Source organism: Nicotiana tabacum, chromosome 9, assembly GCF_000715075.1.
Source record: "Nicotiana tabacum cultivar K326 chromosome 9, ASM71507v2, whole genome shotgun sequence".
Taxonomy (NCBI): domain Eukaryota; kingdom Viridiplantae; phylum Streptophyta; class Magnoliopsida; order Solanales; family Solanaceae; genus Nicotiana; species Nicotiana tabacum.
The window spans coordinates 88,926,542-88,998,630 of NC_134088.1; the positions used below are offsets into that span (position 1 = coordinate 88,926,542).

The window sequence follows — 72,089 nt, forward strand, 5'->3', positions numbered from 1 at the left end:
CATGGACTTTGTAGTTGGGCTCCCACAAACATCGAGGAAGTTTGATGCTATTTGGGTTATTGTGGATTGGCTAACCAAGTCTGCGCACTTTATTCCAGTTGGTACTACTTACTCTTCAGAGCGGTTGGCTGAGATTTACATCCGAGAGATCGTTCGCCTGCATGGTGTCCTAGTTTCCATCATTTCAGATAGGGGTACTCAGTTCACATCACAATTTTGGAGGGTCGTGCAGCGAGAGTTGGGTACTTAAGTTGAGTTGAGTATAGCTTTTCACCCTCAGACGGATGGGCAGTCCGAGCGCACTATTTAGAATTATGGAAGTATTCCTCGTGGGATGATCATGCATGAAAGATGTGTTAGTCATTCGAATGCTAGAATTGGGATCAATTATGATGATTCATGTGTCCTATGAATTTGGAAACTGGAGTTCTCAGAAGCATATTGTTTCAGGGTTACGACCTGTTTGAGGTGAGAATTTTATTTAAACTCAGTGGAGGCACTAGTTACGTTAATTATTTGTGATAGCTACGGGCTATGAGTGTGCATATAGGTGAGGTTTGAGCCCATGTGCGGGCATCGTGGCAAGTATTCATACTCGGAAGAATGCTTAGGCTATGATATGCCTAGAGTTGACTGTTAAGCATAAAGTTATAACATTTCTCGTATTCGTACCTTTGTGGAGAACTATCTGGGCTATACTTGAGGTTATAAAGAGGCTAATTCCCTGAGAAAATTTGGTAGTTACTATTTCTGCATTAACTTGTTGATTTGAGTTGTGATAGCAGACTTTGCACATGCCTACATTATAGCATGTTGTTTATACCAGTCCAGGAGCATGAGAATCTTATTTCATTATCATATACATGTGTACTTGTTTAATTGCTCTTGTATGATATGCTGGGACTGGAGGCTTGTGACCATGCCGTGCGGTTGATGTTAATGTGAGCTCTAGAAGAGTTGGTTATCGTTGTTAGATTTATGTGTCTTGGTTCTACTATATATATGATGAGCTTATGGCATTGCAGTTATGGTGGTGCTTATTAAACTTGCAATACGGTTCTCTTCTTTGAGACATTTTCCATTTTTGGATACCCGGATTGCGCAGTTGTGGCTTGAGTTATATTGGTGTGGCGTGTCTGTGGGATAGTTGTGTTTAATAATATATGGTAATTGGACCTAGAATGGGTACTATCAGGTTTGATTACGGTATATTTAGGAGGATGACATTGAAAGTCGGCTAAGAAAGTGATTATGGTTCTGGTTGGGGAAAGAGAGCTCCATGAAGTGTTGATCTGATAAGGGGTTATGAGATTTCGCATGTTTCTTTTATTATCAACAGTGTACGAAGGTTTTGGAATGAGGTTTGGCTTGATATGAGGTTTAATACTAGTACTTGGTGAGCTTGGAGTAGTTACTGTGATCGAAAATAGTGCTGCGAGCTGCGAGTTGTGTAGTATGTTATGTGATTATATCTGGGGTTATGGCTATGGCTTGATAAGGCTTGTTCAAACTTATACACGATGTAGATGTGAGATTCGCGTCTTGAAAAGAATTTTGGATGTTGGAAATTTGGGTTCTAATACCGACTAAAGTTAAAGTAATGATCTTCAATTATGTTGTATTGTCAGGCCTATATGGAATAGGGTGGCGTGGGATCACCCCGGGTATGTGCGTGGTAAGATGGAATAGTGATTTGATGGCTTGGAAACAACTCTTGGCACATTTGAGGACGAACGTATGTTTAAGTGGGGGAGAATGTAACGACCCGGTCGGTCGTTTTGAGTATTACAGCCTCGTTCTCCCATTTATTGCTCAATTTATGCTTTACAGTTATTGTATGACTTGTCGGGGTAATTGGTTCGGGTTCGCTAAGGTTTTGAAATGAATTGAGACACTTAGTCTTCAAGATAAAAACTTAAGTTGAAAAGATTGACCGGATGTTGACTTATGTGTAAACGACCCCGGAATAGAGTTTTGATGATTCCAATAACTCCATATGGTGATTTTCGACAAATTATTTGGAAGTCCGTCGTTAAATTAGGCTTGAAATGGCTAAAATAGAAATTTAAATTTGAAGGTTTGACCGGGGAGTTGACTTTTTGATATCGGGGTCGGAATCCGATTTTGGAAATTTTAATAGGTCTGTTATGTCATTTAAGACTTGTGTGCAAAATTTGAGGTTAATCAGACTTGATTTGATAGGTTTCGGCATCGAATGTAGAAGTTGAAAAGTTCAAAGTTCATTAAGCTTGAATTGGGGTATGATTCGTGGTTTTAGCATTGTTTGATATGATTTGAGGCCTCGACTATGTTCGTATAATGTTTTAGGACTTTTTGGTATATTTGGTTGAGGTCCCGGGGGTCGGCTAAGTTTCGGATGATTAACTAATCTAATTCGGACTTAAGGAAATGTTGGAATTTTTCTGTTGCTGGTGTCTTCGCACCATGAGGGACCGCAGGTACGAGCTCGCAGAAGCGAGCTTGGTTGCGTAGAAGTGGAATTGGCTTGGCAAGGGAAGGGGTCGCAGGTGCGCACGCAAGACCGCAGAAGCGGACTCGCACCTGCGACGAGTTGATCGCAGAAGTGAAAGTGAGAGGGGAGGGGCCTCATCGCCGAAGCGGCTTGGGTTCCGCAAATGCGAAGTCGTAGAAGCGGCAACTTCGACGCATAAGTAAGAACCGCAAGCAGCTTAGTGAGCCGCAGATGCGAAAATCCCTGGACAAAATAAAATTAGAGCGGTTGCGAGATTTTGACATTTTTGGCCATTTCCAACACGGGTTGAGGCGAATTTTTAGAGAGAATTCACGGGAAATCTTGAGATTCGAGGCATTCAGAGGCCAATTCGCGAGGCAAAGGCATAGCGGAGTAAGAAATTTTATGGTTTGAGGTAAGTAACTCTTCTAATCATGGAGCTGAGAGTATGAATCCTGACTATACGTGTTATGTGTTTGGTGTTGAGGTGACACACATGCTAGGTGACGGGCGTGTGGGTGTGCACCATGTGAACTGTGACTCCGTTATTTCTGTGGTACTGTGTAGTTACCTGAACTTATCTGTAATCATGAAATCTCTACGTACTAGAGTTATCGAGCTGTGATTCATGTTAGAAACCATGTCTATGCTACATGCTTATTCTGTTGGGACCCACTGAGGTCATTACTGCTGTTAAGTTATTTGCTTACATTGCAATGTCATACTCAGTCATATTCATTCATTGCATATCATATCTCAGTCTCCGTTTTTATATAAGATACAACATATCATCATTTTGGGCTAGTTTATGTCATTGTGAGCCCGAGAGATTGGAGAGGTTGATGACTGAGTGAGGACGAGTTTTTGATTTTGAGATATTGATACTATAGCACGTGAGTTGTCCATGCGAATTTTAGCGTTTGGGATGAAGGAGCCTCTCCGGAGTCTGCACACACCCCCAGTGAGCACGATTGATTTATATTGAGGGATGGATCTTTCCTGGTTATGGATCTTGTCCGAAGTATTTATACTTGGGGATGGATCCTCCCCACGAGCTGGATTGCCCCTACTTAGTACTGAGTGACTGATGGTCAGTTAATGTATATATTCCGGGATGGATCTTACCTAGGTCGGATTGGCCATATACAGTACTGAGTGATTGAGCATGATGAGTTGAAAGTATGAGACAGTGAGATTGAGTACTCCGAGAGTGTGAGTACATGAGTTCATCTCTGAGATTCATTGCATTGACATGCACACATAACATACAGGCATAGAGATATATCTTCCTCATGTTGTACGGTATCACGTCATTTATGACTTCTCACACATGTTGTCATATGGGCATAGTGATGCATTTTACACTGGTTATCTGGAAAGAAAATTAAACATCTTATTTATTGTTAAAAGAATTTTTGGAAAAAATTACTGTTTTTAAACTTACTCATATTTTTGGCAACTTCGGTAAATGATTTGGGTTTTCACTGATATACTTGAAAGGCAGAACTATTTTCAGAAATCATGATTAAGCTGAGCATTTTATCTTTGAGTACTTCTTTTATTACTTGTTTTACGTTGTTATGGACTGTTGTTGGCTATTGGTGTTGGACCCGACCTCTGTTCCAGCTCGTCACTACTTTCAACCTGAGGTTAGGTTTGTTACTTATTGAGTACATGGGGTCGTTTGTACTCATACTACACTTCTGCATCTTGCGTGCAGATGTTGGCTGCTAACGTTGCTGAGACCGACAAGAGCTGGATTTGAAGATGTACCCGCGTTCCGGTTGTAGCTGCCTCTTGTTCATGGTAGCCTTAGATTTATAAAGATCTGTTTATGTACATTTCGAATAGATGTTGTATTTATTTCATACCGGCTTTGTATATTCTAATCTTAGAAGCTCATGATTTGTACTACCAGTCCTTGAGGAATGTATAAGATTTAGATATTTGCTTTTACTTAATTGTCTTGTTAAATTTCATTGGAATTGGATAGTTGATAACTGGTTTACCTAGCGGGTTGGGTTAGGTGCCATCACGACTAGTTGGATTTTGGGTTGTGACAACCAATATGGCATATAACTATACCAACATGGTATACAACTTTACTGGTTAATTTTTGGCAACTGTATAACTATACTACTATTACATAACACACATGCATAAAGAGAAAAATAAAAAATAGTGTACCACATATTAATATAATAAAGTATTTCAAGATATTGTACTATATTATTATTATTAAAAGAAAATTAAATAATGTACCAATTAAATGCAGCTAATACAACCAAAAACTGATTCAACTAGTATATGATACCAATATAGTATATAACTATACTAATAGGGTATATAGTTGTACGGGGTCATTCCAACAACTGCATATAACTATAAAAAATATTACATAATACACAAAATCTATGTCCATAAGTACAAGAAAATCCAACACAGCAAAACATGATCATATAAGTCATTTCAGAATATAATTCACTTAAAAATGCAGCTAAAACAACCAAAAAATATTTCAACTACCATATGATACCAATATGACATAATTATACCAATAGGGTATACAGTTCTACTAATTAATTCCAGAAAACTATATATGACTATACTACTATTACATAATACACATGCATAAAGAGAAAATCAAAAAATAGTGTACCACATATTAATATAAGAATGTACTTCAAGATATTGTATTATAATACTATTATATAAAACAAACGCATAAAAAAAAATCAAAATGATTACATAATACACATGCATAAAGAAAAATTAAATAAATTCAAGATACTGTACTATTCAACTATTACTAAAGAAAAATCAAATAGTGTACCAATTAAATGTAGCTAATACAACCAAAAAATGTTCCAACTAACATATGATACCAGTATAGTATATAGTTATACCAACAGGGTATACAATTGTACGCAAAGAGTTTAATTTTTTTTAATTCAATTATTAAACTGAAATAATATCAGTTGTCGCATAATCTAATTAATTCAATGAGAACTTATGCAATGAATAATACCTCCATGGAATTCCATTAATGTTAATAAATATTATTATTTATTTATTGAAAATGTGGACAACAATTGGACAAAAATTCAGGACAATCCTTTTGAAATTGTGGTATGTACGACAACCGGGAGTTTCTCCGATCAACTTATTCCTATTGTCCATTTTTCTCATTGCGAATATCCTATTTCATTTTTATTTTTATTTTTCAAATAATTATTAATATATATTTCTACAGTCAAAGTACATAGTCAAAGTACATATGACAGACAGAAAGATAATCAAAAGAAGTCACAAGGACACTGAAAGGTGGAAAGCCAATATATGCTCTTAAGACACGGAAGGAACATTTTCCAGAGAATTGCTTAAGCTATATATTCAGCCTATTCTGTTCTTCTCATTATCATATTTTCTGCTAGTTTCAACTCTTATGCATCTAATGATTCGGCTTATCAACATACATTATCTTCGGTACATCCGTTTCTGTTTCCTCTTTTATACAGTGAGAGTTTTTTTGTCAAAAAATATACAAGTGATCATCCTCTCGCAGAGCAGCCAAATCCTCCACTTGAGAGCCATCCGCCATGACAATAGTGGTTCCTCTTTTCCCAAACTTTGTTTCTGCACCCACCAAATAACATGGTTAGACAGGATTCTGAATACTTGTCTTCAAAAAGGTCATAAGTTTCATATAAGAGGACGACGAAATTTTTGAAGAGATGAATTCTACAATCTTTCAAAATCAATTTAATCATCACCTGCTATACTTAGGAGATCTTCAACTGAATCAGGTAGATGGATTAGTTTTCCTGCATTTCCTCCTTCATTTGGTCTACGATTATCTGGATGATATCCGTGAATTATAACTCTCGTAGGAAGTGTCGTTGACAGGACAGGAGTTGTTGTAGGTATGACTACTGCATGCAAAATGAGGGTTTAGAATCCTTCAAAGTTAGTTAAATCACTGAGAATAAAAGTAGTAGTCACAGTCACACACATTCAGGGAAGAAATGAAACAGAAAGGAAGGAGCATTAAGAGTATAACAGATTATAATCAACACTGGTAAATTTTGATATGAACTGCACACTCTTTGTCATCAGCATTTCCTTCTTACAATCGATGTGTCAATTATGTAACAGTTCTAAGTGAAGTGCGAGCTTACTGTTTTCTTGTTGAGCTTGTCCTGTTTGATCTTGTGTCCCGGCTTCAATAACTGTGGCTTCCTGCAATTGAATGAGGCAACATAAAAATTTATTTTGAGTGAAAAGGGACTTTAGAGGCTTTCATATGTCGGACAGTATAACATTAGCTTGCTCTGTATGTTAACTAAGAAGTCATTTCGGTGATTGCAAATCATGAAATCTTTTCTGGACAAATTTTTTTCCTGTTTCTGGACTTTAAGAAAGAAAAAGCTCTTAGTTACCTCGCTATCTAAGTCATCAAGAAATTCTGATACGAGCGGCATTTCTGCTAGCTCCTCCATTTTCAATCCCTTCAGATGCTGATAATATAATGCCACAAATTAAGATCAGCAATAAGGGTGACATAATTAAGTATAAATAGAGATATAACTAGTTACATGGAATTAAGAGCTGAATGATCTGTTAAACTGTCATATAATAGGAAAATGCCAGTGTTTTTTGATGACTGAGACTCAATCAAAAATAGAGTTAGGTACAGGGAAAATGGATAAATTAAAGCTACCAAAGCATGCACCTGAACGAAATTGGCGAGAATTATCTTTCCATCTTCTTTAAGGGGCTGCACAAGTTGCTTGAAATGATGATGACTAATCCGAACAACCTGAGAAAGCCTCTTACTTCTCACTGTGAAAGGTTGAGGGATATTAAATATCACACCTATGTCTCCAAACATTTCTTGAGACCCCAACTTTGATAGAAACTGTCAGTAGCAAGATTTGAACTTCTTATCAGAAGAATTAATAGCCATATATATATCCCAATTACTTGTGCTTTTGCATTAAGATTTTACTGATATGATAAATATCATCTCAATTATTTGATGGTTGGCATATAATGTAAATAGAGATAACAGAGATTCCTATGGTTAGCATCAGCTTTAATACACATTTGACCTGAAAGTTTTATGTTTCTGCTGAGTTGTCAGATTAATATACATCATGTGTTGCAGTTCAACTAGATTTTAGCATTTTTGGTTTTTTATTAATTAGCACCATTGAACAATGAGAAGATGAGATAGGTTACCTGTTCTGTTCCATTCTTGTATGTAATAACATCCTGCAGCGGTCAGTAAGTTAGTTACGTACTCTCTGGTATGCAACGAGCAAATTAAAACTTGACTGGAATGAATGGCACATACCACAGCCCCAGATACAACTATGTAGAAATCTGTCGGTATCTCATTTTGAATGACAATGTCCACTTTCGGTGGGAAATATTCTGCTTTTATCTCTGAGACCTGTATTATTAAAAGTGAAAGCACATAGCTTAATTAGTTCTGTGGATTGCTGCAGTAGTTGAAGTTTAAAACAAGAACAACAACATGATTGCTCTTTGTTTCCTGGTAATTCTTCAACATTTCATTAGATTATGCAGGTATCAACAATTCAGTTTTACATATGCCTATAATATAATTAGCTGCAGGGAGGTTAGGGATGAAAACATTACCAACTGGATTATAAAATCTTCGGAGACTCCTTTGAAAAGGTAGGTATTTTCTAAAGTTGTACGAAAGAGATGCTTTGAAATGCTAGATCTTATAGCCTTGGGCAAGTCCTCTAATACTTGTTCTTGCTGTAGTTCTGCTGTCTTGAATTTCAGTGTCAAATGTGCCAGCATTTGCTCTTTTAGTCCTTCAGGAAGTCTATTCTTGCTTGTATAACTCAGGATCTTATTGATCGCATCCCTCTGCAGTTGGTTTATGGAACTATGCATGATCTTGAAAAAAAATCTAGAAAATTAATGCAGGAAAATGATCGGTCCACCATGGCAAATGTTCGAACAGCATTATGGACAATAAGGTTAGTCATGTTGCCAATGAAGTAGGCAGTAAGTCCAATGTTGAGAAGCATGTAAAAGATGGTGAAGATCTTCTCTTCAGTATTCACAGCATAGAGATCGCCATAGCCAACTGTTGCGAGGGTGGTAATAGACCAATACATGGAGTAGGTGTATCCTTGCCAGATACTTTTTGTTTTGAAATCAGGAATATTTTTCCCAATCCAGGTATCCTCTGAATTATGATAACGTGTCGCCAGCCAAAAATAGAAACACCCTGCTGAATGCACTGCAAATAATGTTACCTGTCGTTGAATACAACCATAAGAAGATCAATGCCATTTCAAGATGACATATATTGATGCCTATATATTATGGTCAGGTAAAAAGTAATGTGTAATGTATAGCTAAGATGACAAGTATTTACACAAATAAGTTTACAGTATCTTGTCCAGAAGTAGCTGAATCGAGTGTCCTTCTCCAGCCTGGAAGGAATTAAGGGGAAGCGTTTAGCTGATTATATAATGTCTAACTTTAAAGGAAGTGACGATATTTATGGAACATATATAGAATTGCATGAGAATTGATCCATGTTTAGGAATTATAAGTTATATACCTTGAGAAGAATTCACTAACACGACGCAGTCGCCAGAGTCTAAGCAAGTTGAGAAAGCCAAAGACTGGTCCTCGGTTCATTTTTCCAGTGACGATCCGGTTTATGGTTTGAAATGGTAGAGTTGAAGCTACATCCATTGGAAACCATAGATGTGATATGTACCTTTTCAAACAGAAGAGAAATCCAACAACATCAATTCCCTACTCAAGTAACTTCAGACTTTCACTACACCAATAGTAAGGGGCTTTTTCGCATTAATTGCTACTCTCTCCATCCCAATTTAATATCACTGTTCGACGAGTTTTTATTTGACTGTATTGCTTTCATATCCCTTTTAAATATTTTGAATTGTTCATTATTGTAACTTATGAAGTAATACATATATATATATATATATATATATATGTAGTTTGTAAAATATGTTAATTTTATTTCAAAAATCTTAAAGATTTCATGTCTGAATTCAAGGACAAAATTAAAATGTTTGACTCTCAAAATTCAAATGGTGCTATATAAATTGGGACAAGGGAATACCTATTAAGGGTATTGTGTACACTAGTACGTACCAACATCTTCTGATTTATTAGTGAAGGCTCATCGTGTGCTACTAACTTGTCAACATGAAGGTAAAATAAAGCTTCCATTTCCCAAGCAGTTATTTATATTTTAACAGGAAGTACCATTAGAAATAAAATGTCAGCACTTGAAAACTCATTTTCATCTTGATCTCTTTTTCAAATATTGAACCAAATGAGCGTATAGGGTTACCTGAAAGCAATTTTGTTGTGTTCTTCGACAAGCAAGTAAGTAGATTTGTCCAAGTACGCAATGAAGAAAGTGAGAATAATGTCAATAGCAAAGAAGGCGTCAACCACTAAATCAACAGGCAAAAGTGCTCCAGTTGCTGCCTTGTTGAATGCCAGTTCAAAGGGAGATGACCATGCTGAATAAACCACAAGTACCACCAGAAATGTTTGCCATAATCTGCATTTGCCATTACGTTAAAAAAAAAAAGAGTGAAAAAGGATTTGATCGAGAATGAAATTTAAGAAAAAAGGATAAATTTTTAAAATTTGTGATCTAAAACAAGCCATAAATATTTGTGTGGCTATAAATTATTTTATTACAAGTAAAAAAAAAATTTAAAATTAAATTATTTACAAGTATAGAAGTATGATAATTTTCTTGAACACACTAAAAAGGAAAATATAACATTTAAATTAAATCTAATTTATACGACCTTTTCCGGTTGTGCATATGGTCGGTAGAGATCTGACAAGTGTATTTACTCCCAAAAATAAGAAGGGCCTTTGAAATTGGAATTGTTTCATTTGATGATCTCTACTTGCGAAAATGGTACTACCTTCGCTTCACAATAAGTAATTTTTTTGTTGTTTTTCGCACAAATTAAGAAATTTACCTTTAAACATTAATTAGAAATAAAATTAATCATATTAACTTTTATTATCTCTTAACATAAATACTCCTAACACATACTCAACACTATTTACTTCAAGGACAACGTAGGAAAAAAATAATTAATTAATTTTTAAAATTTAAAAAAATTACTTATTTTGAACCACAAAAAAGTCAAAAAATCACCTAAAATGGTAACTTTAACATGAAGTAAGTTTTGTCTCTTCAACCAGTAAGTGTCAAAAGTCTCCACGAGATCTAATTAATGAGAGTGGGTTTTAATCAACATAAAAGTGAAAGTACTCAGCCTTCATTAAAGGCCCTTAAATTTAGGCTACCCATATTATCACGAAAGTCAGATTGGTTCTAAAGCTAAAAGGTGTAATAGTATCACTCGATCTAATTCTCTAACTAACACATGCAGAACTCAACAATGGTGTCAACTGTCAACCCCTCCCGGCTACTCTGCGGATTTTGGATTTCAACCTTATGAATTCGATTATATTTTTAGTACAAATTTTGATTTACTAGGTTGGAATTAGTTATATGTACTTATTTAATATATATGTATAAGGTTTGTTTTATTACCTTTTGTTATTTGGATTCCAACAAAATGAGCCAGTAGTTACATGCAAAGAAACTTAAATAAACAGCAAACTAGAAAAAGGAAATTAAAGAGAAGAAATGTTGAAGGAAAGGGACTTACCTGTATCTACGATCATAAGGAGCAATAACAAATCTTTTAAGCTTAATAGAGTTTTCACCCATCACAGTTCCAAAAGCTGGCAATATGCTGCTGGAAACTGAGGCTATGTTTCGTATTTCACCGCTGGAATGCCGCCGGAACAACAACGGCATCGGAGACCTCGTCTCCGATAACGGCACCGGCGACCTCGTCGTGTCCGAGTATGACATATTTTTATTTTTTTTGCTGAGATTGAAGGGAAAAATTGAGAGGTTTTTTAATAATTGGGTGGAGTTTTTCTGGAGACTTTGTTTGTTTTTCTTCTTTTCTGATTTCAAATTTGCATATATACTATGAACATTTAAGGGAAGGGAAGGTAGTGTTAAGCATTAACGTATAGAGTATTACTTTTAGTGGAGATAATAATTTAGTTTTTTATAGTAAGGGATAGAGACAAAGAGAGAGAAAAGTGTTGACTTATATATGTAACTAAATAAACCTTATCTTTGATCTATAATTGAAGTACTAAACCGGAAAAGTTGACAAGTCCAAAAAAAAGTAGAATTATATAAAAGAATTAGAATAGAGAAATCCTCATACTTACGCAAAATTTAACTTTATATAATGAATATTTTGAACATGAAGATCGCAGTGTACTATCTTATATCGCAAAAAACAAGGGATGAAGCATGGGAAGAGTTAGGGATCGGAATGAGTTTATTTGAATTCTTTTTGCTAAAATATTATACTGCAATATAGCCATATACAAGGTTAAAACTATTTTTTTTTTACGTAAACATATTGCATCCTCAATCATTAACGTTTTGGTGTGTTTATTTTTATATATTTTAAAATTTTCCTTAATGAAAATTTTGGGTGTATCTCTAGTATGTAGTGTCACTGGCAAAAGATGACACTTCGTACATGCATCCGAACTCTTCATTATTAGGGTCTAGTCGTTGACTTCATGTGATCTGGCTTTCTAAAATCAGCACTGACTTATATATAGAATTAGTTGTTTGGAATCATGTGGAATGAAATTAATGCACCCCTTCAGAATTGTTTAATCGGATGTCACCGAAAGCCACCTTCAGACCATTTGACCTCACAGCAGTTGCAAACATCTCTATCTGTAACGTAAAGTGATGCAGGATCGGTTGTCAACTTTGTCTTTTAAGGACCTGCAATGCCTTTTTAGCAAAATAGCCTAAAGATTATATGCTAGTGAGTTTGCACTAAGGGTAAATGGTCATTTTTGCCCTTGAGTATAAACTATTCAAAATGGGACAATTTTGTCATTCGTTTCGCTTTTTGGAACAAAAATACCCGCATCCCAATCAAGTAGCTTAGAAATGATCTCATTAACCAAGTAGCTAAAAAAATGTCATCCCATTTACAAGTAGCTCAAAATTGCCGTCCTCGCTAACAATTGCTCCAGTTAGACCGGCAAAAAATTAAAAGGAATAGTGAATTTCGAAGTAGGCTGGTTAAAATTCTAACTTTGGCTGTGAGATATGACATTAATTCTTTAATTCGTTTGGTACATGAGATAAGAATAATAATTTCGGGATAAATTTTGGGTTTAACCTTATTTTAAAATAGTGTGATTAGTTATCTTATATAGAAGGTGGGATAACTAATCCCATGAGATATTCCACCATTGTACCGAACGGAACGGCGGGGACACTACCTCCTTGACTTTTGAATGAAAGTGGTAACCTCCTTGAGTAGCATTTCCCAGTGAGCTTTTAAATATTTAAACAACTATCCTTTTTTCTGCTTATCATATAGAGGTTCAATAAACAAAGCATATGAACCACTACTTCAGAATGATAGATCATAGTCTACTTCAGAAGGCGAAGATTTTGTATAAGTGTTGACTATGGTTAAGCATAGCAAACTGATTCTATTAGTGTTAAGTTAAGAGTAGAGTTAGTTGTTAAGAGTTAAAGAGTTAGTTAAAGTTAGTTAATGAGTCAGTTAACATTGTAGAGATATATAAATACTGTGTACAGTGCATTGACAATAATAAATCAATTTCTTTTTCTCAGTTTCACAGGTTCTGCTACTGCATTTCTCTTAGCCTCTCTCCTAAAACACCCAGCTATTCGTCTGTGACTGAGCTCTAACCGACATTGCCATGGCTGCTAACAATAAGTAACAAACAACAGAATTTCCTGCAATGGTTTAAAGAAAATATGTTCTGGATGCATCAATTTATTTACTAAACCAATTTCTTTAAACTCTAGTGGTAGTCTTAATGAAAAATTGATGCACAAGGAAAGCATTTAATTTTATGCAAAAAAGAAAGAAAGATGGAAACTGATTAATTTAATCTCATTCTAAATATTTGTTCTACACTTGTGAAGAAAAATGTTACTGTTTCTCAAGATCCAGGGAATTCATGAGTCAAAATTTGAGAAGGTTTTAGGACTAAAATATCCTCATGGTTCGCAGTTTTGTAGAGAATCAAAAGCTTCCAAATGTTTAGGTTACCTCAATAAAAAACATGCTATACACTTGTGAATAGAACTATTAATGTTTGTCAAGATTTAGGAGTTCACGAGTTTAGTAATGAGAATGATTTTAAGATTAAATAATCCTAGTGATTCGTGCTTTACCACTGCATCATTTAAAGAATCAAAAGCTTCCAAATGTTTATGTCAGGTCTGTTTACCCTCAAAATCAGAAAACAATAAAATTTGTATGTGGTTTTAAGAATACGTGATCTAACTTGATACAAAATGATAAATCAGATTGAAATTGAAATAAATAACGGGAAAGTAAATACAAACCACACAAGTTGAACAGTCTAAGCCTTAGAAGGTTAGCCACCCTCGAGCCAAAAGTACTTTTAGAGATATAAGAACAGAATGACAAGAGAATAATAAGAACTAAAAATAACAATATATTGCTTTGGGATGTGTGTTACCATGTGTTTCACAAGTTATCAGATCCCATTTATATAATAGAGGAGTCCTACTTTAGGTACAATTCTATAAAAGGTAAAAATTTCCTGGTTTGCTGATTTGCCGGTTCCTTATTGATACGTGTCGAGATTCCCGCCGTGATATCCGACCGGTTATGGATATTTCGGCCATTCGTTATTTTGGTCTTCTGTTGGTTATACTGGCTATGTTTCCTCGAGCTTATTCGGGGTCAGGGTCGATTCCGGGATCATGGACTCAATGTTCTCGAGGATGAAAATTCTGACCTCGTGTTCTGGTTCGATTAGACTCGGGGTTGATCTTCAACCCCTCGCGTTCCGAGCCCGATTTGTCATGCAATGGTCGAGCTCGATTTTGACCGTATACAGATAGTCTCTTTTTTCGGAGAGTAAACAATGAGAAATGATATGTGCTTCCGATTCTCACCTTGGTACTCCGCGTCAGAAACGACAAAATGAACGAAATGTCTCGTCAATCATGTCTTAATGGCATTAAATGCTCGTCAGTTGCTGGTCGTCCACTCCTGGATTTGAACTGTAATTTGAAAATTATAAATACCCCCTTCTTCATTTATTCAAACTTTGCATCCAAATCTTCTCTACTCTTGTTCCTTAGAAATCTCTACATTTTCTAGCATTTGTATCCTGATTTTTTGAGATCTTTGTAAGAACTTCCGCTTGTCTTCATTCCAGACCATCAAGTGTATCTCTTTAACTTCCTATTTTTCATCTATTTCCCTTCATTTTAAAAGAAAATAGCAAAAACTTCAAAAATAGTTCCCCAAAAAGAAACTATTTCTACATCGTGGTCGGACGGTGAGGAACCAGCGACGGAACATCCTCTTAGCACGTTCATTACTGGCGAGTGCTCGATGACCGCCGATTTTAAGATTGAGAAGCCTACACCCATACATGGCAGGTGCGAGAAGGTCTCAAGGTACATCTGCTCGATCACAGAAGAAATTCTCCCCTCGGTTAAAAAGGATTGCAACTGGCTCGGAAAAGACGTGGTGGTTCCCGGGCCCGATGAAGATATCACTACCCACGTCGAGGGATACTTAAGTGTTTACACTTATCCCTTTACGCTGAGTCCGTTGGATCCGGTAATCATCCAGTTATGCAAAAGGTACGTGGTGTGCCTCAGTCGGATCCACCCCTCATTCTAGATGATCGTCATTCTTCTCCGGTTCTTTGTGAGCAAGATTGACGGATGCTCATTCACTGTTGACCATCTTATGCACCTATATAGTCCCCGATTCTTACATGGGAACTGATTAAACTTCCGCGCCGGGCTAGTAAAGCCCCGTTCCCGAGCATCGATGAAGATCGAGATCGAGGTTAGCTAGGCCGATTTGTCCGAGTGAGGACCTCAGACCTGATCCCAGTCGGGTACATGCCGTTTCTCGAGAAGTGGAACACAAAACGTAAGTAAAGCTTCATTTTTCCCAAATTTTCATTTTTACTCTCCTTTCCTTCCTTCTTATCGGTGTTTGGTGGCAATGCAGCTGTTGCTTGAGTCCTGGATGTAGTCCCTCATCTCAAGGAGTGGGTCAAGGGCATTGTGTTGCTGAAACCGTATTTTGAGCGCATATGGCGTGAGCTTTCGAAGGGCCGGTGGGAGGCCCGTTCTCACTGTGAGATTCCTTTTTTGAGTGGATAACACTTAGGTTTCCTTCGTGTTGTTGTGTTGTTGTGCCCTTACTCATTTTTTTTTAGCAGGTCTTTCCAAGGATGTCGCAATGAGGCCTCTATCCAGTGACGAGGATTGCCCCGCTGAGTCCCTTGCTCCGAGACAGGGTGGGTAGAAGAAGAGAAAAAGGGCTCCGAGTTCTTCGAACTCGGAGAAGAAAAAATCGAGGAGGAGGCTGGTGCGCAAATCCAAAGAAAGTACCAACGCCCGAGAGCTTCCATCGGACTCTCTCTATCGGCTGAGGGATGAATCCGAAGAAGAAGAGGAAGAAGCTTCTGAACTGGTGGCATGCGTGCGAGGCGACACCGAACTGCCTTAAATCTAGGGGGACCGATGAAGAGGCAGTGGTCGAGACTTTGAACTAGGGAGGGGCGAGGCCATTTTGCCCCACGTTAGGGAGACCGACAAAGAAACCACGACCGGTGCTTCTCGGGCAGAGGACAATGCCCTGAAGGACGTACTTGGAGTGATAGATCTCTCCGAGTTGCCTTCGTTTACTGATTCCATGATCAACAAGGCCCAGACGCTGAGAGGGCGCCCCAACGAGGGGCCCCAAGGGGTGGCAGACCCCTTTCACAACTCTTTTGATGGTTTAGACTCTACCTCCTCGGAGGACATCATCGAGTCGAGTGACTTACCGGTGCCAAGGAAGAGTCCATCTTCAGGAACCAGCGGGCCTTATTCAAGTCCGAAATTAGTCAACCGTTTCCCAGCTCCGGGTGTGAATCCTGACCGGAAGCGGTCGATTATCATGTCTATTCCGGAGGATGCACAGGTCCTCTCTGCCCCCGTAGGGGTTGCCAGTTATCGTCGGTGTCTGGTGACCAAAGAGGATCAAGACAAGATAAATGAGGTGGACGCGCCCTTCCTGTTCAACGAAACACAATAGGCGCTAAACTGGGTAACTTCATATGCCTCTTGACGACTTCTATTATGTACTTAGATTAAGTCGTAAATAATCGTAACTTTTTTCTTTGTGTTTGTAGGCCTTGGTGCTTCACCATGAGACGTTTCTCCGATATCAAGAAGAGTTAAACCAACATGAGGCCGATACTCGAAGGCTCACTGAGAAGAGGGATGCTTACAAACTTCTCAGCGAGAAACTTCAGGCTGAGCTAGAGACGTCTCGGAAGGAGCATGTCGACCTGGTCGAGCAAGTAAGAAAAGCATTTGAGGTTAGTGACAATGAGTCAGACTCGGTGGCTAACTGTCTGAACCTACAGGTTCAACAGAAGTTTGATCAGATCGAGCAGCTCCGGGTAGAGGTGGATGCGGTAAAGACCGAGGCCGAAGAATGGAAACACAACATGGACCCCTTGGCCTCAAAAAAGGAGACTGCCCGGGCACAATTGGCTCCGACTGAGGTCCAGCTTTGAGCTGTAAAGGAAGAGGCCTTGGTGCCGGCCAAAAAGATCGAGGAGCTCCAGTCTCAGTTGAGTTCAGCCATCTCTGATCAAGAAACTCTAGCCAAGGAGCTTGAGACGGCCAAGTCTGAGCCTAAGGTAGTTAAAATCGATGCCAATGAGATGGTGTCCGTTTATAAGGCCGATGTCGAGGTGGCTCGGGTTTGAGCAAAGGATATCATCGAGCACGCGAAGTGGAAATCTCGAAGGGAGACCCTCAAGGAAATTCATGCTCGGGGTTTCGACTTATCGGTTGAGATTGAGAGTGCCAAAGAGCTCGAAACCGAGGCCAAAAAATTAGCCTATCCTGAAGATGATGAAGAGTCTGAAGATTCGGGCGAGTCCGAGGGTGGCGGAGACCCCGAAGGTGATGATGCGGCCCCCAACAAAGACTAGGCCACTCAGGCCCTTAGATGTTTTTGTTTTTTGCTTTTTGTATTTAGTATTTTTTGTTGACGTTGTTCGGCCTTTATAAAATTTTGCACCGGGGCTGTTTGGCCCTTGTAAAAAGAATTTTTGAAATGTATATAAGGCTTTTTCCCTTCAACAGCTTTTTGAATTTTCCTTTTGCTTTATTACTTATATTTACAAAGATCGAAATGACTTAGCATGAAGTTAGGTTACGTTCGGAGGTTCGAACAAACCTTGCCTTTAACATTATTTCGTTTTAAGGTATCTTGGGGGTTCGGTATTTCCAAAGTAGTTTAAATAATAGTTTGCCGAGGGTAGCCTTTAAAACAGGTTATGAAAATTTGAAGGCCTTATTTTTTGTTATGGGTCTCGGACATCTTCGGGCTATTTTAGTATGGTCGTAGCCTTTTTAGTTTAGGTGTTGCCCGATGGGTTTGTCACCTCGAGTTATCCGGACTTGCCTTAGATAACGATCCCCGAACGGGGTTACCCGTAGCTTTTTAGAGTTCGGTCAATGCCAAATAAGCTCCGTGCCTTCGGGTTTTGATATCCTGGAATGGACGTAACCTTTTAATTCGGTCAATGCCAAATACGCTTCGTGCCCTCGGGTTTCGATATCCCATAATGGCCGTAACCTTTTAATTCGGGCAATACCAAATAGGCTTTATGCCCCCGGACTTCGATAATCCGAGGTGTCCGAGTTTGTTTTCAGACGGCAGCCTCCTATTGGGAGTGATCGTTTGAACCCGGATAAAGGTGTCCCTTGGGCTCGATACCTTTAGAGAAAAAAGAGAAAATCTTAAAGGACAAGATATTTATCCGCAAGGTAGAAACTTTTATTCTTGTGCATGATAGTTACACATGTGTATAAGTTTTGTTCTAGGGCTCGAGTAGTCTATGAGAGCACGGTTCACGTGACCATTTGTCCCTTACAATAAATCCTATCAATCGAGCCGCGACCGTTAAATCATAAAGTTTTCTTCCTTGCTAAAGTCGTTAACTGAGGGTGATCCCCCAGTGTTCAGGGCCTATCGAAGAGAGGCCTCGAATACTGTTGTGTTCTTCGATACCGGTTCATAATTGGTCTTCAATTCTAATTTAGCACGATTTACTTGTTGCCTCGTTAAAAGCCTTGCCAAAAAATCCATTTGGGATAAAACCAATTCAAGGGAAAAGGAGTGCAACGTGTGCTTTCAGGCCTAATGGTTGTATCGTTCTTTGATGATTCCATACAAGTGTTAGCTTGGAATGTAAATAAATAAAAGGAAATTAATGGGGCCGCACCTTAGCAATAGTATCGCTTCAATTGAGCTATATTCCAGTTGTTCGATAATTGCTCACCGTTCATCGTTCCGAGTTTGTATGATCCTTTACCAGTGATCTCAAAAATCTGATGAGGGCCTTCCCAGTTCGGACCCAACTTCCCTTCTTTCGGGTTTTGGGTGTTTAGTGTAACCTTCCTTAGTACCAAGTCCCCGACATTGAAGTGTCGAAGGTTGGCCCGTTGATTGTAATACCTTTCGATCCGTTGCTTTTGGGCGGCCAACCGGACAAGGGCTGCTTCGCGCCTTTCATCCAGTAGATTTAGGCTCGCGTTCATAGCCTCGTTATTTGATTCCTTGGTTGCATATGGGAACCTGAGACTTGGTTCTCCAACTTTGACCATTATTAGAGTTTCAGCACCATAGACCAGTGAGAATGGGGTGGCTTCGGTACTGGACTTCGAGGTCGTTCAGTACGCCCATAAGACTTCGGGCAGGATTTCCTTCCATCTTCCTTTTGGCATCAGTTAACCTCTTTCTGAGGTTTTGGAGTATGGTTTTGTTTGTCGATTCTGCTTGTCCATTCCCACTAGGGTGGTAGGGTATCGATAATATCCTTTTGATCTTATGATCCTCGAGAAATTTTCTTACCTTGCTACCGATGAATTGTTTCCCGTTGTCGCATACGTTCTCGACCGGCATTTCGAATAGGCATATGATATGATCCCAAATGAAGTCGATGACTTGTTTCTCCCTGAAATTTTCGTATGCCTGGGCTTCCACCCATGTAGAAAAATAGTGAGTCATAAATAATATAAATTGAGCCTTACCGGGAGCCTATGGAAGGGGGCCAACAATATCCATTCCCTACTTCATGAATGACCATAGTGACAAAATCGAATGTAGCAGCTCCCCGGGATGATGAATCATCGGAGCGTGTCTTTGACATTCATCACATTTTTATATGAACGCCTTCGCGTCCTTTTCCATATCGATCCAGTAATAACCGACTCTAATTATTTTTCGAACCAATGATTCGGTGCTCGAATGATTTCCACAGGTACCTTCATGGACTTCCATCAAAACGTACTCAGTATCTCCCGGCCCTAGACATATTGCGAGTGGGCTATCGAATGCTCTTATGAACAGGGTTCCATCTTTGGACAGGCTAAATCAGGCTGCCTTTGTACGCAGGGTCCTCTATTCTTTTGGATCTGAGGGCAGTTTCCCGGTCCTAAGATATTCTACATATTTATTTCTCCATTCCCAAGTTAGGCTCTTCGAGTTGATCTCGGCATGGACTTCGTCCACCACCGATCTCATAAGCTGTACGACTGCCCCCGAATTAAACTCGTCATCTTCGACCGATGACCCTAAGTTAGCAAGGGCATCGGCCTTACTGTTTTGATCCCGAGGTACGTGTTGCACAGTTCATTTTTTGAACCGATGTATTGCTACCTACAACTTGTCCAAGTATCTTTGCAATCGTTCTTCTCTGACCTCGAATGTTCTATTAACTTGGTTTACCACAAGGAGGGAGTCACACTTGGCTTCAATCACTTCTGCCCCCAAGATTTTGGCTATTTCAAGGCCTGCAATCATGGCCTCATATTCGACCTCGTTGTTAGTCAATTTCACAGTCTTAATAGATCGTCTAACTACATTGCCTGTTGGTGGCTTCAATATGATGCCAAGTACGGACCCTTTTGCGTTTGAGGTGTCGTCCGTAAAGAGGGTCCAGATTCCTAAGGAGGTCCCTGAGTTCATTAATAACTCTCTTTCGACCTCGGGTATTAGGGCCGACGTAAAGTCGGCCACAAAGTCTGCCAAGATTTGAGACTTAATGGCGGTCCGGGGTCAGTATTCAATATCGTACCCACTTATTTCCAAGGCCCATTTGGCCAACTGGCCCGAGATCTCAGGCTTATGCATAATGTTCCTCAACAGTTAAGTAGTTACGACACATATGGGATGACACTAGAAGTATGGTTTTAGCCTCCTAGAGGCGCTTAGCAAAGGGAGCGCCAGTTTCTCTAGGTGACGGTACCTAGTTTCGGCCTCACCTAGGGTCCTGCTAACATAGTAAATTGGAAATTGCATACCTTGCTCTTCCCAGACCAGGACTCCACTTACCGCTATCTCCAAAACTGCCAAGTACAAGTATAGTTGTTCGCCTGCCTTCGGTGTGTGAAGCAGCGGTGGGCTCGATAAGTACCGTTTGAGTTCCTCGAAAGCTCGTTGACATTCCGGGATCCATGAGAAGTTATTCTTCTTCTTAAATAGTGCAAAGAATCGGTGGCTCTTATCGGAGGACCTCGAAATAAATTGTCCTAGAGCGGCTATGCGTCCGGTTAGTCTTTGCACGGCCTTCACATTGTCCATGATCGTGATATCTTCGATGGCTTTGATTTTTTCGGGGTTGATCTCGATTTCCCTTGGATACCATGAATCCGAGGAATTTACCCGATCCAACTTCAAACACACATTTTTCGGGTTCAGCTTCATATTGTATTGCTTCAATATGATAAAGGTTTCCTGCAAATGTTTTAAATGGTCCTCTATTCGCAGGGACTTAACCAACATGTCGTCAATGTAAACTTCCATTGATTTACCTATTTCTTCCTCGAACATCCGGTTTACTAGGCGTTGATAGGTGGCACCGACGTTTTTTAATCCGAAGGGAATCACGTTGTAGAAGTACATGCCGTACTTTATGATGAAGGAGGTTTTTCCTGATCATCCTGGTCCATCCATATTTGGTTGTACCCGGAATAGGCATCAAGAAAACTAAGGATCTCGTGGTCGTCCATGGCATCGATCATGCGATCGATGTTGTGCAGAGGAAAAGAGTCCTTGGGACATGCCTTGTTCAACTCCTTATAGTCTACACACATTCTTAATTTGTCCCCTTTTTAAGGGACTACCACTATGTTTGCTAACCAATCCGGGCATTTAACTTTCCGAATGGACCCTATTTTAAGGAGTTTAGATACCTCGTCCTTAATGAAAGCATGTTTGACCCCGAACTGGGGCCTCATCTTCTATTTGACCGGATGGACTTTAGGTTCCAGGCTTAGCTTATGAGTCGTTATCTCCAGTGGGATCCCTGTCATATAAAGATGGGACTAAGCGAAACAATCTTCATTAGTATAAGAAATTGAATGAGGTTTTTCTTGAGCTCGGAGCTTAACCCCGTGCCCATGTATTCTTTTCGATCGGGCAAGTGTTCTCTCAATATAACTTGTTCCAACTCCTCGACCATTGATTTAGTGGCTCGGAATCATCGGAGGCTATAAAAGATCTGGGGACCCCGTAATCATCTTCCTCGCCTTCCCCTCATTTGTTCGAATCTGCTGAGGCTGATGTTAGTGATTGCTATTTGGCCCCATTTTTTACCATCTGGTTTGGATCCTTCGATGTTGAGATTGTAGATGCCGATATCACCTCCTTGACCGCGAATATTTCCTTAGCAGCCGGTTGTTCACCACAGACTGTTTTGACTCTGCTAGGTGTTGGGAAATTCAGTGCATGGTGCAGTGTCGAGGGCACTGCCCTCATGTTGTGGATCCATGGCCTTCTGAATAAAGCATTGTACCTCATATCTCCTTCAATCACATAAAATTTAGTTTCCTGGATGGTCCTGGCGGTGTTTACTGGAAACGTTATCTTGCCCTTAGTGGTTTCACACGCCATGTTGAACCTATTTAGAACTAGGACTACAGGCACGATTTGGTCTTGTAGACTAAGTTGCTTCACGACCCTCAATAGAATGATATTGGGGGAGCTACCTAGGTCAATTAACACACGTTTAACTCGGAATTTATTTATGAGTACAGATATTACTAGTGCATCATTGTGGGGCTGCACGATTCCTTCCGCGTCCTCGTCGTTGAAAGACATGGTTCCTTCAGGTATGTAATCTCGAGTCTGTTTCTCCCTTGTGATGGATACTTTGGTGCGTTTCAACATCGGCCCTTGAGGAATATCGACCCCACCAATAATCATGTTAATGATATATTGAAGTTCTTCTTGCTCGTCCTACTTGTTAGAATCCCTATTCCTGAAATGATTTTTTTCTCGGTCGCTGAGGAATTCTCTAAGATGCCCGTTGTTGAATAATCGGGCTACTTCCTCTCTCAATTATCGGCAATCCTCCATTCTGTGGCCGTGAGTGCTGTGATATTTACACATCTAGTTAGGATCTCTATGGGATGGATCAGATTGTAATGGTCGAGGCCATTTGGTATCCTCGATAAATCTGATAGCTGATACGATAGCGGCAACATCAACGTTAAAGTTGTAATCTGATAACCTCGGTGCTTTCTTAGGCCCGACGGGCCTGTCGAAGCTATTTTTACTCATAAGTCCCCGACTGTGTTGACCTCGATCGTTTCTCCTTTCGTTTCTCATAGAGTTCTGCCCAGACACGTTGCTTCTTCGGTCTCCATTATACGGCTGGTACCGATCCCAGTTAGGTCTCGGTTCAAGATCGATGTCTTTCTTGAATCCGTCGAAGTTTCTGACGGAATAAACAGACCCTGAAGGGCCCCCGAGTTGATCATCTTCTACTGTGATCTTTGATTGATACCGGTTATGCACGTCGGCCCAAGTAACGGCCGAATATTCTACCAGGTTTTGTTTCAACTGCTGTGAAGCCATCGAGCTTCGTATATTGAGTCCGTGAGTGAAAGCTTGAACAACCCAATCATCAGCGACAGGTGGCAGGTCCATTCGTTCCATTTGAAACCAGGACACAAACTCTTTGAGCATCTCATTGTCCTTCTGTTTTACTTTGAAAAGGTCTGATTTCTTGGATTCGACCTTGATGGCCCCAGCGTGGGCTTTCACGAAAGAATACGCAAGCATAGCAAATGAATCAATAGAATTAGGAGGTAAGTTGTGATACCATATCATAGCCTATTTTGACAGGGCCTCTCCAAACTTCTTCAATAGGACAGACTCGATCTCATCATCCTCCAAATTGTTCCCTTTGATGGCACATGTGTAAGAGGTCATATGCTCATTTGGGTCGGTGGTTGTGTTATACTTAGCAATCACAGGCATGCGGAATTTCATAGGGACCGGCTTCGGAGCCGCGCTCGGAGGAAAATGTTTTTGTACGAACTTTTTGGAATCCAGGCCTTTCAATGTCTGTGGTGCTCCTGAGATCTGGTCTGCCCTGGGGTTGTAAGTTTTCACCTTTTTGTCATTAGCTTCGATTTTTTTCTCCCCTGATTCCATCCGTTTTGTCAACTCTTCAAGCATCTTTATGATCTCGGGGTTAGCCCCCGATTCAAGTTCATTTGACCTTTCTGCAACAGGTTCATGGCTTTGGTTCAAATCTGCTCGGTGCATGGCTTTGGTTCTGTAACTAAGCTATCGCCGCCTGTTGAACCTGCAACATTTCAAAGATCACTCGTAAACTGATCCCGTCCCCTCCAATGTTTTATGTATTTTGAGTTGTCGATCGGGCTCCACCACGGACGTTATTCTCGGGGTTAGTTCGCAAGTTTGCGTGGATAGCCACATGTGAATTAGCATCAATTGGGTCTGCGACTTGAATTTTGATGAGATCAGTGGGCGGTAATTTGTTACCGGGTGCTACGTTGTTATTTGCACCGTGATGACCGGACTCGTTATCAACATGTAGGGGTGCTGATTGAGAGTTTGACATTTTATGTTTTGACCTCTCTATAACAGCATCCCTATATAACAACACTTTACTATAACATCCAATAATATTCTGAACAAATGAGGTTGTTATAGAGAGGTTTGACTGTAGTGTGTATTATGGAGATTTGTATCAAATAATCATTGTTATCCTTAGCCCCACGGTGGGTACCAAACTGTTTACCCTCAAAATTGGATAACAATAAAATTTGTACGTAGTTTTAAGGATATGTGATCTAGCTTGATACAAAATGATAAATTAGATTGAAATTGAAATAAACAATGGGAAAGTTAATGCAAACCATATAAGTTGAACAATCTTAGCCTTAGAATGTTGGTCTCCCTCGAGCCAAAAGTGCTTTTAGCGATATCAGAACAGAATGACAAGAGAATAATAAGAACTAAAAATAACAATATATTTCATTGGGATGTGTGTTACCATGGGTTTCATAAGTAATCAGACCCCATTTATATAATAGGCGAGTCCTACTTTAGGAATAATTCTATAAAAGGTAAAAATCTCCTGGTTTGCTGATTTGCCAGTTCCTTATTGATACGTACCGAGATTCCCACCGTGATATCCGACCGGTTATGGATATTTTGGCCTTCCGTTATTTCGGTCTTATGTTGGTTATACCGGCTATGTTTTCTCGAGCTGATTCGGGGTCAGGGTCAATTCCAGGATCATGGACTCAACGTTCTCGAGGATGGACATTCTGACCTCGTGTTCTGGTTCAATTAGACTCGGGGTCGATCTTTAACCCCTCGCGTTCGGAGCCCGATCTTGTTACACCTAAATTTCAATGATGATAATAATTCAAATCTAATTGTAATCATTTGGTTGTAGAAAATTAGGAATTAGCACTACTTCAAAGGAAACGAGATCAAAGGCAATAAGAACAATGCTAAATGAAAGGAAGTCAAAGCCATCAAAAAGGAAACAAAATCAAGTCCAAACGCTAAAGGAAGTCAAGGCTAAATCAAAGGACATCGAGGCTTTCAACAAGGAAACATATCAAGTGCAGTTGCTAAAGAATATCAGGCCATTCTTCAAGGACTAAATTAGAATATGAAGATATTAAAGATTGATCAACCAAATCAAAGCCACAAATCACTCCCTGGAATATGGATATGAAAGGGGAAGGACGTAAACGAATCCAGACCATCTCATGTGCAGGATTTGGAGGTACCCCTTGGGTCAAATCTCTTAGAGGATTATGTGTCTCAATCAAAGATCAATCTGTAACGGCTATTCAAACTCTACTATAAGAAGACTGGAAAACTCAAGAAGATGATTTACGCAAATACATAATCTGTTTCTAAGCCTTTCTATTTCTTAGTACAAACACTGTATTCTTGAGTCTACAAGTGTCACAAAAGATAGGAAGAGTTAGAACACAAAACGAGAGTTGTGTCAACACTACAAAAATCACTATTTCTATACATCGTTGATGATGAACGTACTAAAACCATCATTACTGTAAATATTTATCAAAGATCTAAGAGAACTCTTGTGACCCAAGGGAACTAGACGTAGGTACCACACCGGTATTGAACCAGTATAAAACCCGATGTGCTTTCTTTACCTTTCTATTCATTCAGTTCATTCCTACTGAAATTATTCACTGTGCAAAGTCTAGTCGACTAAACTTACACTTAGTCAACCAAGATTTTTAAATAGGTTACAATTCACTTCCCCCTCTTGTACTTTTAATTGGTATCAGAACTAGGCTCATAATCTTTGCTTAACAGCTAGTGAGGAAAATATCATGGGATCAAATACAGTCATTGGAGTGCTATTTTAAGAAGCAACTTCTCAGGTACGACCCCCGTATTTCAATGGCCAACACTTTTCTCACTGGAAAGTACGTATGGAAACATACACTATGTCATATGACATTAAAGTTTGGCGCGTGATCAAAAAGAAAAATCTTCCAATTCCACCAAAGAAAGATGAAAATGGTCAAGTCATAGTATCACTACTAGAAACATAGCGTTTTCCCATGGAAAAATTGTTAGTGGCAATTCCCACCGATATTCAATGGGAAAAGTGAAATTTTTTTCCACGAAAAAACAATAACGCTTCCCATTAACTATTCGTGGGAACGTTTTTGTGCAAATATTCCCAATGATTCTGTGTGAACAAAAAATTTTGAATTTTTGTGATTTATGAAAAAGTTTTCCCACGAAAGTAGTAGGAAAGTTTTATTCTTGTTCACATAACCTTTTAGTTTTCTCTTAGTCTATTTCGTGCTTTCTCCCTCTGTCTCTCCACTCCAACGACTAATTTTTCACCTCACTCCATTTTTAGGTAAGTCTCTCTCTGTCATCCACTCCTTTTTCGATTTTGATTTTTCGAAACTTAGGAATTTTCTGCTATTTCAAACCCTAGATTTGAAAAAATTGTTGTTGTTCTCTTGTGCATGTATAGTCTAATTAAACCTAAGTCTTTATTTGTTTCGTCTTAGAAACAATAAATTTGTTAAAAGACAATATTGAGTTGATTTTTTCTTGTTAGTTTGGTATATTTTTCAGATCTATTTTTTTTTTTTTTGGAGAAATTTAAAAATAGCCAGATTTACAAGTGGTAATTGAAAAATAGCCACAGTTTCAAAAGTAATCAAAATTTGGCTATTTTTCATGTATAGATAAATCTCAACGAAGACACTGTTCAAAATTTAAAAAATATTCCAGCATAATATACTGGAGTTCCAGTATAATATACCGGTCCAGCATAATATGTTAGAAGTCCATACACATGTGCTCCAATCTTCAGTATATTATGCTGGAACTTTCCGCGTGTTGGAGTTCCAGCATAATATGTTTGAAGTTCATACACATGTGCACCAATTTTGAGTATATTATGTTGGACCACTCCGTGTTGCAGTAAAATAGTGACTATTTTTTAATAACTTTGCAAACGCTGGCTATTTTTTAATTATCAGTCCGAAAACTAGCTAACCCGTGCTATTTTTACTTTTTTTTTATATGGATCGGTTCTATGTATTTATAGGATTTCTTCACAAACATGGAGAAATTAGAAAGATTTCTAAGTTGCCCATGTCAAAAGTAGCCGATTTGTCTCGCACCAGCCCAAACATTTTAGCCCAGACCATTAATTCCCTAACCCTAACCCTAACAGACTCACTCTAAAAAAAGACGGAGGGGAGGAGATCCAAGGAGGACACACGCAGATTGAATCCCCATCTGGATATAGAGGCTAATCGACACACAATATAGATTCACCCTCCTTCATAATCTAAAAAGATCTCACTCATGCACGTTCATTGAGGGAAAATAAAGTTCTAAAATCAAAAACTCAACAAAATGTGTCTGAGATCTAGAGCTACAAAAAAATCCTTTAGGTATTGAGTTTTAGAGCAATTTTCATAGAGAAAGAGGAAAGATACACTATGAATTGAAATTCTATTTGGTTCTACGCCTCTCATCTTCAATTTCTGGGTTCTCTAAGAGTTGTTTTGGAGCTAAACTTGAGGATAATCGAAGGCTAGATCTGAACTCCTACCCTGTTGTTTCTTTTAGTTTTTATTTAGCTGTGTTGGCCTTGTTTCCTGCCGATCCAGGTATTGGTTCAAATTGTGCACTGTCATGAAATTGTTCTAGTATTATAAAATCTGCCTCAATTTCTTCATCTATATGAGGTGAATTCATAAGTAATTGTCTGTATTGTTTGGACATTGTTCAAGTTCCCTGGATTTTGAATTTGACATGAGAACACAAGGAATTCAGTCTGTTCAAAAGCATGTAATTATCAATTAGTGAATGTAAAATATGCTTTAATCAAGATCTGTGTGCGTAGATTGTGGTTCCTGATTGTTTGAATCGAAACAAATGGTTATATGATAGCTGTGTATAATTTTATTACCTGATTTGTGACTGTTAATGTTGCCTTGAGTATGTTCGCAATTTTACCTTGTTTTCTTTAGCTAGATTTGACCACCAGTTAGTTAAATTTATTTGCCAATGGGTAAATTGTTGAAGTATGTGATTCTGAGCAATTTATCAATATTAAGATTTCATAGAAGATACAGAATGCAATACTCAATAGGAAAGTATTTACTGATGTAATGGACTAATTCTGCAAGTGTGAGATTCAATTGTGAGGTGATATGGCTACACATGTAATAGACTAGTTCCCATGATGTAAGATTACTAAAGATTTCTGCTATGCAAGGTGACAGAAGTTTAAATTAATGTGATTGTTTTGTTGAAATGTTCACTTTGTAATAAATTTTCCATTTCCCTGTTTGCACTGTTAATCAGGAAGGTTACAATTACATTTATCACCATGTTAATGAGGACTTGACCCATATAATTTGAATAACTGAAAAGGAAAAGTTGAAATGAAATAACTAATGCACCACTAGTAATATACTTTGAAATCGGTTAGCAATTTTAGAATTATGTTAGCAACTTTAGATTATGATTCGAGCTGCTATATCCTCATACCTCTTCAAATTAATTCAACTAGAGTCTTAGCACTACAGTACAGATGGTGTAGTAATTTTTTTCTATTAGAAGTACTGATACATTGTCTATATGCGAGTGAGTTTCATACATTAGATATTTTTGAAACATATTAAAATAATAAGTCCAGCCAGACTGCTAAGCTTTTTATCATTACGTGTGTTTCACTTTAAAGTTTGAGAAATAAAGATACTGGCATAAATTTTCTTTAATAAAGTTTATTTTTATAATATTTGTATTGTTTTTACAGGATAATGTCAAACGAAGCTTGGAGGAGTTCACTCAAAATCACTCGATTGATGATAACTATGGAATACTTGTCACTAGTGATGTTAAAAGTCTCAAGTCTCAGATAAACTCCCTCTTAGCATTTGGTGCATTTCCTGTGCCCCGTTCTCCAGCATCTGATGATAACTAAGTACTAGTTTCTTTTATTAGTTTGTCTTGGATGGTATATGTTGAATATTGAATGTTGGATTTTTTAAGTTTTTGTTCTACTTTCTGTTCAGTTGGATATTGTTTATGAAATGGATTGAATTTTAGGTGTTGTTTATAAAATGAATTGGATTGTATGTTGAATTTGGTATTTGAATGCTTAATTATATTTAGTCTTGTATTATTGGTTGTACTTTCTGTTTGGCAGGTGGTGTAGTTTTAAAAATAAATTTAGCCATGAAAATATTTTTCAGATTTCCCATAGACTCCGTGGGAATTTTGTGCATATTTTTTCCAGAATTTTGATATTTTCCACTGATTTTCGTGGGAATGTTCATATGTTTATTTTCAGGTTTAGAATATTTTCCACTGCTTCCATGTGTAAAATAAAAAAATAACTAAATTATTTTTAATACATCCCACAGATTCGGTGAGAAACTTAAGAAAATTAAATTATTATATTATTTTACTTTTCCCACGATGTTCGTTGGAAAATACACTATGTGACCCCACCAAGTTCTCGTGAAGCCCTCAATGGGAAACTCTCTGGGAATTACCCACGAATGTTCTGGGAAACTATTTTCCCACCAACCATATTCCCATTGAGCGTCTCCCATGGGAATGTCGTGGGAATATTGAAATTTCACACAGATTTCCCATCGATTCTTCCGCGGGAAAGTCTGTATTTCTAGTAGTGTATCAACTGATCCACTTGACTTAGATGACTACACTGAAGAACAATCAGCTGTCATAACAGTGAATGCTAAAGCAAAAAATCTGTTGTACAATGCTATCAGTGGAGAAGAATATGAAAAGATATCAAGTTGTGAAATTGCAAAGAAAATATGGGATAAATTAGAGGTCACATATGAAGGAACCAACAAAGTGAATAAGGATCTATCTTCTAGTTCGAGACTATGAATTATTTCAAATGAAAAATGGAGAATCAATAGAGGAAATGTTCTCCAGGTTCAGAAAAATCCTTGGAGATTTAAAGTCATTTGGTAGTCCAATAAAAAGAGGAGAGCAGGTCAGAAAAATTCTAAGAAGTCTTCCCACGATTTGGCAACCCAAAGTCATTGTTCTGGAATGTCAGGATCTTGACAAAATATCTTATGATGAACTTAAAGGTGATCTAATTACTTTTGAGAAAACTCACTTAGACAGGTAGATTCAACAAGAAAAGAAGATGACAGTTGTATTCAAAGCAACTATGGTTGAACCAGAAAATGAAGAGGAAGAGGAATGAGGAGAACAAGATGAAAACATAGCTATACTCTCTCAAGTTGTAACAAGTATGATGAGGAAAAACAGAAATAACAGGAAAGGTAAATCAAACTTCAGAAAAGGAAGAATGAATAATGATAATGATAAAAATGATGGAAGATGCTATGAATGTGGAAAGCATGGACACATTCAAGATGAATGCCCTGGATTGAAGAAGAAACTCAGCAGAAACTTTCAAAGGAAGAAATCCTTTGGAGCTTGGAGTGATGAAGAAGAATCTGATCATGAAGAAATCACCAACATGTGATTTATGGCCATCGATGGATATAGCGATGAAAACGTAGGAGAACTTGGTCTCATGGCAGACGAAGATACAAGTGAGGTACGTCATCCTACATGTCCTAACTATCATGAACTTCAAGAATTTATTGACATTGCTCTTGTAGATCTTGAGAAAGTTATGAATGAACTTCGAAAATTCCAAAGAGAAAAGAAAGATTGGGCATTGAAGTTAGAAGTATGTGAAATTGAAAAAGACATGCTTCAAGATGAACTTAATGAACTTCAACTGAATGGATTACGAAAATCCACCAGTCATAGCTCCGTTAGATCAAATCAGTTTGTTCCTCATAATCCTCCACCTAGAACTAGAAATCCTTCTTCATGTACTCATTGTGGTAAAAATAGGCACATCTCTAACCATTGCAGTTTTAGAATCAGAGGAGAAAATGCCCCTGAAAACTCTAGTAATCCCTCATATTTTTACTGTGGAAAACTTGGTCATACTTCTAACCATTACAGGTTCAAGAATAACAGGAGATGGGTCTGGCGACCCAAGCCCTCCAGTCAAGATAATACTTAGAATACTAACCATTCAGGACCCAAGCAAGCTTGGGTACCTAAAAATAAGTAATTTTATTTTTTTGCAGGAACAACGCAAGAAGAATAGAAAAGGAAAATTATATCTTGATAGCGCATGTTCCAGACATATGACTGGTGACAAACAATTGTTCAAGACGGTCACTAAATTAGATGGAGGAACTGTTATGTTCGGATACAAATCAAAAGGAAATGTAATTGGAGTTGGAAGAGTTTCTCTCAGCTTAACATATGATGTAGACGAAGCATACCTGGTTGATGAACTTGGTTACAATCTTCTCAGTATCATTCAACTATGTGACAATGACTATGAGGTTCGTTTTAAAAAATATGGTTGGTTTATTGAAGACGAATCAGGTAAAGTTATTCTTTCTGGTAATAGAGACAAGAATATTTATACTATCAGTAATGTAGATAGTCTTGGTAATTAAATTTGTCTAGCATCTATGATTGATGATCACTGGGTATGGCATAGAAAGCTTGGCCATTCTAGCATGCATACTATTCAAAAACTTTCTAAATGCGATCTTGTCATTAGTCTTCCAAAACTAGATTTTTCAAAAGATCACATTTGTGATGCATGTAAATTAGGAAAACAAACTCGTTCATCTTTCAAAATCAAAAATATTATTTCTACTACTAAACCTCTTCAACTCTTGCATATGGATTTGTTTGGTCCAACTAGAACTGCTAGTATTGGTGGTAGAAAATATGCTTTTGTTATCGTAGATGATTTTCTCGTTTCACTTGGGTTATTTTTTCTAGTTATAAATATGAAACTCTAAGGAATTTTGAAATCTTCTGTAAGAAGGTTCAACGTGAAAAGGGATACTACATTACCACTATCAGAAGTGACCATGGACGAGAGTTTGAAAGCAGAGCATTTGAAAACTTCTGCAACGATCAAGGAATATCTCACAACTTCTCTTCGCCAAGATTACCTCAACAAAATGGAGTGGTAGAACGTAAAAACAGAATTTTGCAGGACATGGCAAGAACCATGATTGTGGAAAACTCTCTACCTCACCACTTCTGGGCAGAAGCTGTGAGCACAACATGTCATATTATTAACAAATGTCTGATTCGACCCATTCTTAAAAAGACTCCATATGAGCTATGGAATGGTAAGAAATCCAACATCAGTTACTTTCACCCATTTGGATACAAATGCTTCATCCACAATAATGGAAAAAATAACTTGGGTAAGTTTGATCCAAAAAGCAACGAAGGTATATTTCGTGGATATTCTCCCTCAAGTAGAGCACATAGAGTTTACAATAAAAGAACTTTATGCATTGAAGAATTAATTCATGTTGTTTTTGTGGATACTAACCCTTGCTCAAGGAACGAAAAAACTTCCTGAAGATGAGGAAATCTCTATTGTCCCAAAGTCTATTATTGCGGGAAAAGATAGTCACGATGAGTCGACCAGTAAGCAGAATCAGTCAACTGAGGAGCACATTGAAATCCAGGAATCTTCTTCTACTGAACAGTCAACCACTGTGGAAAAAGAGCCAATCACAAACATTCCAAATGAATGAAAAAGTGAACCTGGATATCCCCACAAATTCATTATTAGAAATCCATAGGAGGGTATCAGTACCAGAAGATCTCAGAAGCTCAACTCTCACATGGCCTTAATATCACAACTTGAGCCAAAGAATGTGGAAGAAGCCCATAAAGATAACTACTGGATCAAAGTTATGAAAGATGAACTTGATCAATTTGAAAGAAATAAAGTGTGGTATTTGGTTCCAAAACCATCAAATGCTTCCATTGTAGGAACTAAATGGGTCTTCAGAAATAAGTTGAATAAATCTGGTCAAGTGGTACGTAATAAGCATGAATAGTTGCTCAAGGTTACTCTCAGCAAGTGGGAATCGACTACGATGAAACATTTGCACTTATAGCAAGATTAGAGTCTATTCGAATACTACTTACTTTTGCTGCTCATAAAGGATTCAAACTATTTCAAATGGATGTAAAAAGTGTCTTCCTAAACGGATACATCTCTGAAGAAGTATACGTGAAACAACCTCCTGGCTTTGTAAGTAACAACTTCCCAAATCATGTATTCAAGTTGTCTAAAGCTTTATACGGACTCAAGCAAGCCCCAGAGACTGGTATGAAAGATTAAGTTCTTTCCTTCTAAATCAAGGTTTCAAACGAGGTAATATCGACACAACCTTGTTTATTAAGCACTCAAATTTAGGTAATCTTATTACTCAAATTTATGTTGACGATATTATTTTTGGAAGCCTTAACTCTGTACTATGTGAAGAATTCGCTCACATTATGAAAGGAGAATTCGAAATAAGCATGATGGGAGAGTTAACTTTCTTTCTTGAACTGTAAATCGAACAATCTCCCAAAGGGATTTTTATCAACCAAACCAAGTACACCACGGAACTTATAAAGAAGTTTGGTATGGAGAATGCAAAGTCCATTGGAACTCCAATGAGTCCAACAACTACGCTTGAAGAAGAAAATAATGAAAAAAGTATGGATAAAACAATCTATAGAGGAATGATTGGATCTTTATTATATCTCACTGCTAGTCGACCAGATATAATGTTCAGTGTTTGTAAATTTGCAAGGTTTTAGTCGGATTCAAAAGAATCCCATCTTACTGCAGTTAAACGCATTATTAGATATCCTATTGGGACTATTGAATTAGGACTATGGTATACTCACTCTAACAATTTTGTTTTAAAAGGTTTTTCAGATGCAGATTTTGCAGGTGATAGGATTGACAGGAAAAGTACTAGTGGCATATGCCAATTATTGGGAAATGCACTAATTTCCTAGCATAACAAGAAACAAAATTGTGTTGCCTTGTCAACTACTGAAGCAGAATATTTAGTTGTTGGAAGTTGTTGTACACAAGTTCTTTGGATTATGCATCAACTTCTCGATTATAAATTATCTCTTACCTCTACTCCTATATTCTATGATAATACTAGTGCTATATGTTTGTCAAAATATTATGTGCATCACTCTAGGGAAAAGTATATAGAAATCAAGCATCATTTTATCCGTGATCATGTTGCAAATAATTTATTGTTGGTATTTTCACAAAACCTCTTTTGGAAGAAAGATTTTGTCTATTGCATAAAAAGATTGCCATTATGCCTATTTTGTAAAAAATCTTTCGTATCTATATAAAATATTTTACTTCCTTACTTATGTTTTTCTTAATTAATGAGTGTATTAATTTTGATGTGAGTGTCATTATTATACTTCCATTGATGTCGCCGAAGCAACTTCTCAGAAGTGTCACTTCCTTCTGAACCTGGCTTTTCCCTTCACCGATGCAACCCTTCAACCTTCCAAAAGCTTAGATAAGTACCATATTCTCCTTCTCATTCTTTATCTCTTCTCACAAGATTTCCTCTACCATGGTAAAAAGAAACATCTCATCTTCCACTGCCACAAGACGAAGCAGACGATTTCAGAAAACCCACAACCCCGAAGAAACGGTAGACCTGGAATCATCCCTTGACTCAAACTTCCTCAAAACCGACAATAAAAGCAGTGAATCATCATAGGATCTACCTATTAGCCGAAAAAAGGCAGGAAAAAGGCCTATGGAACAAACCCCCAAAAAGCCTGCATGCAAGAAGGGGAAAGTGGAAAGCATAGATTTTGGGCCAGAGGACAAACTAAACTTCTATGGACCAAGTGAGAAATAAAGGTTTGAGTCCTATATGTCCAAATCTATGGCTTATGGACGCTCTGTAAGTCTCTCTCTTATGAAAAATTTGCATTGTGATGTGATTGCTATTTTTGACTTTCAATGTCTTTCTCCTCTGTTTGATATTATTGGAAATTCTATGTATGAAGAGCCTGTGAGGATGTTTTATGCCAATCTGTTTGTTAATGACAAAGATGACTTGGAATCCATGGTTTTAGACACTCGGATTGTTCTTGATTCCTATCAAGTTGAGAAGATATTTTCTGCTAAGTTTCATGGTTATGATGTTTTTGCGTAAAACTCCTGACCTAAAGACTTTGAAGTTTCTTTAGAAGAGGCAAAAGCTTTCCTATCGGATAACCTTCCTGACATTGGTCCTAAAAATTTCAAATTTGAACACCGAATTTTAGCCCACATGAGAGCCACCACCTTACTTCCTAGAACTGGGTCCCTCAGCACTTTATCTACTAGAGACATTTTTGTTCTTTATTATCTCGTGAACAATAAAAGGCTTGACTGGTTTGTGTGGATTCGTCAGTATATGCTTGAAAGTATCAGGGATATATCCTCTTCTGCTACTTTTTTACCCTATGGTTTGCTCATATCACATATTCTTGAAGTCGTGAAGATTGATTTGGCACCTTTCTCACCCAAGCACATTACTAGTACCTATGATAAGACATCCTTTGCTATGATGGGTTACACCTTAAGTGACAATGGATGGGTCAGGCGTGCCAAAGTTGAAAGTGCTCCGGTACAAGTTGAAGCACCTACTGAACCAACAGAGACTCAGTCGACTGCCACTAACAACCTACAGCAGATTCAGCAAAATCTAGATGGGGAAAAAATCCTGCTCATTACAATGAAAGAACAGGTGGACAAGATCAGGGAAGTCACCAAATAAACAGGTACAGATATGGCCAAGCTCAGGATGGACATGGGAGCCACGATGAGGCAAGAAATCAGGGCATTCAACTCCATGATAGAAAAAAACCTCCTATGACTTTTTCTGCACCAAAGTGATTAATACCCTGAATTACTTTCTGGGGAGGAACTAAGGCAGTGTATGTGTTAAAAATAATTTTTTGCTTGCTTTTATTTTATGACCTATTTTTTGCGTTGGTCTGTAAGAACCATTACTCTAAGCCTCTACCGAAGGCATAACCTCTGCTACTCTAACTACTCTGTCTATTATCTACTTTATTTTGTATGTTATGTCTGTACTTTATTTTGTATTTTGTTTCCTTTTTAATTGATGTCAAAGGGGGAGAAACCTGATAAGTAAACCTGAGCAACAACTCAAGGGGAGCAGCGATGAGTAAATCAAAGTAACAACTCAGGGGGAGCACGCATCTTAAGCTATGCAAGGGAAGTATACTCTATTTACTCTTTTTTGATTGACATTATCAAAAAGGGAGAGATTGTTACATCTAAGTTTCAATGATGACAATAGTGCAAAACTAATTGTATTCATTTGATTGCAAGAAATTAGGAAGTAGCACTACTTCAAAGGAAGTCCTTTTGGTAAGGACACCGGAAAGGAAACGAGATCCAAGGCAACAAGAATGATGCTAAATCAAAGGAAGTGAAAGCAATCAAAAAGGAAACAAAATCAAGTCCAGGCGCTAAAGAAATTCAAGGCTAAATCAAAGGACATCGAGGCTTTCAAGAAGGAAACATATCAAGTGCAGCTGCTAAAGAATATCAAGCCATTTTTCAAGGATTAAATTAGAATCTGAAGATACTGAAGATTGATCAACCAAATCAAAGCCACAAATCACTCCATGGAATATGGATATGAAAGGGGAAGGACGTAAACGAATACAGCTCATCTCATGTGCAGGATTCGGAGGCACCTCTTGGGTCAAATCTCTTAGAGGATTCTGTGCCTCAATCAAAGATCAATCTGCAACGGCTATTCAAACTCTCCTATAAGAAGACTGGCAAACTCAAGAAGATGATTTACGCAACTACATAATCTGTTTCTAAACCTTTCTAGTTCTTAGTACAAATATTGTATTCTTGAGTCTACAAGTGTCACAAAAGATAGGAAGAGTTAGAATACAAAACAAGAGTTGTGTCAACACTGCAAAAATCACTGTTTCTATATATCGTTGATGGTGAACGTACTAAAACTATCACTACTGTAAACATTTATCAAAGATCTAAGAGAACTCTTGTGACCGAAGGGAACTGGATGTAGGTACCACACCGGTACTGATCCAGTATAAAAACTGTTGTGTCTTCTTTACCTTTTTGTTCATTCAGTTCATTCCTACTGAAATTATTCACTGTGAAAAGTCTAGTCCACTAAATTTATACTTAGTCAACAAAGATTTTTAAATAGGTTACAATTCATCCCCCCGTACTTTCGGATCTGTCGTGCAATAGTCGAACCCGATTTCGACCGTATACAATGTCCATCACTGAATGAATTGCAAAGGCATATAAAATCTGAATGCATGCCTGAAGCTAAATTTTCCAACAGAAAGTATCTGCCTTGAATCACAAAGTGTCTGATCGGCGTACTAATCTAACATCTGAGGTTCACATAAAATTCAAGACAGAAAGGAAGCCGCAAAACTTTATCAGCTGAACTTTCCAGTAGCGAGTTGGAAAAAAAATTAAATGGATACAATTAGAGTTTTTTCAACTTCCTGCTTGCAAACATCACAGCTTAATACTACATGGTTTCGCACTCGGATCAAATCTTTCTCTTGTGAAGTATTCTCTATGTATTCTGCCAAGTAATAGTTCACATGGTTTGTTTATTGATCCTTTAAACAAAAAGAGAGGGAAAAAAAGCGCCATAAATCACTCAAGGGGTTATCGGTCCCACAAAAGTTTACGGGTATTGCTTCCCAATCATTAAAGATTAAGGGGGTTTAGTGAAATTTACTCTAAATTATTACTTTAATGAAAATACTATACAGAAGTGCCATAAATCACTCTTCTCTAAAAAAAAAAGTAGTAATCATAGAAAACTATTTGATCTCATCAAATAATTAATTATAGTGTCAAACAAGTAGGAACCTGGAATATAGGGAATAGAGGGCGTAATACATTTCCAACCAAGTCTGAAAGTACAATTACAATTACTCAAAGCTGAAAGCCTGCTTACATTATTAAAGGATAAAAGGATAAAAATGTACAAAGAGCAGAAGTCATAGTATTATTCACTCTATTTGTTCATTATGCGAGCATATGTTAGTATAATTCACTGTATGATTCACAATTATAATTCATAAGTCATGCCGACCCTTAGCAGCCTACTCTGAGGAATTGCCATAACTTTCTCCCCTTGCCTGAAGTTCTTGCGCAAGAAATTATAAGCATTGTTGACGAAAAATTTCTTCACAAATGAAGAATCTTGTTTAGCCATCACTTCTGCTTCTCCCAAGAGATAGAACACCCCTTGCTCCTTAGCTTGTGTCACAAACTGCATCTCTTCTTCTTCCGAACTAGGGGACACCATTTGTATTCGAATCGAATCTACTTGTTCGTGCAGATCGTCCTCCATGTGGATCCTGGACGAGTTTTTTGATTGTATTTGATCAGATAATACTGTTTCAACTTCTCTGTCTGCACCTTGATGATCATGCACTCCAAGAATATAACGTTCTTGTTGTATGAACTGGTTTAATTGTTCCACCAATTGGTTTTCAAAGTCCTCTGTATTCCCAAGTTGATCTTTGTACCCTAACCTAACAACACACCGGAACACCTTGTATTCTCTAGGCTCAACTTGTCGAAACAAGAAACGTTCCTGTAATGCTACTTTACTGATAGGGATGGATTTTATTGACACCAGAACTATGATAGAATGGACTGATGGAATATTGGAGACGAAGTGAGGAAATATAGGGGGAATCCCCTGTACTAGTTCAGAGTAGAGTAATCCTATCCCGGGTACTCTTTTGATGTCTGGACTCTTGGCCAAATCCCTAACGTAGTCACTGGACACCTTGTTATTGAGCTCGAATTGGTATCGAAGTTTTTGAACATAGTGCCAAGTTCCCATCATGAGCACGAGCACGACTGAAAAAGCCAAGGGTAGATAACCACCTTGCACGAATTTTGTCAGCTGGGCGGATAGGTATGTAGATTCAATGGACAAGTATACCATGTAGAATATTGTAATCCACCAGATGCTGATTTTCCATATAACAAGCATTATTAATGTCACCATATGTGTGGTAATGATCTCAGCAATAACCACAGCTATACCATAAGCATGTCCCAATTTTTCTGTGGTTTTGAAGCTGAGAGTAACTAGAACACAAGCAACCATGAGGAAGTAATTGAGTTCAGGGATATAAACCTGACCCTCATATTTGGCAGATGTGTGCATTACTTTCACCCTTGGGAAACAACCTAGACTTTGGGCCTGGGCCACAATAGAAAAGGCTCCTGATATCATTGCTTGACTTGCAATAATGGCCGCAGCAACTGCAACTACAAATGTTGGCCAGTATAGTGGATCTGTAAGAAGCAGCACCATCAAATCAATTATGTATGGTGTTTGATTTATATCCATTACTTCAAAACATATGTTGGGAACTTGCCTGGAACGGAGTCATAAAAAGTATTCTCAACATTTTCAGGGAATTTTGAGAGATAAGCAGCTTGTCCGCTGTAAGCAGAGAGCAAAGCTGGAAATACGAGGCAACTGAAGCTTATCTGCCATACATATATACACATGGCGAGTTCATTTTTATTGCTCATAAAATTATAAGAAGATGGAAAAAAAAAATGAAGACTTGACTTACTTGAACAGACCGCACACTGAAGTGACCCAAATCAGCAAACATAGCTTCGGATCCTGTATGGTTTCATAAAACAATCTTTCATAAGAACACAGACGAGAAGTAATGAAAGTGAGGAGATGATAGAGAGTGGAGACAAAAGGGTGATAATCTATCAAGTTTAACTTTTATAAACTGAGTGAATAAATAATATACACAATCAGGCTGTTAAAAAAGTGACTAATGGGTTCTATTTATAATAAATGTAGACTTGTAATACGAAAGTGTGATAAGTAACATGCTATAATCAATTAAACTATATATTGAAAAAGCGGGGAAGGCAAGAAGGAAGGAATTGAGCTTGAAAGCTTTCACATATTGATGCCGAGACTAGATTCAGAACTAGACTCGGGTAAAGCTAGGTATTCAGTGCTCCTTGTATAGGGTTACAATGCTGCGCACCCCTAAACTACAAGATTTCTTTGAAGCTCCTGCAACATCGGATATGTGAAAAATCCCTCTACAAATCATTCTATTACAATATAAGAGAAGCTCTTCGTTCTTTCTTCTCATGCTTGAGCGGATCCCCTTTTAAGGTTGTCAAATTTCCTTTAGTTCCTGATGACTATATATGAATAACAGGGGTCTAACGATCAAGAAAACAGATGCGTCTCAATAAAATTCTAACCTGTAATACAGAGGAAAACTCCACCAAGAGAGATCCATCCTTTTCTACCATTTCTTTTGAAGTAGTCAACAATGTATTTGGGATTAAAGGCACGTAAGACGCTCACATCATACTTGAACAGGTTGTAGAGACCGATGCCACTTATGAATAAAAACCAAATGCAAATGGCTGGAGCAAATGAATATCCCACCTTGTCTGTACCAAAACGTTGAACACAGAATAGGGCTACCAGAATTGCAATGGAAATACCCACAACCGCATCTACAGGTATATCATTAAAAAGGATTAAGAGAAAGTGAATTCATTATCATCCTTTTAATTTTTGTAGGACTATAAATAATCACCTTCGCCTAAAGGCTTTATCCCACTTACGGCCGAGAGAACTGCATGCAAAAAAACACCATATTAGACAAGAATTTTTAACGTATATATATTGATAGTACTGTAAATAATTTTTATACATACAATGTATCTAACATAGAATTTAGAAATTCTTACACTATTAGATCATCCAAAACATATTCACTAATAACAGGTGAAATCTGAAATCTTGAAAATAATTAAGGCACTTTATTACAACAGGTAAATATGATTGATAGTGTAAAAATTATTTGCATTATCGGTGACTGTTAGTTAAACTCTTTAACATACCATAGTACTTATGTTCTAGATTAGTAGTTCAGCTTATTATTATAGGCAGTTACTTATAGGTATCTCTTTAAATATTTACTGTCAGTGTACAAAACTGCCTATAAAATAGTTTGAAATGATAATCTAGGAGTAAAAAGGAGAGTATAAATTTGGTATTTAGAGACCTGAGATGCAAGGAGTGAGAACTCCATCTCCAATAACCATAGAAGTTCCGAGGATGGCGACGAAGACAAGTAAAAATTTTGCAAATTTACTGTTCTCCAACTTATGTCTGATTTTTTGAGCCCTTCTAAATTGATTGGATGGTATGTCCAAATTGTAATGGGAAAGCTCTCTGTCCTCTGGCTCCTGGTTTGGGATAAGACTCACTTTTGCATATCGACACATTAAGGAATACAGCGCAAATGCTCCCCCTGCATGCGAACAAAAGAAGCAAATAAAACACGTATACTTAAAAGAAGAAATTAACTAATCTCTCTGTTTCATTTATAAAATCATATTTACTCCCTTCAAATTTCAAGAGTTAAACTTGTTAATTTTAACCGTGAATTCAGATATAATCTTTTTTTTTAAAATAAAATTTATATACTTAGAAAGTACTGCATAAAAAGTACTAGAAATCATAATGAATACTTAGACAGTATCTTGGCTCTGATACCAATTGTTGCGGAAGCCAAATGTATATAGTGTGAATGAGTCACAACTACTATACCAAAAATTATGACAACCACTAAATAATAAACAAGACAATAAGACAACAATAAAAGAACACCAGAATTTACGAGGTTCGGCCAATTTTTCCTACTTCCTCGGACACAATCAATATTTTATTCCACTCCAAAATTACAAGTGAAATAATACTAAAGAGAGAAGATACAAATGCCTTAAGAAGATAACAAAGGCAAATGAGAGGTGTACCTAAATCCTAAACATTAGGCCTCATTTTATAGGGTGAAATTCTCATTCAAAATTGTCATCCACCGATGTGGGACTTTTGACAATTTCAACAAATCTCCACCTTGGCAAAATTCCACATCTTCAATTTTCTCTCAATAACAAATTTTGGTCGTGTCTTCATCTTCAATCTTTAGTGTTCAACAATGTTGATCAAATCCAAACAAAGTCACCACTTTTGTCAGTATATCAGCAGGGTTCTCCGTAGTATGAATTTTCTTCACCGTGACTCCACCTTCTTCTATGATTTCTCGTACGAAATGATACCGAACATCAATGTGCTTCGTCCTTGCATGATAAACTTGGTTCTTCGCTAATTGAATAGCACTTTGACTATCACAAAAAATTATAATATTTTTTTGTTCAATACCAAGCTCCTTTAGCAACCCCTGAAGCCAAATTGCCTCCTTCACAGCCTCTGTAATAGCCATGTACTCTGCCTCCGTTGTAGACAAAGCAACTGTTGACTGCAAAGTAGACTTTCAACTAACTGGTGCCTTTGCAAAAGTAAACACATAACCAGTAGTTGACCTTCGTTTGTCCAGATCACCCGCAAAATCTGAGTCACAATATTCAACTACAGACCGATTGCCTTCCTGCTCAAAAACTAACCCAACATCTACAGTACTATGAATATACCGTAGAATCCATTTCACAGCTTGCCAATGCTCCTTTCCTGGATTATGCATATATCTGCTAATAACTCCAACGGCTTGTGAAATGTCAGGTCTCGTACAAACCATTGCATACATCAAGCTACCAACAACATTTGCGTATGGTACCCTTGACATATACTCCTGTTCAGTTTCATCCTTTGGCGACATAGTAGTACTTAGCTTAAAATGGGAGGCAAGTGGCGTACTAATTGGCTTAGTCTTCTTATCTATGCCAAAACGCTGTAGTACTCTCTTCAAATATTCTTTCTGAGATAAACAGAGTTTCTTTGAACGTCTATCTCTTATTATCTCCATGCCAAAAATTTTCTTTGCCTCACCCAGATCCTTCATCTCGAACTCCTCCTTCAGTTGAATCTTCAACTTATTAATTTTTTCCGAATTCTTGAAAGTTATCAACATATAGGAGAAGATATACAAAGGGGCCATCATTAAGTTTGCACAAATACACACAACGATCGTATTTGCTTCTCTTGTACCCTTGCCGCAACATAAACTTGTCAAATCGCTTGTACCATTGTCTAGAAGATTGTTTCAATCCATACAACGATTTTTCAAGTTTGCGTACCATATTTTCTTTTCCAGCAACTTTGAATCCTTCTGGCTGAGTCATGTATATTTCCTCCTCCAAGTTTTCATGTAAAAATGCAGTTTTTACATCCATCTGAACTAGTTCCAAATCCAACTGTGCTACCAAAGCCAACATAATTCTAATGGAGGAATGTTTTACAACTGGAGAAAATACTTCATTGTAATCAATTCCCTCCTTTTGAGCATATCCTTTGGCCACCAATCTTGCTTTGTAGCGAACATCTTCTTGGTTAGGAAATCCTTCTTTCTTTGCAAATACCCATTTGCACCCAATTGCTTTCTTTCCCTTCGGGAGATTGGCCAATTTCTATGTATGATTCTGATGAAGGGACTACATTTCTTCATTCATGGAAATCCTCCACTTATCTTCTTCTAAACTTTGGATTGTGTCTTTATAAGTGGTAGGAACACCATCAGCTACAATTGAGGTTGCACAAGCAACCGTCTCTATGAGACGAATAGGTTTCGTTATTGTCCTTTTTGGCCTGTTGGTTGCTATTGATTCAAGTTGTTGTCGAGGTTCCTGAGTTGGAATCTCCCTCTCTACTAGCTCTTCTTCCAGAGGGTAATCTTCATTTGTTTCCTCCTCTGCTTCTTGCATAGGAAAAATAAATTTTCCCTCAAACTCCACCTGCTTTAATGCACCACCAGTTTGTTTGACATCTTCAACTGTCACCTTATCTGTTATGGCAGATTCATCAAAGGTAACATCTCTGCTGAATATAATATTCCTTGTCTCTAGACACCATAAGCGGTATCCTTTGACTCCAGAAGTAATCCCCATAAGTATAGCCTTCTTTGCTCTCGGATCCAATTTTGACTCTTTCACATGATAGTATGCAATTGAGCCAAACACGTGCAAAGAGTCATAATCTACCATTTTTCAAATGGTGTCTTGCCATCAATGGCAGCAGATGGTAGACGATTAATGAGGTGGCATGCATATGTAATTGCATCAGCCCAAAATTCTTTGCCCAAGCCATCATTGGAGAACATACACCGTACCTTCTCCAGTAAAGTCCGGTTCATACGTTCTGCCACTCCATTCTGTTGTGGTGTATGTCTGACAGTGAAGTGTCGGACGATGCCATCATTTTTATAGACCTTATTGAAATGATTATTTTTGTATTCACCTCAATTGTCTATGCGAATACACTTGATCCTCCTGCCTGTTTGATTCTCCACCATCGTTTTCCATTTGAGAAAAATTCCCAACACTTCATCTTTCCTCTTCATTGTATACATCCACACTCTTCGGGAAAAATCATCAATAAATGTTACAAAATAGTGCTTCCCACCCAATGAAGGTGTTTTGGAAGAACCCCAAACATCAGAGTATACATAATCCAAAATGCCTTTAGTATTATGGATCGTTGTACCAAATTTAACCCTTGTCTGTTTTCCTTTGACACAATGCTCGCAAAACTCCAAGTTGCAAGTCTTTACGCCTTTTAACAATCCTTGATTAGATAGAGCTTTCAAGAATTTCCCTCCAGCATGTCCCAAGCGTATGTGCCATAGCCTGGTTGCTTCTGCCTCTTTGTCATCACTGGATGTCACTGTTGTTGTCCCAATAACTGTACTACCACGATAGCGGTACATGTTATTGTTCTTCCGATTGGCCTTCATTACCACTAGTGCACCGGAGCATATTCTCATCACTCCATTTTCTGCAATAATTTTGAACCCTTTTGATTTTAGGGCTCCCACAGAGATGAGATTCTTCTTCAAACCCGGTACATATCGAACATCTGTTAATGTTCTGATCATTCCATCATGGCTCCTTAATCTTATTGAACCAATGCCATATGAGGTAAGAGGGCTGTTATCCGCCGTGTGGATGACTCCATATTCTCCTTCTTGAAAATTCACCAACCAGTCCTTGTTGGGACACATATGATAGCTACAAGCCGAGTCCATCAACCATATATCTGATAATGTTGAGAAGTCTGAATCATCACAATCAGCTACATTTGAATCCATAATGGCCTTTCCATTGTTATGTTTGGCCTTATTCTTCAACTTCGGACAGTCTTTCTTCCAGTGCCCCTTTTCTCGACAAAAGGCACATTCATCTTTGCTGGGTCTAGATCTCGACTTGGATCTTCCCTTCTTAGTCCTCGTTTGATTTTGAGGACGACCCTTCACAATTAGTGATTCTCCTTCTCCGCCCTTCTGTTTTTCTCCCTTTCTTTGTTCATAGCTGTACAAAGCCGAACAAACTTCTCTGAGAGAAATTTCGTCATTTCCATGGAGTAGAGTAGTTTCAAGGTACTCGTACTCATTAGGAAGTGACCCCAACAACATCAAGGCCAAGTCACCATCATTAAAAGTTGCATCCATATTTTGCAAATCTGTGACCAACTTATTGAAATTGGTAATATGTTCATTCATTGTGGTACCAGGAACATAGGTGAAGCGAAACAGTCTCTTCTTCATGTACAATTTATTTTGACTGTTTTTCTTCAAAAATTTATCCTCCAGTGCTTTTCATAATTTACTTGCAGAAGTTTCCTTTGTGTATGGATATTTCTGCTCTCTAGCAAGGTAGGATCGAATGGTACCGCAAGCAACATGATTGATAATTTTTCAATCTTCTTCTCCAATAACATCTGGCTTCTTTTCTTCAACGGCAAGATCTAGCCCTTGTTGGAAAAGAACATCTAGAACCTCGCCTTGCCACATCCCAAAATGTCCTGACCCGTCAAAAATTTCTACCGTAAATTTTGCATTTGACACAATTCTTGTCATAAGCGAAGATGCCAACGATGACGTATTATTGACACTTGATGTAGATTCTTCTTGTTTATTGTCTGCCATTTTGACACAAATATTATTTAGTAGCTGACGACACAAATCAAGATTATTTCCTTTCTGGTGTGGAAGATCAGACTAAGCTGCAACCACAGAGCATACTCAGATAGAACCTTGACTCAGTTACCAAGATAGATCTTTTCTGATGTGGAAGATCAGACTATGCTGCAACCACAGAGCATACTTAGACAGTACCTTGGCTCTGATACCAATTGTTGCGGAAGCCAAATGTATATAGTGTGAATGAGTCACAACTACTATACCAAAAATTATGACAACCACTAAATAATAAACAAGACAATAAGACAATAATAAAAGAACATCAGAATTTACGAGGTTCGGCCAATTTTGCCTACTTTTTCGGACACAATCAATATTTTATTCCACTCCAAAATTACAAGTGAAATAATACTAAAGAGAGAAGATACAAATGCCTTAAGAAGATAACAAAGGCAAATGAGAGGTGTACCTAAATCCTAAACATTAGGCCTCCTTTTATAGGGTGAAATTCCCATTCAAAATTGCCATCCACCGATGTGGGACTTTTGACAATTTCAACAAAAGTCATAGTCAAAGAATAACTCGCTTGACTCTAGAAATTCAAACTCTATCATTCTTTTTGGAAGAGATGATGTATTTGATAAGACACAAAGTTATATTTAAAGTACATTAGGATTTGCGAAGTTAAACGTATCATAACGTTGCTATAATTATAGAGCATGTCATTAAGAGTAAATAAAAATCTTAAGAAAAAACATTCTAAGAAAAATATCATTCTTTATAAAATAAATTAAAATTAAAAGAAAAAAGTATTATGCAAAATGAAATAGATGAAGTTAGCGGTGTTCACGGTTCAATTTGAATTGATTTTTACTTAAAAGAAAATCGAACCAACTATGTCTGTTTTTAATATACCAGAACCAAATCAAATTAATCAAGTAGTTTTTTCATTGATTCGGTTTTTATTAGTTTTTGTCTATTTTTTTAGTTTGATTGATTTGTTGGATAGTGGTGCGATCTCTTGGGAAGAGATTGCTTCGGAGGTCAAGACGTTCCCAACGTATTAAGAGGTCCTTACCTTAGACAAGCTGGTCATCAAGATTAGAAGAATCAAATTATTGCAAAGATACTCTATTGATATAACTTTAAGAAGAAAATAGAAAGGGAACACAGATATAATTAAAATAGAAACTTTTAGGAAATTAACAACATATTTGAGGAATAAAGAATATTATTACTGACCATATAAAGAATTGGGGGATTAGCTAAAGAGTGAATTCTGGCAGCTGATGGAGGTGGGCGATTCTACAATGAGGCTTTTAATAAAGGAAATCTTACATAAATGTCTCAAATAAGTCCCAACTTACCAATTTCTAGTCATTAATAATAAATTTATCAAAATTAGCCAAACACATATAAAAATTAAAAACTCAAATAAATAAGGTTATTTCTCTCCAAGAATCACACGCAAAGAGCTCCTTCCATATTTTTAAGCGTGATTAGCAAAATTAGATGCAAGACGAAAATATAATTTTATGGATGAGGTAGCAAATAAGGTGATGAAATATATATATATATATATATATATATATATATATATAAAATTACAAGATTCCAAAAATCTAAGCAAAAAAGGATATTTTTCAATTGGTAGGTTGAAATTCATTGAAAACATATAGATGAGTCAATATACAAATTTTGAGGAAGATTGTTGATATATAAAGTTTGAAGAAGATTGAAGGTGATTTGGACTAATTTGGTATAAAAATTCGTAGTTAAAATCGAGCTCATTTTTTTTTCCTGCGACACATGTATCACTCATGTATCTCACTACATGGATGTACGTGTGATATACATTTGATACATATATGATACCTATGTGATACACAAATGATACACAATATTTTTTTTCATGTTCATCTTCTACTTCGAATTTTCAATTCAAACCACCTCAAAACTCCATAAAATCATCCCAAAACTGAGATTCAAGCTCCTTAAGATGTACCCAATCTATTCTAATAATACTCACTCAAAAGAATATAAGCATTTAACCTTTCTTTTGTTACAAATAGCTAATTGGCTAATATTGATACTATTTGACTATAGTAATATTTTATGAATTGACCAATTTTTAGAATAAGCTACTTCGAAATGGACATAGTTGGTAGTTTCGTACAATAAAAGGGGAAATGGACTTCAGTTGTAGAAGGTTTCTAATGTGAAAAGATTATTTTTTTCAAAAGTATACATTATATATATAAAAACTTATAACAAGGTATCCATATATATCTCTAGATGAAATAATAGAAAGTAGCAAGGGACATGTTATAACTTACCATCGCCATTGTCATTGGCCCACAAGACAATGAAGACATACTTAGTCATAGGTACGAGGATAATGGTATAAATGATGAGGGACAAGACCCCGAGAATGTCATCCTTGTGTCCAATATTATCAGTGAAAGTACTTGCATAAACGTAAAGAGGGGAAGTCCCTATATCTCCGTAGATAACTCCTACCGACTGAAATGCTAAACTCAATATTGTCTTCCAATCAGCCTGCAAATATGAATTACAGTCATTTCATGCATGCATTATCATCAATGACCATAACCAAGTTGTAATACAATCCTGGGATAAGAATTAACCTTATATACAGACAAAAAAAAAATTGACACATCCATTAATGTCATTTACAAGGTAACTTACTATTGGAAAACAAAATTCTAACTTGAATAGACTTACGGATAAATTAGAATAGCTTATGTTGAAGTCTTGAAGATACAATTAAATAAAAGAAAGTGTTCTCTCCGACAACTTAACTTTTTAAATTAAATGGTCACACAATTTAATATGGCATCAGAGCAGGCATAGGTACTTAGTTCAAGTCTTATGGTCACCTATTATCAAAAAGAATTTTTATGTGTTTGACCCATAAAAGAGAATAAGGTCTAAACATAAGGAGGCGTGTTGAAAATATAATATAGAAAAAATAAAATTATATTCTTTCTAACAACTTATACTTTTAGATGAGATGGTCATATAATTTTAACAACTTTGATATTATCCTTTGTAACAACTCCTTAGACCCAAAATCTTGTACAATATTTTTCAGGTTACTTATTCATGTTCAATGTAAAAGTTACTTGCAATTACTGTTTTAGTTACCTAATTATAATATTCTTATTATTTCTTTAACTTTTATACATTGGCAATCAAAGTAATTTTTTATATTATTAGTTCGCCTAAAGGATAGCTACGTCTCACAATAAGTAGAGTAAGTAACTTAAAAAAAAAAAAAGGTTACCAATTATAACATGTTAAATTATAGTATAAATATTTTGTACATTATCTGTATATTATATAGCATATCCAAGACTTTGAGAAGATAAGTGCACTATTACGAAATGTTAAATCTAAGATTTTAATTTGACAGATGCAATCTTTAGGTTTAGGTTATTACCATTAAATTTGAAGTGCTAAAATTTTAAACAATAAACCATTCAAAGAAAGAAAAACAGTACTACTTGATTAAAACACAATAAAGGTACACTAGATATTGGGGGAGGATCCAATTTCTTTTAAGGTAAATACATATACAAGAATTCTACCGAAATTCGCGGAGTTTAATAACCCCTCAATATAACACATAAGTCTTTTATGCTAGTATGCTAGATATGCTCATTTCCAATAGGTGGGCCTAAGTCTAGAAAAAGAAAGTAAAACAAAAATGTGGGACTTGAACCTCGGACCTCACCTATAGAGATACATTTAGTAACTATACTACTCACTCCGTCTCATATTATCTGTCATTATTCTCTTGTACACGTCCCTTAAGAAAAATTAATTAGGATGAGATTTTGACTACTTTACTCTTATTTGTGTCTTAATATTTAATCTTTCTTCATTGGTATTTGATCAAAGTTAATCATAATTGGGGTGTTTGATAATTATTATTAAGGGTAAAAAGGAGAAAAGATAATCAATTTTGTCTTGAATTTCTAAAGTAACAAATTATTTGAGACAACTATTTTTAATAACCAGATTGATAATATGAGATAGAGGGAGTACCATATAATTTATTATTGGGTACACACACACATGTTATATACAAGGTCAAAGGAAGAGATCATGAGTGCATGTGAACCCATACCCTCAGAGGCGGATCTAGTATTTGAACTTTATGGGTTCAAATTAAATTCAGAATTCTATCACATCGCGTCTAATATACTGGGTTCAAAATCTATTTTTGCACTTATTTAACTAAATTTTTAACACATATAAAGAGCCTAAGCTAAAGTCAGATCTTCTTTGGTCCGCCCTTGCATGCCCTCCACATAAATTTGCCACACTGTATATGAGTTAAATCTATTTCTTACACTAATTATGTATATAAGTTATTAAACTCCATACATAATATATTTACCATACTGAAAATATATATAACCTAAACTCTATACTACTATAATAAAATGTGAAGTATGTACCTTAGAGGCGTGTCTTGCCGGAGAGTCTGAAACTTTTCCAGCTTCCAAGTTGAGTGAGTCTACACGGTGTAACTTCGCCCATGAGACTTTCCGATCCTTGAGCTGACCGTTTTCTGCAGCCTCTTCTCTATCTGAGCTTGCCATTTAGATTCACTCGGGCTTTCACTTCTCTTTCCTTTATATATAGTCCCTCAATACATTGAATATTAGCCCGATTCCCATCCTCTTTAATACAGTATTTTGTACTTGCAGCAATTATTATAATATATTTAATACAGCTCATAATTTGTTTATATAGCTCGTTTGGAGTAAATATAGGTTTTGTTGTCACCATCCCAAGTCTTTGTAAAGACTTTTTCGATCATTACTATGTATGTAGTACATACATGCAAATAAAGCTTCCACTGGAATTTCAAGGGATTCCACAAAAATGTAAGAATTGACACACTATGATTCAAATTTATGTCCTAGAATAATTCTTAAATCTTACTATGTCAAGACGACTCAAAAGCTTCCATTTTATTTAAAAAGAATTATTTAATTTATGCAATATATTTTTCAAACAAAAGTGATAGTAGTGCCACTCCGCTAAACCTGGCTTCTAATATTTTCGACACAAAAACAAGTCTTATATATGCAGAACGTCGTGTATATACTGCATATGTATCTTGAAAATGGATTTATTGCTTTCATTATATCACTGTACAAAGAAAAACAATTTGTTGCATTCCTAACGTCACCATACAATGAAAAAATAAAATAAAAATTTATTAATTAAGAAGGTCGAACAAAAAGCACTAGGACCCTCATTTTTTATATTGGACAAATCGAAAAGTTTGAAAGAAAAAAATACCCCTATGTTATGTCTTCCATTATTTAGGGAATTTTTGTTAGTAAATACTCTCTCCATTCACTTTTAGTTGTCAAATATTTTAAAAATAAATTTTCATTTTTACTTGTCATTTTTCGCATATCAAGAGAAAAATTATTTATTTTTTCTGTTTTACCCTCAGTATTAATAACTCATTCCAAACCATTTTTCAAATCCATTAAGACTATACACTAATTAATATAGTTATCATGATAAATTATACACTTTATTTTTTATTTCGGCGTGCAAAGTAAACAAGTAAAAGTGAACGGAGAGAGTATTAAAGTTTAGGGTAAGTGACTGTGAATCAGACAAGTTTAAATGGTTGATCAATCCTGCTCCCTTCTAACCTTCCCTTTCTTTATACGCATCTTTTTTAATCATTTCAGCATGTACCTTAAAGGCTTAAACACATGTATGGGGTATCATTATTGTGGTTTTATATGTCTGACCATTGAATTCTTCAACGAAATTGATTGTTATATGTGGTAGCAGTGAAATCAACTAATTTATTGTCTCTCTCGATCTTGCTGTTTTAAAATATTGCAATAACTAAACACCAGCGACTTCTTCAGTCAAACATCACACGGAGAAAGTAAGTTATTTCATGATTAATTATCTCAAAATTAGTTATTTTGAGTTATTTATTCAATTTCTCATTGGGATAAAAAACATTACAATCTCAAAATAATTAATTCTGAAATTAGTTATACCACGATTTTATCTCAACCAAATATGAGACGTCTCAAATTTAAATCCGAAATTAATTATCACATAACCCTCGTATACCAAACCAGCCCTAAGAAAACGAGATTGTTCAGTGTTCACGTTAGCTAGATAGAGATATTTTCGGGAAAAGTTATGTCAATTTACCACAGCAAAGAGGACATTATAATGAAAGAAAATAAATAAATCTAACAAGTGCTTTGCCAAGAAACCAAAAGGATACAACAGTAGTCATATACTCCTGTTTTAAAAAGAATATATCTATTATTATTTGAAAAGATAAATTAAATTTTCTTTGATCATGTTCTTCGTAAATAATTTTTAAATATTTTAAATTATTAAATATTTTGACTTATATTATTTTTATATAATTTTTAAGTATATAAATTTTATTTTAAAAATATTTAAAAGAACCTATATTCAAATTCACACTGAAAATTAGTCAATTTGACATTCTGAAAAGATTTAAACAAATTGAGCGAATATCTAGTTAGCACCTTTTTCATAACAGACAAGCGACCCAATATCTTAAGTTCATAGTGATTATACATATAGAGCAGGTGTTTACTAGTCCACTGGTTATATGGTGTAACACATTTAGGTTGAATTAACACTTTTAAATTCACAGTGACAGCATGTGCATATATTTAAGTAGGGGTGTACATAATTTTATACATACCACATTATCGAATCAAAAATTTTGATATTCGATATGGTATTTGATTTTAAATTTTAATATTTTACGATATTCAATGTTTAGAGAAAAAATATCAAATACTGTATTGAATACATATTTATGTTCACAATAAAATTGTTAGATTATAGCATAAATATTAAGCTTAAAATTTTGAGAAGCTTGCTAGTGTGAAGTAACTATATAAACATTGACTACATATTTTCTTTTTGGTCTTTCTAATTAATCAAGTTAAAAAATTTATAGCATGTTCTGGGTGCATTAATGATTTTGTTTCCCTTTCGGTGAAAGAAAAATAGCAATTGGGTCATAAGCTACAAGTACATTCTTGTGATATTTGATTTTTTATTTGTTTACCCTCAAAATCGGATAACAATTAAATTTGTAAGTAATTTTAAGAATATGCGGATTAACTTGATACAAAGCGATGAACTAAGTTACTATTGAACAAACAAAGATAAAACAAATTCAAACCACACGACTTGGATAGTTTCAGCCTTAGTGAAATAGTCACTCTCGAGTCAGGCTCACCACGACCGACACCAATGAAAAAGAGCAAGAGCTAGTGACAGAGAAAATAATAATATATCGCTTTTGAGTGCCTGTTACCACGTCCTTCATGAATTATCAGACCCCCTTTTATATAGTAGGGGAGTCCTACTTTAAGTACAACTCTATAAAAGGTAAATACTCTTCTGATTTACTGATTGCCAGTTCCTTATCGATACGTACTGAGATCCCAGCTGTGATATCCAGCCGTCACGGATATTTCGGCATTCTGTTGGCTATGCTTGATTGTCCGACAATGTTTTTCGAAGTCGTTCGAGGCTAGGATCGATTTTTGAACCATGACCTCGACATTCTCGAGGGCAGATGTCATGCCCTCGGATTCTGGCTCGGTGGGACCTTTAGCTCGATTTCGGTCTTTTGCCACCATGTATCGAGCCTGGCTTATCTTGTCGGAGGTAGGGATGCACCATGAGCTCGATTTTACCCGTATACAGATACTCCCCTCGTTTCTCGGAGAGTAAACGATGAAAAACGACATGAGCTTCCGATTCTTACTTCGACACATCGCGACAGAAATGACAAAACATCTGAAACGTCTTGTCAGTCAAGTCATAATGGCATTAAATGCATGTCAGCCGCTGGTCGGCCGGCCCTGGACGTGAAACGTCACTGAACTACTATAAATACCCCCTCTTTTATTCATTTTTACTTTACATCAAACCTTCTACCCTCATACCCTCAGGATTTCAATACTCTTTAGCACTTTTACCCCTGTTACTCGAGGTCCTTTGCAAGAATTTTTACCCATCTTCTTCTCAAGCCAACAAGTCTAATTCTTTAACTTCCTTTCTTTCCTCATCTTTCCTAGATTTTCCTCCATTTTTACTTTCTAAAGGAATGGCAAAGACTTCCAAAACCGTTCCCCAGAAAGAAGTTCCTTCTACTTCGCGGCCGACTACTGAGATCGAGAAGACTGCTTCGAGCGAGGCCGTTGATGAACTAGTACCTGAACCCCCCTTGAAAATGTTCATCCCCGGAGGATGCTCGGTCAACTAATATTTCATGATTGAAAAGCCTTCCTCCGTACAAGGTCGGTGTGAGGAGGTCTCGAGATACATCTGCTCGATTATCGAAGAGGTACTCCCTACGGTCCGAAAAGACTGCAATTAGGCTGATAAAGACATAGTGGTCCCCGACCCCGAAGAGGCCATTACCACCTATGTCTAGGGATATCTAAGTATTTACACTTATCCCTTTACATTGGGCCCGGTAGACCCAGTCATTTTAGATTTCTGCAAGAGGTACAACATGTGCCTAGGCCAGATTCATCCATCACTTTGGAGAATCGTGTTCCCCCTCCGATTTTTTGTGAGAAAAATCGATGGGTGCTCATTCGCCATTGATCATCTACTCGGCTTATACAGCCCCCTAATCTTCTAGGGGCTAATAGATCTTGTACGTCGGGCCAGTAAAGCCCCGTTCTCAAGTATCGATGAGGACTGGGATTGAGGCTGGCAAGGCCATGTTGTGCGAGTGAGAACTTCGGACTTGATTCCGGCTGAATGCAGGCCATTCCCCGAGAAGTGGAATACGTCACGTAAGTAGAACTTTCTTTAGAATGTTGGTTTCATGTTTACTTCTATTTTTCTTATCAGTATTCGTGGTGGTGCAGTCGTCGCTCGGGTCCCAAATGTTGTCCCTCGACTCAAGGAGTAGTTCGACGGTATCATTTCACAGATGCCCTACTCGGAGCGCTCATGGCGCAAACTCTCAAAGAGCCGTTGGAAGGCCCGTTCCCATGGTGAGACTTCTTTCCCGAGTAGGTTGTGTTAGGCTTCCTCTTTTAACATTAAGCCCTTATTTCCTTTACTTCTTTTTGCAGGCTTGCCTAAGGATGTCGAGCTTAGGCCTCTAGTCGGTGGAGAGGACTTACCTGTTGAGTCTCATGCTCCGGGATAGGCCGGTGAGAGGAAAAGGAGGAGGGCTCTGAGTTCCCTGAGCTCGGAGAAAAAGAAAACAAGGAGAAGGCTAGTGCACAAGCCAAAGGAAAACACCAGCTCCCGAGCACCTGCTTCAGACTTGCTCTATCGGCTGAGGGATGAGTCCGAAGGAGAAGAGCCTTTCATTTTTGTGGCCCACGAGCCGTCGCCCCCTCGAAGAGTAGGGGGCCGTTGAACCAGAGATTAGTGAGGCCGATCTGCCTCAAGCCAGGGAAGTCGATGAGGAGGCCGGGGCTGAGGCTTCCCAGGATGCAGACAGTGCCCCGAAGGAGGAATTTGGCGTGATAGGCATCACCGAGTCACCCTTATTTACCGAATCCATGTACAACGAGGCCCAAACGATGAAAGAACGCCCCAACGAGGGGGCCCACGGAGCAGACAACTCTCTTCGCTGCTTTTTGATGGCGTGGATTCCACCGCCACAGAGGATGTCACCAGGTTAGGTGACTTAGAGGTATCGAGGAAAAGTCCGTCCTCAGGGGAAAGTGGGCCTAACTCGAGCCAGAGACTGATCAACCGGTTTCCTGCCCCGAGTGCGGATCCTGGTCCGAAGCGATCCATTATCATCATCATCCCGGAGGATGCCCGGGTTCTTTCCGCCCCCTGTAGGGGTGGCCAGTTACCTCTGGTGCCTGGTGACTGAAGAAGACCAAGCTAAAATGAATGAGGTAGACGCGCTATGCCTGTTCAACTAAGCACAACAGGCGCTGAACTGGGTATCTCTACATATTTTCTAATGATTTCAATTTTCCCTCCGATATTTGAACTAACTTTTTGATAATTCTAACATCTCTTTTGTATTTGTAGGCCTCAATGCTTCACCATGAAACCTTTCTCCGGTATCGGGATGAGCTGAACAAAATTGAAGTCGAAGTCAAAGAACTTGCTGAGAAGAGAGACACGTACAAACTTCTCAGCGAGCAACGTGAAGGAAAGGGTAAGAGCCTTCGAGCTGAGTTGGACGCGGCTCGGAAAAAACACGTCGACCTAGTTGAACATGTAAAAATCTTTGAAGTTAGTGATGATGAGCTAGACACAGTGACTAATGGTCAGAACATGCAGGTCTAATAGAAGATTGATCGAATCGACCAACTACGGGCCGAGATGGATCTAATCAAGGTCGAGGCCGAAGAGTGGAAAGGCATGATGGACTGCTTGGCCTCAGAAAAGGAGACTGCCCCGGCAAAATTGGCCTCGGCAGAGGCCCAACTTTGAGCGACGAGGGAGAAGGCTGAGGCACGGTCCCAAAAAATTGAGGAGCTCCGGTCTCAGCTGAGCTCGGTTGTTGCCGATCGAGAGGCCCTCGCCAAGGAGCTTAAAACGGCCAAGTCGGTAGCTGAAGTAACCAAAGACGATGTCAATGAGATGGTGGCCCAGTATAAAGCTGATGCCGAGGCAACCCATGACTGCCTGAAGGACATTGTCGAATACGTGAAGTGGCAGTCCCGAAAGGGGGCCCTCGAGGAGGTTCATGCTCAGGGTTTTAATTTATTGGCCGTGATAGAAAGTGCTAAGGGGCTTGAGGCGGAGGCCAATAGGTTGGCGTATCCCGAGGACGATGAAGACTCTGAGGGTTTGTACAGATTCGAGCGGGGAGAAGACCCCGATGGTCCCGACAATGAGGCAGGCTCCGGTGGAGACCAGGCTACTTAGGTGTCTTGTAGATTTTCCATTGTTTTTGCACCTTTGTACTTTTTGTTGAGGCTTTTTGGAGACCAGCCAGGTTCAGAGAAGGCTCTTTTTCCCTTCGACAGTTTTTAAGCTTGTTTCCTTTCGCTCTTTTCTTTATGATTGTAAAGATATCGAATGTCTTATGTTTTGTTTGGAGGTTCGAACAGGCCTTGTTCCCGATATTATTTTGCTTAAATCTCGTGGGGGGCTCGGTATGACCGAAATCTTTTCCCAAAGTACTTTGAATATTTTAGATTACATTTTTTCGAGGGTAGCGTTTTGAACTGGTTTAGAAATTTTGAAGGCCTTATCTTTTGGTTATGGGTCTCAGACGTCTCTGAGCCATTCTAAGACGGACGTAGCTTTTCTAGTTTGGGTGTTGCCTAGTAGGTTTGTTACCCTGAGTCATCCGGGCTTAACCGAGACAACTGTCCCCGAATGGGGGTGGCCGTAGCCTTTAAAGTCCGGGCCCTACCTAATAAGCTTTGTGCCTCCGAGCTTCGTTATCCTGGGCCGTTCGAACCTGCCTTGGGTGGCAGTCCCCGAGTGAGATGGCCCTTGGGCTCGATGTTTTTAGGGGACCAAATGTGAGAAAGAAAAAATATTTAAGGGACGAAATACTTATCCGCAAGGTAGATACTTCCTTTCATTTCTGTGCGTAATATACAAAGTTACACATGTGTTCAAGCTTTGTGTCAGGGCTCGGGCGGTCTATGTGAGCACGATTCATTTGACCGTTTAAACTTTACAGTAAATCCTATCGATCGAGCCTAGACTGCTAAAATAATTATCCAAAGGTGATGCCCCTAGTGTTCGAGGCCGATCATAGAGAAGCCTCAGATACTGTTGATATGATCATTGACATCGGTTCACAACCGATCTTCGATTCTAAGTTAGCATGATCCACTATTGCCTCTTTAAAAACCTTGTCGAAAAACCTATTTGGGACAAAACTTGTTCAAGGGAAACAGAGTGCAACGCGTGCTTTGAGGCCTAAAATTTGTATCGTTCTTTGACGGTCACCTGCAAGTGTTAGTCCAAAATGTAAATAAATGAAATAAATGAATGGGGTCATACCTTAGCAGTAGTATCGCTTAAAGTGAGTTATGTTCCAGTTGTTCGGTATTCGCTCACCGTCCATTGCTCCGAGTTTGTACGATCCTTTTCTAGTGATCTCGATAATTTGATACGGACCTTCCCAATTCGGCCCCAGCTTCCCTTCGTTCGGGTTTCAGGTGCTTAGTATGACCTTTCTTACCACTAAGTCCCCGACATTGAAGTGTCGAAGGTTGGCTCTTCGATTGTAATACCTCTCGATCTATTATTTTTGGGCGGCCAACCAGACGAGGGCGGCTTCGCGCCTTTCATCTATTAGTTCCATGCTTGTATTCATGGTTTCATCATTTGACTCTTTGATTGCATATCGGAATCTGAGACTCAGTTCTCCAACTTCAACCGGTATTAGATCTTCGGCGTCGTAAACCAACGAGAATGGGGTGGCCCCGGTACTGGACTTCGAGGTCATACGGTATGCCCATAAGACTTCGGGCAAGATTTCTTTCCGCTTTCCTTTGGCATCAGTCAATCTCATTTTGACGTTTTGGATTATGGTTTTGTTTGTGAACCCCGCTTACCCATTCCCACAAGGGTGATAGGGTGTTGACATGATCCTTTTGATCTTATGGTCTTCGAAAACATTGCTTACTTTGCTGCCAATGAACTGTTTCCCATTGTCGCACACGATCTCGGTCAGCATTCCGAACCGACATATAATATGGTTCCAGATGAAATTAATGACTTCCTTCTCCTTTATTTTCTCAAACGCCTAGGATTCCACCCATTTAGAAATAATAGTCAGTCATAAACAATATAAATTGAGCCTTACCGGGTGCACATGGAAGGGGGCCGACGATGGCCATCCCCCATTTCATGAACATCCAGGGTGACAATACCGAATGTAGCAGCTCCCCAGGCTGATGAATCATCGGAGCATGCCTTTGACATTTGTCGCATCTTCATACGAACACCTTTGCATCATTTTCTATATCGATCCAGTGGTAGCCAGCTCTGATTATTTTCGCAGGTGCCTTCGTGGACTTCCCTTAAAATATACTCGGTGTTTCCTGGTCCTAGACATATTGCGAGTGGGCCATCGAACATTCTCCGGAATAGGGTACCGTCTTCGGACAATCTGAGTCGTGCCTCCTTCGTACGTAGAGTCCTCGATTCCTTAGGGTGCGAGGGCAGTTTTACGGTCTTTAAATACTCTATATATTTGTTTCTCCAGTCCCAAGTTAGGCTTGTTGAGTTTATATCGACGTGACCTTCTTTTACTACCGATCTCAAGAGTTGTACGACCGCCCCCGAGTTGAATTCATCGTCGTCGACCGACGATCCCAAGTTAGCAAGAACATCGACTTCGCTGTTTTGATCCCGAGGTACATGTTGTAGAGTCCACTCCTTGAAACGATGTAACATTACCTGTAGTTTATCCAAGTGTCTGTGCATTTGTTCCTCTCAGACTTCGAATGCCCTATTAACTTGGTACACTACAAGGAGGGAGTCGCACTTAGCTTCGATCACCTCTACCCTCAAGCTTTTGGCCAGTTCGCGACCTGCAATCATGGCCTCATACTCGGCCTCATTGTTAGTTAATTTTACAGTCCTAATAGATTGTCTAACTACATTACCTGTTGGTGGCTTCAATACAATGCCAAGTCTGGACCCATTTGCATTCGAGGCGTCGTCCATAAAGAGGGTCCAAATTTTCGAAGAAGTCCCCGAGTTTAACAACAGCTCTCTTTCGGCCTCGGGCATTAGGGCCGGCGTAAAGTCAGCCACAAAGTTTGCCAAAATTTGAGATTTAATGGCGGTCCGGGGCCGATATTCGATATTGTACCCGCTGATCGCTTCGGTCCATTTGGCCAATCATCCTGAGAGCTCTGGTTTATGCATTACATTCCTCAATGGGTAAGTGGTTACGACATATATAGGGTGATGTTGAAAGTACAGTTTTAGCTTTCCAAGAGGCGCTTAGCAAAGCGAGCGCCAATTTTTCTAGGTTAGGGTATCTAGTTTCGGCCTTGCCTAGAGTCCTGCTAACATAGTAAATTGGAAATTGCGTACCTTTATCTTCCGGAATAGGACTCCACTTACTGCTATCTCCGATACTACCAAGTACAGGTATAGCTGTTCGTCTGTCTTCAGTGTGTAAAATAGCGGTGGGCTCGAGAGATATCGTTTGAGCTCCTCCAAGGCTCGTTGGCACTCCATGGTCCATGAGAAGTTATTCTTTTTCTTCAGCAGTGTGAAGAACCGGTGGCTCTTGTCGGAGGACATTGAAATAAATCGTCCCAAGGCAGTAATGCGTCCGGTTAACCTTTCTACAGCCTTTATGTTGTCTACAATAGTGATATCTTCGATGGCCTTGATCTTATCAGGGTTAATCTCGATTCCCCGGTTGGACACCATGAATCCGGGGAACTTACCAAACCCGACTCCGAATGCACATTTCTCTGGGTTTAGCTTCATATTATATTTCTTCAATATGCTGAAGGTTTTCTGCAAATGTTTCAAATGGTCCTCTGCTCGTAGGGACTTAACCAACATATCAATGTAAATCTCCATTGATTTTCCTATTTGTTCTTCGAATATCCGATTTACTAGGCATTGGTAAATGGCACCGGCGTTGTTTAGTCTGAACGACATCATGTTATAGCAGTAGGTGTCGTACTTGGTGATGAAGGAAGTTTTTTCCTGATCACCCGGGTTCATCCGAATTTGGTTGTACCCGGAATAAGCGTCGAAGAAACTGAGGATCTCGTGGCCAGACGTTGCATCGATCATGCGATCGATGTTAGGCAAAGCAAAAGAGTCCTTGGGCCGCGCTTTATTCAAATCTTTATAGTCTACACAGATTCTTAATTTGTTTCCCTTTTTAGGGACTACTACTACGTTTGCTAATCAGTCCGGGTATTTAACCTCCCGGATGAACCCTATTTTAAGGAGCTTAGATACCTCGTCCTTGATAAATGCATGCTTGACCTCGGACTGGGGTCTCCTCTTCTTCTTGATCGGGTGGAAAATTGGCTCCAGGCTTAGCTTATGAGTGGTTATTTCTGGCGGGATCCTTGTCATATCAAGGTGGGACCAAGCGAAACAATCTACGTTAGCTATAAGGAATTGAATGAGTTTTTTCCTGAGCTCGGGACTCAATCCCATGCCCAGGTATACCTTTCGATCGGGCAAGTGCTCGATCAGTACGACTTACTCCAGTTCCTCGACCGTTGATTTTGTAGCGTCAGAATCGTTGGGATCTATGAAAGATCTAGGAACCACGTAGTCGTCATCCTTACCAGTCTCCTGCTTCTCTGATTATGACGGAGTCGGTGTCAGTAGTTGCTATAGAAATATGGATATTGAGACCACCTCGTCGACCGCGAACATCTCTTTTGCGATCGGTTGTTCTCCGTAAATTGTTTTTATTCCTCCTGGCATGAGAAACTTCAACACTTGGTGCAAAGTCGAGGGTACTGCTCTCATGTTGTGAATCCATGGTCTTCCGAACAAAGAATTGTACCTCATGTCACCTTCGATTACATAGAACTTCGTTTCCTGAATGGTCCTGGCGGTGTTCATCGATAATGTTATCTACCCTTTAGTGGTTTCACATGCCATGTTGAATCCGTTTAGGACTCGGACTGCAGGCACGATCGGATCTTATAGACCGAGTTGTTCCACGACCCTCGATCTGATGATGTTGGCCGAGCTACCTGGATCAATTAACACACACTTAACTCGAGATTTATTTATGAGTACTGATATTACTAGTGCATCGTTATGGGGCTGCATGATCCCCTCAGCATCTTCGTCATTGTAAGACAAGGTTCCCTCCGGCACGTAATCCCGGGTCCATTTTTCCCTTGTGATGGATACTTTGGTGCGCTTCGGCATTGGTCCCTGGGGAATGTCAACCCCACCGATGAGCATGTTAATGATGTGCTGAGGTTCCTCCTGCTCGATCTGTTTACTAGAATCGATGTTCCTGAAGTGGTTCTTGGCTCGATCGCTCAGGAACTCTCGGAGGTATCCGTTGTTGAATAGCCGGGCTACTTCCTCTCTTAATTGTCGGCAATCCTCTATTCTGTGGCCGTGAGTGCCATGATATTTTCACATTAGGTTAGGATCTCTTTGGGATGGATCAGACTGTAGAGTTTGAGGCCATTTGGTGTCTTTGATGCATCTAATGGCAAATACGATGGCGACGATGTCGATGTTAAAGTTGTACTTCGATAGCCTTAGCGCTTCCTTAGGCCCGATGGGCCTGTTGAAACATTTTTTGCTCATAAGTCCCCGGTTGTTTTGACCTCGATCGCCCCTTATATCACTTTTCACAGGGTTTCACCCAGATCCACTACCTCTTCGGTCTCCATTGTATGGTTGATACCGATCCCTATTCGATCTTGGTTCACGATCAACATCTCTCCTGACTCTGTCGACGGCTCTAATGAGATAAACGTGCCCAGAAGGGCCCCCAAGTTGATCGTCTTCGACCCTGATTTTTGATTGATACCGATTATGCACGTCGGCCCAAGTGATAGCCGGATACTCCACCAGATTTTGTTTCAACTGTTGTGAAGCCAACGAGCTTCGAGCATTGAGTCCTTGGGTGAAGACTTGAATGGCTCAATCATCCGCGACCGAAGGCAAGTCTATCCATTCCATTTAAAATCGGGACACTAATTCCCTGAGCATCTCATTATCCCTCCTCTTCACTTTGAAAAGGTCTGACTTCTAGGTCTCAACCTTGATAGCCCCGGCGTGTTCTTTTACGAAGGAATCTGCAAGCATAGCAAATGAGTCAATAGAATTAAGAGGTAGGTTTTGATACCATATCATAGCTCCCTTGGACAGAGTTTTCCCGAACTTTTTCAGCATGACATAATCGATCTCATCATCCTCCAAGTCGTTCCCTTTGATGGCGCATGTGTAGGAGGTCACATGCTCATTTGGGTCAGTCGTTCTGTTGTACTTAGGAATCTCGGGCATGCGGAACTTCTTAGGGATCGGTTTCGGAGCTGCGCTCGAAGGAAATGGTTTTTGAACAAACTTTTTGGAATCCGAGCCTTTTAATATTGGTGGTGCTCCTGGGAATTGGTCGACGCTGGAATTGTAGGTTTTCACCTTTTTGTCATTGGCTTCGATTTTCTTCTTCCCCAATTATATCCATTTTTTCAGTTCCTCAAGCATCTCCATGATCTCGGGGTTGGTCCCCAATTAATTTTCATTTGGCCTCTCCGTGATCGGTTCATTTCTCCGAGTGACTTCCCGGGATGGATCGGGCTCAACCCTGCTCTGCGCGCGGCTTTGGTTCTGCAACCGGGCTATCCCTGCCTGTTGAGCCTGTAACATTTCAAAGATCACCTACAAATTGATCCCATCATTTTCACCGCTGTGCGTATTTTGGGAAATCGATCGGACTTCCCTGCGCACGCTGTTTTCAGGATTGGTAGGCAAATTATTATTGATGGCCACATGCGAACTGGCATCGATTGGGTCCGCGGCCGAAACTCTCCGAGATCGACTAGAGGCACCTCGTTACCGGGTGCTACATTGTTGTTCTCGCCATAGTGGTTGTACTCGGCATCCATATTTAGAGGGGAAGACTGGGGGTTTGACATTTCAACTTTAACCTGGAATCGAAGACACTTCAAAGAACAAGTGTAAAATAGGGTGTGTTACGGGAATTTGTATCAAATTGCCGCTATTATCCTTAGCCCCGCAGTAGGCGCCAAACTGTTTACCCTCAAAATCGGATAACAATTAAATTTATAAGTGGTTTTAACTTGATACAAAGCGATAAACTAAGTTACTATTGAACAAACAAAGATAAAATAAATTCAAACCACACGAGTTGGATAGTTTCAGCCTTAGTGAAATAGCCACTCTCGAGTCGGTCTCACCACGACCGGCACCAATAAAAAAAGAGCAAGAGCTAGTGATAGATAAAATAATAATATATCGCTTTTGAGTGCGTGTTACCACGTCCTTCTTGAATTATCATACCCCCTTTATATAGTAGGGGAGCTCTACTTTAAGTACAACTCTATAAAAAGTAAAAACTTCTTGTGATTTATTGATTGTCGGTTCCTTATCGGTACGTGACGAGATCCCATCCGTGATATTCGACCGATCACGGATATTTCGGCCTTCTGTTGGCTATGCTTGATTGTCCGACAATGTTCTTCAAAGTCGTTCGAGGCTAGGATCGATTCCGGAACCATGACCTCAACATTCTCGAGGGCAGATATCATGCTTCCGGATTCTGGATCGGTGGGACCTTTCGCTCGATTTCGGTCTCTTGCCATCATGTCTCGAACCTGGCTTATCTTGTCGGAGGCCGGGATACACCATGAGCTCGATTTCACTCGTATACACTATTTCTATCCTATATATTTGATAACGTTCATAACTTGTTGAGATGAGCTTAATTTGTTTTGATGATTAACAAGCTTACAAAAGAACTAAGTCATCTGAAGTCTGTTGATTAAAACATGAAAACCGTTTTCTAGTGCAAGTTAGTTAAATGATTCCTGTTGATAACTGAAAAGATTATATTCGTGTGGGCTACGAGAAATATAGAGTAATTTGTGTTCAACATGAATTTATTACTTATGGAAATACTTGCATGGATTGAAAGACACATATATGAGTCTCTTAAGGAACTAAAATAGAATCCTTTTCGGATTTGTCTTTTAAGGTGACCAATTTATTTTAGTTCTTGAAGCAAAAATTGAGAAAGGATTTGGTCAACCTCACTCCTATATAAAGCATCATATTGATGCTAGTGAGGACTTACGCTACTTGCAGAGTTTCAAGAAATTACTCAAGGCAAATATAGCAATTTATAGCAAAAGGTGCTTTCAAGGATTCAAGTTGCTCAACTGAAAAATTTATTCCTACACACGAAGCTTTAGAGTTGAGTCAATTGTTCTAAATTGTAACCCATATTGCTTATTGAGAAGTGTAATTGTGGGTGAATAATTCTTAAGAGTTTATTTCGCTTTCTAGGCTAGAGTTTATAACCTGAAAAAAGGAGCTACAATTGAGTTTGATTGTAGGGGATGTTTAGGTACTAGAGTCGGTTCTTTTGGCTATTGATGAGTCGTAACCTAAAGCAACTCTTTCAAGTTAGTGAAGTTTTAAAGCAAATCCTTCAAGAATATGTCGTGATTTTTACTCCCTTGAACAAAAAAAAATTTCATGTAAAAATTATTTTGTTGTTTAATTTCTGCACTTTATATTCTATTTGTGTCTAAAATTCTCGGGTTAAAGAACCAATTCTTTTAACAAGCGAAAATCAGGAGTAACGCAATTCATCCGTTTTGTGTCTTGATGCATCCAAAAATAACATATTTTATATTGTCATATTGAAGAAATGGATCCATCCAAACCTTAAAAGAAACAAAGAAAGTTTATCATTATAATAATTGATCCCACAAAAAAATATGAAGAAATTATTATAATAATTTTATCACTAATTTTTTTATATCAAGTATATTCTCAAATTGATCCCACAAAAAAATAAAAATAAAAATAAAAAAAGAATTAGTTCAGCAATTGGACCGATCAAAGCATGATGTCACAAACTCACAATAAGGCATCCGAAATTTGTGCAGCGGAATCTCTTTCTTTATTAAGCTAGCTAAATTAGATTAATATTTATAATTTTCACATAGTTTTTTTAATATTTATTTTATAACTCAAATATATTGTTATAATAATATTTACATAATAAAGTTATGTAACCAATGATATGGAGTATATTCGTAAGAATTTATTATTTTTTACTTGTTGATATGATATATACATACACGTACACTAAAAAGTAGAATTAGCAATAATAACTTCAAAAACAATACCAATAATAATGAATGAGTATTCTCCTTCGTGTATACAGACAACGACATTTTTTAAAATCATCTAAAAGCTGCGGTAAATGAGATCCTGACGTTGCTCTTCTTCGTTATCCAAATAATGACATTAACCTACTCTTTCCAAAAGTCTCCCCTTCTGAAAACATTTCTAATTAGTCCTCTAATCAAGGTATCAGTTGTTAATCAATAACCCAATTAGTTAATCAAATGTATCAATGTTTGGCTTAATTCAGCATATATATATATATATATATATATATATAATTAGAAGGAAAGAAGATTTTAAAAAGGACAAGAAAAAGACATAACCTTAATTTAGCCAGTGCCACGTTTAGGAAGTCCCCTGGCAAGACAAGAAGTTCCAATCTACTCTCCCATCACAGCATCTTAGCAATAGGTATATGCCTCTTTTGTCTTTTCCTTTTTTCCCGACATTTTGTCTTTTCTTGAAGTTGACCAAATTAATATATTAATAAGATTTTATAATAATTGGAAAATGCTTTATATAGTATTGATAGACTTTCCATCATTAGCGCTTTAGGCATAAGTTGGAAAGTTACAAAACTACTTTAAGACTTGTATAGCAAAAAATAACTGAAAAGCTGATTGATTACCTTTTGTCAATAATATTTTGTGCTTGCATAAATTTTTATAATTTCTAGTATAGCTCATAATTCTTTTGTATTACTCATAATTGAGTACTATGTAGCGTGACAGAAAGATGAATTTTAAGGAAATAAAATGACAGAAAAATTAAAGATAGATTTTTTATTCCAAAGATGCCATTTTGCACTGATTTTAAAGAATCTATATAGCTACTATCACCATCACGACTAGTTGGATTTGGACCAATGAAAATAGGACATACTATGTACTATTCTAACATTACAAATGCTAAAGACAGTACACGTGTCGTTATAAGGAAAACAACAACTTTAGAGAATTTAAAAAACTATTAACGTAAGAGGACTCAAATGAAAATAACAAAACTATATTTCAGATCTTCCAAATAGGCCCAGTACCAAATGGACCCCTTTCCTTCACGTCTTCTTTAGCCCAGCGGACTAGATCCGCTACACCCCACTCTCCTTCGAGAACCTTGTTAATAAAGGTCGAAAATCTGGAAATTGCGAGGTTAAGAATGAGTAATCTTCCCAAGTTGCATCTTCTAGAGCTAAAGTAGCCCATTGTACCAAAACTTGGGTCACCGCCTGATTTTCTCTTTTAACTATTCGCCGATCAATAACTGCTAAAGGTTCAGCAACCAATTGACCATATGGAGTGCTTAAAGGAGGATTTTTTGTTGGAAAAACTTTGGGTCCTAGCTTCTTCTTGAGTTGGGACACGTGAAACACATGGTGGATACGTGTGTTGTCTAGAAGTTGAAGCTCATAAGCCACCAGGTTGATCTTTTTGATTACAGGGTAAGGGCCAAAGAACTTTGAAGCTAATTTCAAATTCTTCCGCACGGCTACAGATGATTGCCTATAAGATTGTAATTTGATAAAGACTACATCCCCAATCTAAAATTCTCTTTCACTTCTTTTGCTGTCTGCGTATTATTTCTTATGTATTTGTGCTTTAATGAGATTTTTCTTCAATTGCTTGCTCATTATTTGCATTTCCTTCAGAAATTGGTCCACTATTTCTACCATGGATTGAGCAATTAACTCAAATGTAGGTTGTGGAGGTTCATATCCATAGAGGGCTTGAAATGGTGTCATCCGAATAACGACGGATTGAAAATTAGTGTTATGCCAAAACTCAGATAAAGAAAGCCACTTGCTCTATTCTTTTGGTTTTTGGCCTGTCATGCACCTTAGGTAAAATTCCAAACAACAGTTTAGCCTTTCAGTCTGTCCGTCCGTTTCGGGATGATAGACTGAACTCAGCTTTAGTTGCACCTGCATATTCTTGAACAACTCTTGCCAAAAAAAGCTCACAAATATGGGGTCTCTGTCCGAGACAATTGAGCAGGGAATTCCATGTAGTTTGCACACATAATCTAGGAACACTTGAGCTATTTGAGAGGCATTGTATGGGTGGCTTAAAGCTATAAAATGAGCATACTTAGTGAAATGGTCGACTACCACCAGACTTCTTTCCCTTTTTACTTTGGTAAACCTTCAATAAAGTATATTGAAATATGTTCCCAAGCCCTCTTGAGAATTGGCAAAGGATGCAACAAACCCGGATATGCCATACTTTCTTCCTTGATTCTTTGACATATTTCGCACTCTCTAATAATAGACTTAACATCATTGATCATCTTGGGCCAATAAAAAATTGACTTATGTCTTTGATAGGTTTCATGAATACCTGAATTCCTTCCCTGTGCGGATGAATACATATCATTGACTAATTTGAACCTTAAGTTTTGTTGATTGCCTATCTACACTTTGCCTTGAAACCTCAGTAGACCCATTTGCAAAGAAACATCTGGGACAATATTTGGGTCAATGCTAATTTTAGTGATTAACTCATAGGCTTCATCATCCCCCACATAGCTATCTAACACTTCTTGAGTCCATTTTGATTGTGTTATAGTTAGGCCCAAACAATCGGCAATCTGACCATTCACTTTGGTCTCCTAACCTCTTCGATATAGCGCATCTGCTACAATATTTTCTTTCCATTGTCTGTAATGTATTTCGTAGCTTAACCCATTAGTTTTGTCACTCCTTTATGTTGTAATGGTGTTGTGATGCATTGATCTCTCAGGAATTTTAGGCTAAAGTTATCAGTCCTAATTACAAAGTGGTTGGGTTGAAGGTAATGTCTCCATTTTTCAACAGCTAGCAAAAGTGCTATTAGTTCCTTCTCATATGTTGACAAACCAAGGTGCTTTGGACTTAAAGCTTGACTCATAAATGCGATGGGCCTATTATGTTGTGATAGGACTGGTCTGACACCTAGCCCACTAGCATCCACTTCAATCACGAATGGAACATTGAAGTCTGGCAGTGCCAAAGTTGGAGCTTGGGTCATAACTAACTTTAAAGCCTCAAAAGCTTTATCTACTCCTTCGTTCCAAACGAATCATCTTTTCTTTAATAGTAACGTCAATGGCTTACTGACAATTGCGTAATTTTTAATAAACCTTCGGTAGTATCCTGTTAATCCAAGAAATCCATGCAAACTCTTAATGGAACACCTAGCCCACTAGCATCCACTTCAATCACGAATGGAACATTAAAATCTGGCAGCGCCAAAACTGGAGCTTGGGTCATAGCTAACTTTAAAGCCTCAAAAGCTTTATCTACTCCTTCGTTCCAAACGAATCATCTTTTCTTTAATAGTAACGTCAATGGCTTACTGATAATTGCGTAATTTTTAATGAACCTTCAGTAGTATCTTGTTAATCCAAGAAATTCATGCAAACTCTTAATGCACACAGGTTTGGGCCAGTTTATCATGGCGATCTTAGCCATATATATGCTCACACCTTCTCAATTAATGACATGACCCAAATACTCAACCTTGGGTTGAGCGAAGCTGTATTTTGACCGTTTGATAAACAACTGATTTGCTTACAACACTTTAAACACAATCAGTAGGTGGTCCAAGTGTTCTTCCAACGACGAGCTATATACGCGGATGTCATAAAAAAAAAGCACAAATTTTCTTATATAATATTGATAGACTTTCCATCATTCGCGCTTTAGGCATAAGTTGCAAAGTTACAAAACTACTTTAAGACCTGTATAGTTAAAAATAATTAAAAAGATGATTGATTACCTTTATAATATTTTGTGCTTGCATAAATTTTTATAATTTCTAGTATAGCTCATAATTCTTTTGTATTACTCATAATTGAGTATTATGCAGTGTGACAACTACTAAAAAGATGAATTTTAAGGAAATAAAATGACAGAAAAATTAAAGATAGATTTTTTATTCCAAAGATGCCATTTTGCACTGATTTTAAAGAATCTATATAGCTACTATCACCAGCTGTGACTAATGTACTGGACTAATGAAAATAGGACATACTAGGTACTATTCTAACGTTACAAATGGTAAATACAGTACACGTGTCGTTATAAGGAAAACAACAACTTTAGAAAATTTAAAAGATTACTAACCTAAGAGGACTCAAATGAAAATAACAAAACTATATTTCAGATCTTCCAAATAGGCCCATTACAAATGGACCCCTTTCCTTCACGTCTTCTTTAGCCCAGCGGACTAGATCCGCTACATCCCACTCTCCTTCGAGAACCTTGTAAATCAAGGTTGAAAATCTGAAATTGCGAGGTTAAGAATGAGTAATCTTCCCAAGTTGCATCTTCTAGAGCTAAATTAGCCCATTGTACCAAAACTTGGGTCACCGCCTGATTTCCTCTTTTAACTATTCTCCGATCACTAACTACTAAAGGTTTAACAACTAATTGACCATATGGAGTGCTTAAAGGAGGATTTTTTGTTGGAAAAACTTTGGGTCCTAGCTTCTTCTTGAGTTGGGACACATGATACACAGGGTAGATACGTGAGTTGTCTAGAAGTTGAAGCTCATAAACCATCTGGCTTATCTTTTTTATTATAGGGTAGGGGTCAAAGAACTTTGAAGCTAACTTCAAATTCTTCCGCACAGCTACGGATGATTGCCTGTAAGGTTGTAATTTGATAAAGACTACATCCCAAATCTAAAATTCCCTTTCACTTCTTTTGCTGTCCGCGTATTATTTCATATGTGTTTGTGCTTTAATGAGATTTTCCTTCAATTGCTTGCTCATTATTTGCCTTTCCTTCATAAATTGGACCACTATTTCTACCTTGGATTGAGCAATTAACTCAAATATAGGCTGTGAAGGTTCATATCCATAGAGGGCTTGAAATGATGTCATTCGAATAGCGACAGATTGAAAATTGGTGTTATGCCAAAACTTCGATAAAGAAAGCCACTTGCTCTATTATTTTTGTTTTTGGCCTGTCATGCACCTTAGGTAAGATTCCAAACAACGGTTTAGCCTCTCAGTCTGTCTGTCTGTTTGGGGACGTTACTATCAATGGTTTAGCCTCTCAGTGCCAAACGAATCATCTTTTCTTTAATAGTAATGTCAATGGCTTACTGATAATTGCGTAATTTTTAATAAACCTTCTGTAGTATCCTGTTAATCCAAGAAATCCACGCAAACTCTTAATGCACACAGGTTTGTGCCAGTTTATCATGGCGATCTTAGCCATATATGTACTCACACCTTCTCAATTAATGACATGACCCAAATACTCAACCTTGGGTTGAGCGAAGCTGCATTTTGACCATTTGGAAAATAACTAATTTGCTTACAACACTTTAAACATAATCAGTAGATGGTCCAAGTGTTCTGCTAATGACGAGCTATATACGAGGATGTCATCAAAAAAGACAAGCACAAATTTCCTTAAGTACGGGCCGAAAATGCTTTGCATTAGTGCTTGAAAAGTTGCTAGTGCGTTCGTGAGCCCAAAAGGCATCACAATGAATTCCTACAACCCATGATGTGTTTTAAAATCTGTCTTGTGTTCATGACCTTCCTCCATCCGTATTTGATGGTATCTCGGCCTTAAATCCAATTTTGAGAAACATTGAGCCATATTGAGCTCATAAAGGAGGTCTTCCACCACTGGAATTGGGTATTTATTCTTGATGGTCATATCATTTAATCTTCGGTAGTCTACACATAGCCTCTATGAAAGTTCTTTTTTCTTGACTAAAATCACTGGTGAAGCAAAAGGTGAAGTGCTAGGGGTCATTATTTTTGCTTCCAGCATCTCCTTGATGATCCTCTCTATGGTATTTTTCTG

At 38.0% G+C, this 72,089-nt stretch overlaps 2 protein-coding genes and 1 long non-coding RNA gene across 4 annotated transcripts; 1 reads left to right on the forward strand and 2 right to left on the reverse strand.

Moving 5' to 3' along the window:
• Positions 1-5,841: 5,841 nt before the first annotated feature.
• LOC107812586 (potassium channel KAT3-like) lies at positions 5,842-11,493 on the reverse strand. The gene is given in 13 exon segments (NM_001325892.1): positions 5,842-6,109; positions 6,247-6,405; positions 6,652-6,712; positions 6,913-6,990; positions 7,206-7,391; positions 7,715-7,747; positions 7,830-7,928; positions 8,138-8,377; positions 8,455-8,772; positions 8,895-8,952; positions 9,084-9,245; positions 9,852-10,067; positions 11,206-11,493. Coding segments are annotated over 13 exon segments (1,923 nt in total). The 5' UTR covers positions 11,415-11,493; the 3' UTR covers positions 5,842-6,005.
• A 16,173-nt stretch (positions 11,494-27,666) lies between these two features.
• Positions 27,667-29,634, forward strand: LOC107812585 (uncharacterized). Its single transcript, XR_001654148.2, has 2 exons — positions 27,667-28,151; positions 29,306-29,634. It is a non-coding gene; the product is annotated as an uncharacterized LOC107812585 (long non-coding RNA).
• An 8,697-nt stretch (positions 29,635-38,331) lies between these two features.
• Positions 38,332-51,087, reverse strand: LOC107812584 (potassium transporter 5-like). Of its 2 annotated transcripts, XM_075221831.1 has the most exons (8): positions 50,895-51,087; positions 48,744-48,966; positions 41,539-41,787; positions 41,068-41,106; positions 40,724-40,984; positions 40,060-40,112; positions 39,856-39,970; positions 38,332-39,772 (listed from the first exon to the last, which is right to left on the reverse strand). In XM_075221831.1, exons 1-8 carry the CDS (start codon positions 51,036-51,038, stop codon positions 38,526-38,528), a joined length of 2,331 nt encoding a protein of 776 aa, XP_075077932.1. In that variant the 5' UTR covers positions 51,039-51,087; the 3' UTR covers positions 38,332-38,525. The 2 variants fall into 2 exon arrangements, with proteins under 2 accessions (XP_075077932.1, XP_075077933.1); XM_075221832.1 differs by lacking the exons at positions 48,744-48,966; positions 50,895-51,087 and adding an exon at positions 47,650-47,743.
• Between the last annotated feature and the right edge of the window lie 21,002 nt (positions 51,088-72,089).

Excerpts from the sequence above, each read along its gene's own strand:
- LOC107812584 (XM_075221831.1), bottom strand. The coding sequence starts at position 51,038 with ATGGCAAGCTCAGATAGAGAAGAGGCTGCAGAAAACGGTCAGCTCAAG. Across the intron at positions 48,967-50,894 it reads CGGCAAGACACGCCTCTAAG|GCTGATTGGAAGACAATATT; the intron begins GTACATACTTCA and ends TCATATTTGCAG. Across the intron at positions 40,985-41,067 it reads GATAAAGCCTTTAGGCGAAG|ATGCGGTTGTGGGTATTTCC; the intron begins GTGATTATTTAT and ends ATATACCTGTAG.